The sequence below is a fragment of the Hyperoodon ampullatus genome (genome assembly GCF_949752795.1).
Source record: "Hyperoodon ampullatus genome assembly, chromosome: 13".
Taxonomy (NCBI): domain Eukaryota; kingdom Metazoa; phylum Chordata; class Mammalia; order Artiodactyla; family Ziphiidae; genus Hyperoodon; species Hyperoodon ampullatus.
Window position 1 is genome coordinate 28,225,626 of NC_136926.1, and position 69,826 is coordinate 28,295,451.

Here is a 69,826-nt window from a genome sequence, read left to right on the forward strand (position 1 = left end):
AGTGAGACAGAGGTCTCTGTGGCCAGTCCTGGAGACTAGTGTCCTGGGCTGGGACTCACCAGGTGCAGGTTCTGAGTTTTCTCATCTGTTCAAAGGGCCCTATCACCAGCCTCTTTCACAGGGGTTGAAGGGCACGTTTGCAATGCCTGGCGTGAGGAGGGGGCTCTGAGGCGGCTGCAGCAGCAGGCAGGCCTCTGAGACTGGGGTATTTTTAGCCAGGATTCCTGCTGACAGGCCAGGCTGGCCGAGGTTTGCTGCCAGCCACAGAGGCAATTCTCCCAGCCTGCGTCAGGACATTCAGGGTCTGCCACCCAAGTCCAGCCCTGGCTCAGGGCCCCCGCCCCACCAGCCCATCCAGCTGCAGCCCTTCCCAGTCAGGTGGCTAGTTCCTCCCAGCGGAGGCTCTCCCAGGTCAGGCATTCTGGGAACTGAGCCTGGGCCCTGAGGGTGCAGCTGAGAACTGGTGAAGGGAGACCTGGGAGCAGAGCCATCGGCTGCCTATGTGCTGGATCTTGGGCTCCCGGCCACCACTCTTGACCGGCCTGAGAGCTAGGTTTCTGGGAGTCTCCAATCAATGCCCAGGCTCTGGGCTCCAGGGTCTGGGCTAAGCATGTGTAAGTTCGGCCTGAGGGCCCACTGGCTGCTGCTTCCCACCTGCCTGCAGGCCTCCTCTGGAATGACTGGTCAGCAGAGTGGCCATAGCTACCTGCCCCGGGCCTAGCTCCTCTCCCGGACATCCCTGCCCAGTGCTGTCCACCTGCTCTGGCCACTGGGTCTCTCCAGCCTGTCCTACAGGGTGGGCTGGCTCTGCATATGAGCAGAAGGGCCCACACCTGGGCCTGCAGAGCATCCCGGCTCGGCCAGGACCACTTCCTTTCCCATAGACAAGTGAGGACACCCAGAAAGAATGTCCTCTGCTTCGGCCACTCCCTTGGCACACTCCCTTTCCGAGGCCAGGGGGCAGAACCACTGTTCAGCACGCTGGACAGCGCCGCGCCTGCGCACTCTGCCGCGAGGGCGGGGCCGGGATGGGGCGGGGCCGCGGGCGCAGGTCAGAGGAGGTGGTCCGGCCGCTGGGCCCTGTGGCGCGTCCCGGGCCTCGCTGGAGTTCTGAGTGGTGGTTCTCTGACTAAATCAAGAGCCCTTGCCAAAGTAATTCTGAGCAAGCAAAGAAACCCAGGCAAAATTTTAAAATAAGCATGCCGAGGGAGACGGGCCATGTGGGATCCTAAAATATATTCTAGAACCACAATAATTAACACAGCCCATGGACAGTCAGATGATGGGAAGGAAAACCCAAAAAGAGACTCCAATGCGAATATGAGAAGGGAGCAGGTGAAATCCAGGAGGAAAAATGGATTATTCAACAAATAATTCAAAATATATAAAAAATACATCATCTTAGGACAGCTAAACAGACGTTTGGGGGAAATTTTTGGATTCCCTACCTCACTCCTGATACTAAAATAAGTTCCAAATGGACTAAAGCTTTAAAAAGTAAAAAACCATAAAACTACTAGAAGAAGAAAAAAAAACTGTAAACTTGAATCATTCTAAGAATTATACAAAAACCAGAAGCCATAAAGTACAAGATGGATATATTCAACCTCATAAAAATAAAAGGCAGATGCATGGCAGTGAGAGGGGGGCACAAAATACAAAGATACACAACATACTGTGGGAGGAGCAGAGACATTTCACAAAAGGCCACTTCTTGTTACACATAACAAATTCTTACGAATCAGTAAGAAAAAGACCAACAAACCAAGAGAAAAGTGACCAAGATATGAAATGAACCCACCAAAACAGGCTCAACTTCCCTCAAAATAAGAAAGATGCAAATTTAAATTGCTGTAAGATGCAATACCCCCATCCTCTGACAGGGCAACAGATTTCATTAAGGTTGGGGGACTCACTCTGCTAGAGAGGGGACACCTGCAGGTAGTGATGGGGGCTGGGGGGGCCCACAGGTAGGGATGGGGGTAGGGGGACACCTGAAGGTAGGGATGGGGGGGTGGGGGAACACCTGTAGGAAGGGATGGGGAGTGAGGGAGGGCACCTGCAGGTAGGGTTGTATTGTCAGATGGCTGGAGATGGGGTGAGAGTGAGACACACTCTTGTGCCCCTTTTATCTACATTACAGGTTGGGAATCCACTCAAAACAGGAAATAAAGCATTATTTAAAAAGAAAATAAATGACCCCATCCCCTCCTGGCTGTCACCACTGACAAGGTGGCAGGCAGGGACTCTCCTGGTGCCCACCTGTGCAGAGCTGCCACCAGGCACCCGGAAGGGCCTCCCCCACCCTCGTTTTCACTGACCCTGTGCTAGCAAGACCTGCTTTAATTAGTCTGTCGTCCAGCTGTCCTGCTTCTCGGCAGCAGTGCCAGATTAACAGGGGTGCACAGGGGCCCTGCTCCCCGGCTCCCACTGCAGCCCATCACCAGAGGCTCCACTGCCCCTCCTCGTGGGTCCAGTCAGCTTCACCCACATTGCTTTATCACACCCCAGCCATCCCCACTTGTCACAGGTTGCTAGCAGATCCTTGGCCCCTCACAGACTGGCCACATGTCCCTGGGCAGTCCCTTCCCCTCCCAGCCTCAGTTTCCCTGTTGGTGAAATGGGGTAAGACCTACTTCTTAAGAGGTAGAATTAACAGGAATAGGGAAGGCAGGAGTGGTGGGACGTGGGAGGAGCATTCCTCCCAGGGTCCCAAAGTGGGTTGGGGGTCCCTGAGTTTGCAGGTCTTGCCTAGGCATGTCCATCCGGGAGATGCAAAGACAACAGTCACTTGGAGAGGAGGTGGGTAATCCAGGAGGGTTCCCTGGAAGAGGCAGATAGCTGGTCCCTGAGTGCTGGGCCAGGGCAACCAAGGCTGACTGTCCACTCCTTAGGGACCCACTTGCCTAGTTTTTCCTCCCCCCTCCCCCGCTGGACCAAGGAGGGGATGCTTGACCAGCCTGGGCTCTGGGCAGCCCCCAGGGCTGAGCTTCAAGGACCAGAGTGAGGCGGAAGCTGCTTTCACTGAAGCAGAGCATGGGTCTCCCCTGCCCCATAACTCACCAGCTTGTCTTGTCCTGGCAGAGCTTTCTGGGGAAAAGGTCATCTTTTCAGCTGAGGCTGACTGGAGGTGGGAGGATGGCAGCAGGGCCGGGTGCGGAGGAGTGAGACTTGGAGGGTGAGAACTGGGGGGAGGCACCTCCAGCAGCCACTCTGCCTGCCAGGTCAGCAACGCCTCCTGTGTGCCCCTCAGGGAGCAGGCTATGCCACCCCTGTCCCACCCAGGTCTTAGGACAGGGAGACCCCGTCTGGGAGACCCAGGCTCCTGAGATGGGGGAGTCCAGCCCTGAGAGCATCTGGCCACAGTTGGGGGGAAAAAAGGCTCTTCCACGTGCTTGTCGGGTGTGGAGCATGGTGTGGACGTGGCAGCAGCTTGGGCCCATGTCACAGATAAGGAGACTGAAGTCCGGGAGGGTCTCTGTGGTGTACAGGAAGTAAGGAGTGGGGAAGGGCCACAGCCAGATATGTGGTGGGTCACTGTCTCCACCTTGTCCAGGCCTGACTCCTGGGAAGGCCCCCGGATGCCTGGTGGGCTGGGTCCCAGGTGACAAACCACACCTCTGTGTCCCTTTGTTCTTGGGAAGTTTCAATGACTAAAAAGCAGATCCTACAGCAGAAAAAGGACATCAGGTAAAAACCAAGGAAAGAGGAGTAAAGTATGTGCTTTAGCTGATAGTAAAAATGTATCAATATTGGTTCATCAATTACACATACTAAGTAAAATGTTAACAATAGGGGAAACTGGGATGGGAGCTCCCTATGTTATCCCCTCAATTTTTCTGTAAATATAGAACTGTTCTAAAATTTTAAAGTTTATTAAAAAAAAAAAAAAAGGAGAAGAAGAGATGGATTTGTCAGCAGAAGTCTGGGATACACAGAATGGAGCAGGAAGACACCCTCCCTCCAGTGACAACCCAGGCCGTGTGTGCCCATTTCACCCCGTCAGGCCCAGTCCTGTGCTGGCTCTCCCCTCACCGATGCCTGCTGCCACCTGGGACACCCTCTGAACCCCTGTTCCTGGCCGTGCGAGGCCTGGTGGGTGTAATCCATGAACCCCACATGGTTGGACGTGACAGTGGGTCCTGAGTTAGGCAGACTCTTACTCTGCAGAGAGTATCCCTGCCCTTAGGACCTGGCCCGGCCACCTTTCCAGGTGGGACGAGGGGGTGGCCCCATCTGAGCTCCCAGGGTGTGGGCGCCTTGGGCTGGGGCCCAGCTGGCCCTTTCCCATGAGGCTGTGGACCCCTTCAGTTTCTTCTGCAGAAAAGAGTGTGATGGGTGATTCCCAGGCCTGAGGGTCAGACGGGCGGGGTTCAACCCCACCCCCCCAGCCCTATCCCTCCCTAGCTGAGTGACCTCATTGCCAGGCTGGGGCTCCTGTGATAGAACAGGGACCAGTTAGCTCCCGCTAAGCTCCGGGGAGGTGGCACGTGGGCAGCGGTCCTCAGCTAACTGTGCCCACCCAACGAGGGGCCAAGCAGGGCTCTGTCTGTGGCAGGAGTTTCCTCTACTGGGCTGGGGAGCCCAGATTAGTCCAAATTAGGTGATGTCCATGTGCTCATCTCCAGGAGCGACGAGAGGTTGGGGATGGGGTGGAGGGCCCAGCTCTGTTACTGACCTCTGTGTGCCAGGCCCTGCACCCACCACGCCGCAGGCTCCATCATTCCCAGCCTCTGCCCCTCCTTCTCCTTACACAGCCCAAGGACTCACCCGGGGCTCATCTGGGAGCCTGGAGCCCTGACCCAGCCCCAAGGCACACACATCCACTAAAACCTCCCATTTGGGGACCCAGGACACTAAGGGGCAGCACCTAGGGGTGGCCGTGGCCCCTCCTCTGCTAAGATTGGGTCTAGATATGTCACTAGACCCTGCAAACTTGCGTCTCATAGCTTCTCATGGGGTGTGAGGATGCTGACTGGTCATGGGGACCTCTCTACTGAAAAGGGACACCAGACCATCACCAGCACCTTTCCAGAAGGGAGTACCCGCTCCCAGGAGTTTAATGTAAAACATAGAGGGTCACCTAGATGCTGTGCTGGGGCAACACCTAGTGAAGCTGCCCGGCTCCTGCTGTGCCCTGTCACAGGGCCTTGGCCTGTATACTCTTTCTTTGTGTTCACACCACTTGCCTGCTCCAGAAGCCAGGACCATGGCTCCATGGGCACAGCCCGTGAGGCTGAGGGCTGCCCTGGACCAAGCTGCTCGAGTGAAAAGGGGTCCAGGCCAGGGAAGGCAGGGGCAAAGCCTGGGCCTCATGGAGCCAGCCTGGGGTGCAGCCAGCCCTGCTGTCTCTCCCTGGCTTCCGTCCCTCCATCAGGAAACTCCCAGGAAGTCCCTCACTGTCCCGGCCTGCTCTGAAACGTGTGCAGGGGAGTGAGGTCCGGATGGGCCGCCCTCACCAGAGTTCCTGGATTGGAACAAAGGGGCAGGGTCTCCCCCAAAGAAATGAGGCCCCCAAAGAGCCCAGCCCCCCAGACATCTGGGGACATGTGTTAAAGAGCAGGTGGCTGCTTCCATTAGGCAGGAGAGGAAACTGAGGCTCAAAGTTGTTCCAGATGCCCCCACGTGCCACAGTGAGTGGGTGACACCCCAAATGGTCATCTCTCCTCTGCCACACCATGGGGTGGGAGGGCAGTGGCTGCAACCAGAAAATTCTGCTGTAGACTTTTTTATTTGCATGAGTCTGAGGAGATGATTAAAGGGTGGATTATGGGGAGATAAAAAGTGTGAGTGGTGCACAGGGCGTAGAGAAAGTGCAAGAGCCTCAAAAACCCCACGACACCCCCAATGGGGTGACTCAGAGAGAGACACCAGACAGCGGACGTGGAGACAAGGAGAGGATGGACTAGTACTGGATCAGGAGCCCCCTGCAGCACACCCTGCCTGTCAGTCCCAGTGCCATCAGTGCTGTGGGTATGGAGGGAGGGGCAGCATCTGCCTGGGCCTGGGTCCCAGAGGCTCAGACACCCTGCGGGCACTTAGGCTGAGAACAGCCCACTGCACAGATGGTGATTTTGGCCGGGGAGTGGAGAAGGCACATGCAGAGTCTTGTGGCCGCCGTGTAGTACGCTGCAGCCCTCATGTACCCAGCACCACGCTGGGCTGCAGAGAGACCAAAGGAGCCAGGGGCCACCAGGCCTCAGTTTCCCTCATTATATACAACTTCAAATAAGATCCCAGTAAAAGTGCACCTGTCCCTGGGTGAGAGGGAGTGGGCGCCAGTCCTGGCTGAGCCTGGCGTTTAGTTGGACGGAGAGAGGAGGCGGCACCTGCCACCAACCATCCCAGCTACCCCCGCCCAGCCCGCCAAGAGAGGAGGGAAGCCTTGAAGTGCCAGGCCTTTGAATCGCCGTCTCCATGGCAACGTGTGGGCACAAAGGGCCGGGCCTGAGCAGGCTGCGGCGGCTGTGCAAGGCTGGGAGGAGGAAGGGAATCTTTTATTTGTGGGGACAGGGCGTTGGGGAGCTGGGCTGCGCCCATGCCTGTGGCCAGACCGAGGTCTTGAGGCTGTGCCCTCTGCCCCATAGCCAGGGCCCCTGAGCCAGCACCTGCCCGGCACCCCCGAGCAACGCGGCCAGTCTGGGAGGATGGAGCGTGGGCAAATCGAGGGCAAGGCTGGAGCGAGAGTCCAGCACACATCCAGCCTGAGAAGCAACCCCAGAGGCCCTCAGGGGTGAGGGAGCCTCCTCCTTCCCCTGCACCCCAGTCGATAGGGCACACTTGCTAGGACAGGTGCATGCCAGGTGCTAGGGCAGGTGCAGGCAGTGAGGAAATGTGGCCGAACTCAGGTGCTACCAAAGGTCCTCTCAGAAGAGGAGACCAGAAAGAGCCAGGCATGGGCAGAAAGAACCATCAGTGCGAAGGCCCTGAGGCAAGACAGACCTGCAGGAATCTAAGGGTAGGCAGGAAGCCAGGAGCCTGAGGGGGCAGACCGGCCCCCTGCAGCCTCTCCCCCCACCCACCTGGCCATGGGCGCCAGGCCTCTGACACTGGCTTGGGCCACCAGGCGTACGTCCTGCCTGTTTCCGGTGCCGCCACCGTCCACTCCTGGCTTCCAGCCTCCAGCCCCGTCTCCCCTGAGCTCCTCCCCTCAGTGCTGACACCCTGTTCCTTGAGCCCCCAAATGCAAGGAACTGCACCCAGAGTGCACAAGGGGGACTCTGACCCCAGAGACCTGGAAGCAGTGCAGAAACCACCATCGTGAAGCAGAGATTTTATTTCCCTTTTTAAAATATCTGAGCCAGATTGAAGAGAGAGAGAGAGAGACGGGCGTGAGTGTCAGAGCCCTGCGGTTACTTCCCCCAGACCCATCCCACAACAGCCCGTCGCGCCTCCCGGCAGCACGCCCTTTCCTTGTAAATGTTGAGATTGGGTCAATATTTTATGAAACTGGGAGAACCGAACTGGAAATTCAAACCCAGCATGTTCAACGAGTCACCCTCATGTCCTCTGAGGCAAGGGAGGGATGCTGGATTGCCCACGACCGCAGTCCTCAGATGTTAACGAGCAGCCAAACCGCGGGCTGAGGGGCTTGTGGGAAACGCCTTGTTCCCTCCACCCGAGACCTGGGCCGACCTGCCTGGGAAGCTGCAAGCCCTCTGTCCCCAGGAGCCTGGGGCCCGTCCCGAGACCCACACTGTACGTCTGCGTTTTCATCCCCTCCACGTTCCCACAGCTCCTGGCGCCCTGTGCTCAAGCCTCAGGGCAATTTCGGGTAGTTGGTGCTGTTTCCTCCCATCGCATCTGAAGACAACACCCCGTCACAGCCACCTCTGCCCCGAGCCAGGCTGCCTCTCTCCTGGTGGGGTCTGGCTCAGTTTTGTCTCCCCCAAGTTCAACTCTGGGTTCTGAGCCCAGAGACAGGAGAGTGAGGGCTCCAGGGAACCAGGCAGGACTGAGGGTGAAGGGATGGGACAAGGGCTGGACCAGCACAGAGCCACACACAGTGGGAGGAAGGGGGCCCGGGGGGAGCAGTTGGCCGGCTCAGAGCTCATTCTCCCCAGGGGCACCATGTCTGGAACAGCCCCGGACCCTCCATTCCAAAGATGACCCTCCAGCTCAGGGAGCCTGGATGAGCATGTTCCTCAAACCACCACCCCCTCCAAGACCACGTTGTCAGGGGCAACAAATGGCATGTTCCGCTGCGGCCACTGCCCACCGCTGTGTGGCTCCAGCCCAGACAAGCCCCAGCTCCTCCTGATGCTCAGAAAAAGGGCTGGGGGCTGCCACCTGCTCCCCCATCCCCATCGACCCTCTCCGACCCCACTAGGGACGTCCTCTCCCCAGACGTGTCTCACGCTCCCATTTCATCCACATCAGCTCCCCTGCAGAGATGAGGGGCAGCAAAGTGAAGTTTGGGCGGGGGGAGACGGAGCTCAGGCCCCAGGGCCTGCCACACCCCTGCTGGCCTTTGTGTGGCCAGACTCTCCCCAGACACAGCCTCAGGCCCCCACATGCTTCCACATGCTTCTTTTCCTCCCTCAGAGGCTGGGAGTAGTGGCCCCTGTCCTACACCTTGATGAGAAAGGGCACAAGTCTGCTGGAGACCCCAGTGCCCCCTTGGCAGCCTGAATCAGTGGGTGCCATGGAGCAGGGCACAGTGGGAGCCACTCCCGGGGACACTGGAGGTGAAGACATCGAGGAAAACCAGTGACAGGATGGGAGATCCCAGGCTGGCACTGGTGGTATAGGGAGACACATAGCCAGATGGCGCAATGGCAGGGTTACCCCTGCCAGAGAGCTGGGCCAGGTAGGAGGCCTCTGCTCTGAATGGGAAGGGGCTAGGTGCTGTGGCCTGGGGCAGCGGCTCTATTCAATGGGTTTTTTTTAATTTATTTATTTATTTATTTTTGGCTGTGTTGGGTCTCCGTTGCTGCGCACGGGTTTTTCTCTGGTTGCGTCGAGCGGGGGCTACCCTTCGTTGCGGTGCATGGGCTTCTCACTGCGGTGGCTTCTCTTGTTGCGGAGCATGGGCTCTAGGCACGTGGACTTCAGTAGTTGCAGCACGTGGGCTCAGTAGTTGTGGCTCGTGGGCTCTAGAATGCAGGCTTAGTAGTTGTGGTGCACGGGCTTAGTTGCTCCGTGGCATATGGGATCTTCCCGGACCAGGGCTTGAACCCGTGTCCCCTGCACTGGCCGGCAGATTCTTAACCACTGTGCCACGAGGGAAGTCCCTCAATTTTTTTTTAAACTTTTTATTTTATATTGGAGTATAGACGATTAACAATGCTGTGACAATCTATTCAATTTTTTGTAAGGGGGAAGTTGCTCCCACTGATCATCAGATCTTTTCGTTACAAAATGCCCCATCCTCGAAGACAATGTGCTTTGGGAGGAGGAAGGTGAGTCAGGTTCAAGTCTCTCCTCGGTGGAGTGGGCCTAAGACACTCACCCGACCAGCCCTCAGCCCCTGGGGCTGCCCCTTGAAAACGGTACCCAGAATTGGGCCGCCCCCTGGCTGACACGGGGCCTGCGGTCACCAGGCCCAGGGCTTCAGGCTGAGCCCCCACGAGGGGCAGCTCAAGGCTCATTCGCTGGTTCAGGCTGTCACTCACTCAGCACCCGAGCTGGTGCCCTGGGCAGGTGTCTGTCCCGACACTCTGAAGAGGGAGGTGAGCTTTGGAGTCTAGGCCCTTTCCCAGAGGGAGCTCGTAGGTCTCACCAGCTTCTCGCCTGGCCAAGGCCACGGCCGCACACCCAGCTCTGCACATAGGGCACGTCAGACCTAGCCCATCTTCCTGGTGCCTCTGTGTCAGGTAGGAGGCTGCGACTTTCAGTATGGGCTTGGGAGGCTGGACAAAGGGCACCGTGGGGCTGTGGGCACTGGGGGGCTGCAGGCCCCAGAGGACGAGGGTGTGGAACCGTGTGGGGCAGTGGGCAGGGCTGGGGCAGGAGACCCTGTGTGTGGACATGGTGTGGGGTTTGGAGAGGCTGCAGGCCTAGGGGTGATGGGGTGGGCTGGGGAGACAGCCCCCCAGAGTCCAGACCAGAGTGTCCTGGTTGGGGGCACTCTCCTCCTTGGCGCAGTGAGCTCCAGGGAGCATGCCCTCCACCTGTCTGCCCCTCCAGATGGGCATCTTGGTTAGCTGGCCCTGGGCCCTTGGGGGCCACTGGGTGTCTCTGTCTCTGGGGCTCACTGTGGGCCAGCGCGACTGCTCTGCGGTAGGTGTCACCCAGCCCGCTCCTTGCCGGCTTCCTCTGGAGGTGGAGGGCCTGAAGAGGGGCTGTGGGGACCCAATCATCCGCAGGCGAGCTGGCCACACATACTGGGAAGACTGTGGGGAGAAACTCTGGGCTGCAGTGGGGGCGAGGTGGGGTAGACAGTGGTAATACACCCACAGTGAGCCTTTGGCTTCAAAGAACAGGAAACCCACTGCAAACTGGGCTGGATTGTGAAGGGAACTCATGGGCTTGTGTAACTGAGAAGATTTGCAGCGATGTAAGCTTGATCAAGGCTCACTCTGCTCCTAGAGGTTCCCTCGGCCATGCTGCCCTGTGTGCCTGCTTTACCTTCCTGGAAGCCCACAGTGCACTTCTCACCTCAGCTGTCCAGCAGCCACCCTCAGCTCCACCCTCATTGCTCCATTTCCATGCCCAGGGCAGGCCACAGCGACCTGGCTGGCCTCAGTTCTGCCTGGTCCAGATCAGCCTCTGTGGCAGGTGCAAGTCTGTGCTGACAACCTGAGCCAGCCAGGCCCCAGTCTTCACAGTGGGAATGGGCCAGGCCCAGCCAGGTCACAGCTGCTGGGGGTGGGGTGGGATTCTTGCCAGTGTGGCTGGGGAGGGGTGGGGGTGGAGGGTAGCCCGGACTGATTCTGAGTGCATGGAACAGCCGTGGGAGGTTTCTCAGGCATGGCTGGCGGCAGGAGGGCAGTTAGGAGCTTCTGTCCAGGATGCGGGCCAAGCAAGTGGGCTGGGGAAGGAGGGAGAGGGAGACAGAAGTTGGGGTGGGTGAAGAAGAATGGGGGGGCGATGTCCTAGGGCCAGTGGTGTCATGTGGTGGCTGGGGGGATGGGGTCAGGGCTTGTTTGAGGAGGGTCAGCTTTTTGTGGAGCCTACAGTGGGAGCCTGGGCCCAGGGGTGGGTCCTAGGAGTGGCTGGGCTGGTGGGAGGACCGTTGTGGACTGTAGTTACAGCCAAGACACCAATGCATTCACCTGAGAAAGAAGGTGGACAGTGAAGGGAGGGTCCCAGGCCAGAGGCCGGATCCAGCAGCGGGAGGAGGAGGGCTTGATGGCAAATTCAGAACACCACCCATGGGGCCGAGGGGGTTGATACCACCAAACCTGAGCTTATGGGAATGAGCTGTGGAGGTTCTGGAACCAGCAGCCTTGAAGGAGTGAGCTCCCCGTCACTGGAGGACACAAAGAGACTGACCACCCACTGAGACAACAAGGCTCTGCAGCCTTCAAGATGCTGGGTCCAGGGAGCCTCACATTACTGCAGGGTACAGCCACCTCTGTCGGGACCCCCACTGGGAGAAGTTGGCCCCTGAGGATGCTTGGCCAGGCCCTGGAGGCCCAGTCTTGCTCCCTGGAGGTGCTCCCTATCTGTGGCCTCAGCAGCTGGGTGCACGTGGGGTCTCTGAGCTGCTGGGAGGTGGGTTTTTCAGGATGCGTGGTGCAGAGGCAACACAAACGTGATTTATGGCCCCAGGGCTGCCGCCCGGAATGTTCTGGAGCCTCACCTGGTCCTTGGGGGCCCAGGGGTACAGGAGGCAAACCCTGTGCTGGGCTCTGGGATGGGCCAGGACAGTGTCTGGGGGTGACCCATACGTGGGGGCTGGTGAGAGCGGTGGGGGAGAGCTCTGTGCTGGGGGCAGGTGGCAGGATAGAGGCCTGAAGGGGAGGTGGCCTGGGGTGGGGGAGGGGTGAGGCCTGATCTCCCTCTGCAGATGCGGGTCAGGGTCTGGGTGTCCTAGAGGCAGGATAAGGCCCCTTGGGGTGGGGGTGGGGGGCTTTATAGAGGGGGCTCCATGGCCCTCTGCTTCCCTCTGCTGGTCAGCTCTGTCACTGCGGGCCTAGCCCCTCAGCTCCCCAGCACCCCCAAGGGCATGGACCCCAAGAGACCAGGACCAGCGGTGCCAGGGGCAGGCACGGGGTTGACTTGCTGAGGTCTGAGGGGGCTGGGAGCCTGTGCCGACCCCTGTGCCCAGCGTCATCTGGGGCAGGAGGTCCTGGGGGACTCCGTGGGACAGCCTGGGGGCCACCACCACTGCCCCACAGTGGCTGGAGAGGAAAGGGCTCAGAAAGGCTGGGCTGCCACCCAAGGTCTCAGGACAGCAGGGGCCAGCTTGGCAGGTGCCCTGCCACCAGGAGGAGGACAGGAAACCCCACCCCAAGCACCTGGCACTGTGGCTCCCCATCTGGGCCCTTGGTGGGAGATCTAAGGAGAGGCTAAGGGCAGGGGATCCACCCCTTCTGCCCCCAACGTTACCCTGAACATGGGCTGACTCCCCCAGCCCCTCCCAGAGGGCACTCACCACCCAGACGCTTTTATGGCAGACCTTCCTCTGAGTGCCCCAGAGCTCTGTACACAGGTAATGAATTCCATCAATCCTAATGGAGTTTGATACGTGGTTAAAACAGGCCAGTGGGCTGTTCTGGATGGACAGTGACTTTGGCGCTGACCCTGTGCCCAGCGCAGGGCTGAGATGAGGCCAGGTCTTCACCTGTGATCACCGGGGGCTGTGAAGGGCTCAGGGCAGATTCCGTTTGCTAAGAGCCCTCAGTGCCCCGGGGCCTCCCCCTACACCCCACCCCTTCCTTCAGCGCCCCCGAGGCTCCGCTCCGCCGGGACATCACTCAGAACCTGTCCTGCTCTTCGGGCGGTGGGGGTGACAGGTCTCGTGCCCCCAGTGCTGCTGCTCCTGAGTCCACCCACCCTCGCAGTTTGCAAATAGACCACATCCCTCGCAGGCTGCTGGGGGGACAGAGATGAAGGCATCTCTCGGCTTCTGTGGGACCTCTACACCCACTGAGCTGCCGTGAGCTGGTGCAGGGCCGTTGGGTGCCTAGAGAACTCGTCCTGAGGCAGCCCTGCCACGTGGCAGGTCCCTGTGAGGACACGGACACTCTGAGAGCAACAGGAGCACGGGAGCCCCGAGCCCTGCGGGACAGGAAGTTCCAGAAAGGAGAGTGGGTGTGCACACATGAACACATGCATGGGGTGGGGCCAGTGTGCCTCGGGTACAGGTGCACGTGTGCACACGTGTCACACCTGCAAAGAAGAGATTGGAGAGAGACACGCCTGAATTTCAGCCCTGGCTTCCAGCCCTGGGTTTGGGGTCTCAGACAGTGCTGTTCTGTCTGTTGACCTTCCATGTGTTTATCAAGATGTCTACAGAAAGTACAGGCTAGCTCTATAATCAGAAAGGTAACCAACTTTTTCAAAACATCAGGCAGTGTTCAAAGCACTTGAAGGTCTCTGAGAGGCTAAGGGTAAGGTCCGGTGGTCCAGAGAGAGGCTCCAGGAACCTGGCAGGGCAGCTAAGGCAGAAGCGGGGCTGCACTGGGACTCGGGGAACCCACAGGGCTCTGTTTTAGTATCGTTTGTGTGTGTGTATGTGTTTGTGTGTGTGGGGGTTGCATTTCTTTCTATTTTATTTTATTTATTTATTTATTTAGTTTTGGCTGTGTTGGGTCTTCATCGCTGCACGCAGGCTTTTCTCTGGTTACGGCGAGCAGGGGCTACTTTTTGTTTCAGTGCATGGGCTTCTCATTGCGGTGGCTTCTCTTGTTGCGGAGCGCAGGCTCTAGGCACGCGGGCTTCAGTAGTTGTGGCACACGGGCTCAGTAGTTGTGGCTCGCAGGCTCTAGAGCACAGGCTCAGTAGCTGTGGCACATGGGCTTAGTTGCTCCACGGCATGTGGGATCTTCCCGGACTGGGGCTCGAACCTGTGTTCCCTGCATCGGCAGGCAGAGTTTTAACCACTGTGCCACCAGGGAAGCCCTGTATGCTGCATTTCTCACCAGCCACCCTGCATTTCTGGGCCCTGTCCTCACCAGGCCCGCCTGGCTGCTGTCCTTATGGCCTGGAGGTGGGGCCTTCCCACTGTGCCCCACAGTCTGCTCTGCCCCAGGGCGCCCAACCTAGTCTTTCCAGACCCACCCCTGGCCCTCAGGGAACTTGCTGAGGCTCGCCTGGGGTGGGCACCCTCGTTCCCCAGGCTCACCCCCCAGAGAAGGCATGCAACCCCCAATGCCCACGGCCTCCTGCTTCCCCTTCAGCCTCAGCAGGCGGCAGCATCTGAGTGGACAGACGACAGAGCTCTTCTCCCCCTTGGCCCCCTGCCCCACACCACATTCCCCCACACGTGTGTTTAAACATAAATCGGAGGAGGGGGAGGCCCGTCTGCGCTGCTCTCTGCAGTACGGGGTCTAACGTGGACGGCCAGGGAGCCGGGTCGTCCGTGCCTTGCCTCTCCAGGAGGACGGCAGGATGCACAAAACAGCATGCTCTGCTGAGGGGCGGGGACGCCAAGGTCAGCGTGCTCTGCTGAGGGGCAGGGAGGCCAAGGTCAGCATCGCTGAGCACCTGGAGGTACAGCTCGTACCAACTTCAAAGTGTGGCCGGAGCAAGGGAGGAAAATCAATGTTGGGCTGAGGGACTATTTCCAGCTTCAGGGATGGGGGTGGGGGCGGAGTGGAGACAGGGCTGGGGGTGGGGCTGGGGCTGGGGGCGCCAGATCCACCCCTGCTCCACAGGCCCCTGTGCCTTTCCACTTCCCATGGGAACCCGGGGAAGGGGCTGCCAGGTGAACAGCACTCCAGGAGCCCGTCCACCTGGGCCCTGGACATCCCCTGGGGGTGGTCAGGCTCTTGGCCCAGCTGGAGCAGAACTGCTGACCATGCACTGGGGCGGATCTGGAGAGAAGCCGAGGGCCTTGAACAGCGATCCAGAGACGCCCTAGGCCAGCTCCAGCCACGCCAGCTGAACCAATCTCCAAAAAGTCCCAGTGAACCTAGACTGGGTGAAGGACACTGGTGAGGGGTCAGCCTGGGGGCCTCGTCTCCATCTTTGACTGGCCCTGATTATTACACGTTACAAAGTAAGCTGTAAGCTTATTTTACGACGTTATAACTTTTGAAAAAGAATGATGGCAACTCTTTATAAAAGAGCAATTGATACAAAAACATTACTGTAAAAGACAAGAGTCACTGAGTCCTGGCCTCCTCGACTCACCTGTTCTTGCCCCACTCCCACCCCCTTCTGCGGCCTTTGTGGGCACGCAGCCTCACCTGTGCAGGCCCTCCTCACCCCCGTGTACTAGGGACATGTGTCACCGTGGCCAACACACAGAAGACACTCATTTATCATCATGTGGATGCCCCAAGGTGCTCCCAGCCCTTCAACCCCTGAGGTGACATTTAAGGATGTCCCAAACCTTCTTTATCAGGGGGCTCTGTGAGAAATCCCAGCCCAAGACCTCACCCAGGACCCAGTGTGCCAGGCCGGCCCTGCCCCTGCTGCCAAGCAACCCCCAGCGAGACCTTGGGCCGAAATGCCTCCACGCAGCCCAAGGAGATGGCTCTACAGGAGGCCTGAAGTCCCCGAGAGGTGCTGGGGCAGCAGGAGGAACTGGGGCCCTCAGTCATGCTTTGCGAAGCCCCCATCTGTCCCTGACCCCTACCGAAGGGAACCCATCTTGGGGACCTCGGTGCAAGTTCTGATGTAGCTACTGTTGGGGGAGGGGCAGGGCAGGGAGCCCCCGACCTCCCCCCATGCCGAGACCCCCAGGAGAGGCTGTGGTTTGACACTAATTCGGGAGCTGGGACTGATGGGAGCTGGCGGCAGGGGCTCATCCCAGCACTCCTGAAGGCAGACAAAGGGGCATGGGGGCACCCGTGGTGAAGGGTCCGAAGTCAAAAGCAAAGGCTACAAGCTGACCCCAGGACCCCCGCGGGCTGGAGGATGCTCAGGGTGCCTCCAGCTAGTAGAGGAGGACTGCAAGCCTCCGTATCTCGGGCCAAGTCTCACTGTGACCCCCTGAAGCCCCCAGCTATCCCTTACCAATCCAGGGTCGTCCTTGTTCCAACTCAGCTGTCACCTCCTCCAGGAAGCCAACCAGTCATTGTGTGGGTGCCCAGGAAGCATGGCCAGCGCTGAGGCTGTTGCTGGTGGCCGGGTTGGCACACGCAGCCAGGCCAAGCCCTGGGGACTCTGGACAAGTTCATCCCTGCATACCAGGGCCTCCCACCTTGGGAGAGAGACCACCAGGGACAGGGAGCTGTGCAAGTCCCACGTGTGTGAGGCACCTGGCAGGGCCAGGGCCATTTCCACCTGTGTCCAAAGGCATGAAAGGCCGGTCGTGTAACCCTGCCTTGAGCCAGCTCCTCACGAACATCCAGGACTTTAGCTAGAGCCCCTGCTTTGCCTTTTCTTTCTATGGCTATTTACACACTTTAAAAATATTTGTTTTAATTACAGAAGTCACACCTGCTTGTTGGGATAAAAAGCTCAAAGTAGACAGGTGTGTAAAGGAACAAGTGACTGTCTGTCCCACCACACTCTCTTGGGAGGCCCTGCTGGGCCCATGGCACGTGCAGAGACCATAGGCATCACCCTGCATCCTGCCCCATGGCCTTAGGGAGAAGCCAGGTGGATGCCCCAAAGGAGCCACATGGGGCAGCTGGCTCCTCCTCCCCAGGGAGGTTTCCACCTGGGCTGGGGTGCCACCATCACCAGGCTGGAGCAGAGAGGGTATGGCTGGCCCAGTGTCACCAAGAGTCCTGGCTTCTAGTTGACCGCAGAGGACCATGGGTGGCATGTCTCTCACATCCCACCCAGACTCACAGGGTGTGTGGGGGTCACCCAGGGAGGGCTGCGGGCAGGAGGACCAAAGTCACAGCTTCCCAGGATGGCCTTGCTTCTGAGACTCGGCCCAAGACCCGTTGGCCATCCACAACATCCAGGGCCCTGGTGACCTGCTGCTGCCCCCCGAGGGAACGACCATCATGCAGGAAGCTCTGTGTGAGGGGACTGCCATGTCCGTGTCCCCAGGACGGATGCCAGCAGGGTATCCGCCTCCACATGGGATCCTTGCCTGCAACCTGCTCATTGTCAAGTCCTGCGGTCTCCTGGGGCCCCCTTCCAGCCTGTGGGAGACCTGGTCTCCTGAGGCTTCCCCGCACCTCTCAGGTGCCCTGCGCAGCTGGCGAGAGCAGAGCTCTGGTTTGTCAAGAGTTTAGTGGGTGCCAGGGCTTGTGCTAAATGCCTTCGGTGCCCACTGATTGTTGGCAGTAACCCCCGTGGGGGATTACTGCTGTTCTCATCTCCCCATGGACAAGGTCCCAAACTCTCTCTGGCCCAGAGCCACAGTCTGCGGCCTTGCTCTGCAGTCCCTGCACTCCGGGTGTGGGTGTGCCCAGGACACAACCTGAACTGGGTCGCCGCGGGCTGCTGTTCCTGTTGTTTTGTCATTCCGGCCTTCACATGACACGTGCCTGCTCTGTCCTGTTAAAGGCATCTGGAGCCCCCAGCCAACTGCCCTCTTCGTGGGCAGGATTCCACTCCACTGACCTCAGATGCACGGGCTTATTTAGCCTCGACTCTGTTGTCATGCCCTCCCTTCTGTCACCAGGGGCTGCGGGTCCCTTGGGCTTGGCCCCTTTTCAAGGCCCGAGCCCAGGCCGGTGTCCCCACATTCCTGCCTCCTTGGCCTGCAGGTCCCCAGCCTGGTGCCGGCCACGTGCGTCACCGGGGGTCGTGTGCTCCACAGACCTAGCGCACACCTGACAACCAGAAAAGGTGGAAGAAGGCTCTGGGGACAGTGACCCAGGCTTCCAATCCTGTAGTGGGCCCTGGGCAGGTTGTTCCTCTCCTCTGGGCCTCAGTTTCTCCTGCATAAACCGGGTCAGCAATCATAGCTCCCGAAGAGGAAGGTTGTGACAGCCACGCTTGTCAGCACACAGAGGACACTTCGATTTTTACAGAGAAAGAATTGGGGGGAAATCTGAACGCCTTTCCTCACATGTACTGAAAGTCACCAGACGAAGCGGCCTGTGTGGTGAAGAGTGACAGCATCCACGTAAACACAGCAGCGTGATCTGAGATCGAGCAGACAATCTTAATGTCAGGGAATGCAATCATATTTTACTAGCTCTGAAAAACAATGACTAAAATCACAGAGTTAAACAGAGCTCGGGCAGAATCTATGAACACTGGCAGGGAGTGGATAAGGGGATGATGTGCCCATGAGGGAATTTACGCTCCGGGGGGTCAAATACTGGCCTGTGTTTGGTGCAGGCTGATAACAGGAAGACAATCCCCAAATTAAACAAATGTGAATGAATTCCTCTGTGTGCAGACAGAGCAAATATATCAGTGAAAATGGGTATAGAGCAAGCAGCAAACTGTAATAAATTAGAATGAGTTCTGACGGGGAGCCACGATTCAGGCAGACAAATATTTCAGGAAATACGGGTAAGAGGCCCATGGCAAAATAATAACTTTGACAGAGTTCCAATGTCATGCTCACCAATGAGGTGAAAACAAACATTTTACCGGGTATCCGTAGGAGACGAGGTGCAGGGGGAACTCAGAGGGTGTCCTCTCTGGGAAGAGCCGGGCCACACGACTGTGGCAAAAGCAGGTCAGTGACTGTCCTGAGATGGGTCAGTCCACTGAGTGGGACAGACCCGTCCACTAAGGTCTGTCGCCCAGCTGCTTCCTCCTTGGAGCCCTTGCTGACTGGCCCTCATCCAGGTGTGACCAGCAGGTGACTGCCACATGGCGAAAACCCCAGAGGTCTGGCCTTCTCAGATCTGTCTCAGTCTCCTGAGCTGGAGGACAGGAAGCCAGTGCTGATGTGAGGCAAGGAACCCAGTGTGACCTCCCACACAGGAGGCAGGGCTGAACATGCCCCTGGGGACTGTCCCTGGCTGGGGTGCGATACCAGGCTGGGCCCAGCACTGACCACGACTGTGCTGCCTGGTCTGTGAGATTTGCCTGGACCTTGCCTTGACCTTGTCAGCTGTGTTTTGGCTTAGACTCCTCCCTCTATTCCCTGAGTCAGAGCAGGGATGGAGATGTCGGAGGACAGGTGCGTGGGAAGGTCAGCCCACGAGCTGACCTGGCATTTCACATGCACAATCATTTTGCCAAAAGTGTGTGTGACATGGATGATTACCAGCATTCTTCACTATCAGTGCAGTGAGCCGTGGCACTGCTGGGGCTGCTGTGGTACCCCCCACCCTGGCCCCTAATATGAGTGCATTAGAGGGAGATCACTGGCAGGGGCAGATGAGATCAACAAGATTATCCTGAAGATGGGCCAAGCGCAGTACTGGCTGCTGGTGGGAAGGGTTGGGGTTAGGGTCAGCTCCAGCGCTGTGTGTCAGCTGGGACTAAGTACCAACATCGATTGGTGTGTGCGTCACCAGGTGCCCACAGAACTGCTCAGCTGCACTTTGTCCTGACACACGATGCTGAGGGCTGGGAACCTGGGTCCAATCCTGGTAATCAGGTGCAGACGCTCTTGGGGGAATGCAGCCCAGGCCAGCTTTGTGTGCCCAGCAGAGGAGAGACATGGCACCAACGGGGTGTCTGCCTGTAAAGCAGGAGCCAGGGTGCTAGGCAAGGGCTGGGTGTGGTCCAGGGCGACTCAGGATTCAGGGCGGGGCCTGGAGGACGTCTCCAACCCAGTCACCAGCCTAGAGCTGGGCATCAAACTTCCAACATCAAATGTGCTCCTTCCTTTCTTCATTCAACAAAGACACATCAAGAGGCAGTTGGGGAGGGACACAGCAGGTGGCTGGGAGTCAAGTGCAAGAAGAGGGAGCTGTGGTCAAGCTGGTGCCCAGCTGGGAACGTGCCCACCAAGCCAACCCTGAGGAGGAGGAGGAGGGAGGGAGCTGGGGTGCAAGGGGAGGGACAGGTGCCGAGCAGCAAGCAGTGTGCGAATGACCTGGAGCTCAGAGGAGGGGCCAGCAGATTGACTAGCACGGTGAGAGGTAAGGTGGGTGTAGGCGGGGCCTGGCCACTGAGGGCCCGATGAGCCAGGCTGAACCAGCAGCCTTGTCCAGATGGCAGCGGGGAGTCCCTGAAGGGTTTTTGGGAGGAGGGAAGTTTATCCATGACAGGAAAATGGGAGAGTCTGGTGGCCATGGCCAGCTGTCAGGGCTGGCCTACTCTTGGGGAGCTAAGTTTCTGAGCTGCTGGAGGGACCCCCAAGTTCCTGTCCCTGGGCCTTGACTCACCTGCCCCCTGTGTCTCTCCCTTTTTCAACTCCAATAGGGGGAAGGGGGGCAAGAGGCCCGTGACAATGTCAAGAAGCCTCCCTCAATATAGGGCGTGGTGATGGTATCCCCCAGGAGACATGAGCAAGGTCTGGGGGAGGGGTGCTACTGACATCTGGCAGGTAGAAGCCTGGGATGCTGATAAACATCTTGCAATGCACAATTATTCAGTCCCAAGTGCCAAACAGGCCAGGGTGTCCAATGCACCAAGATGCATGGAGCACCCAGAGAACCAGGTGAAACAGGTGGGCAAGGTATGGAGTGAGGCTGCCACACACAGTCAGACCCAGCACCCGTGGGTGTGCAGGAACATCCTGAGGAGATGCAGGTGTGGGGAGGGGGAGTGATGGGGAGGGTGGTCAAGACAGGTTCCTCCCAGGAGGTGAAATCTGGGGCTGGGACAGCAGGCCTAGCATGATGTTGGAAGGAAGGGAATCCAAGGCAGAGGGACAGAGGGTGGGAAGGCCCTGAAGGCCCTTAGGAGTGAAGGGAGGCCGGTGGAAGGTGGCAAAGCAGGGGCTTTGCTGTCAGCCCCAAAGGTGGTACAGAAGGCTGGACCTGTAGGGGAGAAGCAGGGCGTATTGGAATAATGGGAGCTGCAGGGCTTCCCAGGGGAGCCTGGTGGTCCACGCCTGCCCGTTGCGTGGGCAGTGGGACCAGAAAGACGGGAGAGAACGGAGTTGGCAAGCCCCTAAGGAGACTCCTTTCCACGCTCGAGCCTTAGGCCAGGGGAGAGGACGGAGGGCTTCCCAAAGCCCCTTTACCCGAGAGAAGCAGCATCGCGCTCGGCCTTCCCGGATTCTCCGCAGACCCGGCCTCAGCTGTGAGTTCCTGCAGCTCATCGCCCAGGGAGGCGCCCAGGTGTACAGGTGTGCGGGGGGGGCGGGGAGGGTGGGGCCTCCAGCGGAGCAGGCGGAGCTAGGGTGGTCAGCCAAGTAGGCGGGGTCTCCTCGGGGTGGGGCGGCCACTAGCTGAGAAGGCGGGGTTCAGGCGCACATGGCGCCGCTCGGTGGGCGGGGCCTGCCAGGCGACCCACACCTTTCAGGAACGCACGGGGCGGAGCCTCCGGGGGAGAGGGCGAGGCTCGAGCTCGGGGTGTGGTGGGGCGCGACCGAGGGCGGGGCCAAGCGCGGGGCAGGGCCTCTCGGGAAAAGGCGGGGCCGAGCGCGGGGCGGGGCTGGCGGCGCGTACTTAATCAGCCCAGGGGCACAGACACAACAGCCATGAGTCTTAGGCGAACCTTCGCTGTGCTACGCTCCGCCCTCTGCCGCCGAGCCCCGCTGTCTACAGCGCCGGCGACCCGCGAGCAGCACGCCGAGGGCCTGGAAGCCGTGAGGGGGCGCGGGGCGGCCGAGGCCGCGCGGCCGCCAGTGCCCGCCGTGGACTTCGGCAACACGCAGGAGGCGTACCGGAGCCGGCGCAGCTGGGAGCTGGCGCGTAGCCTGCTGGTGCTGCGCCTTTGCGCCTCGCCCGCGCTGCTGGCGCGCCACGAGCAGGTGTGCGGGGGCTCGGGAACGCTGGGGGTGGGGTGCGGCCAGGGCCCCGCGGGCCTTCGCCCGTCCTGGTAGCCGTTACGAAGTTTCAAAGTGGAAAGCGGGGGCTCTGGAGCATCGCCTGTGGCCGGGAAGTCAGGAAGGAAGGGTGAATTGGGGCCCGTGAATTTTACTACGTGTCAGTTACTGGCAGCTAAAAACAAAGATTAGTTTAAATATTAAGCTATATGCTGCTTGCAGTAATACACAGTGTTCACCCGAAATTTAAAATTGAGTGTCGTCTGTGTTGCCCAAAGGGAAGCCTGGCCGTACTGAGCGGCTCATAGCCTGGGACCCTAGAGTTCTTGGACGCTGTGACCCAGGGGATCCCCAGACATGGTCACTCTGAACAGACAATGTTGAGGGAGAATGGGACGCTTGCTGCTCAAATATCCGACTTTTGAAACTTTAACACAGTTACATTGAAAAGTGTGAGGGCTTTGGGGAAGTAAAAAGCAGAAGTGTCTTAGCCGCTCTTGGTCAAGGTGATCCTGGGAACAGTTTAAAAGCAAGGGTCCAGTTGGTGCTGAGGGTCCTGAAGGCGCTTCATGCAGGTGGTGTTGACTTCTCAGTGAGACTGTGCTGAGGGCACCTTAGCTCCGGGCAGAGGCTAGGGAGACTGGACCCAGGAGGAGCACCAAGCCACAGCTTGGGCATAGGTGAAGGTGAGGCCACCCAAGGTGGGTGGGTGATGAGGGCAGAGCTAGAGTTGGGTGGCTCTGAAGGGGCTAGGTTCAAAACCAGCAGAGAAGCCAGCAGAGCTGTGGGTCCTCGGGAACTGTGGGCAACAGTGGGAGGGACATGTCAGCTCCACCGTCCCTTGGGTGCCTGCCTGGGGCAAGCGCCAGTGCACTGGGACTGTGCTGTGGGTGCCTGGAGGAGCAAGGAGGCTTCTCCCGTGCTCCCCTCGTGTTCTACCTGTGTCCTGGGGACATCCTTAAGGAGCCCAGTAACTGTGCGGTGTGCTCTGCCTGCCTTCCGTGTTCCCCCTGTCGTCATTGCTGGTGGTTCCACTGATGACAGTGGCCTTGGTGCCTGGTGCTGGAGGAGACAGGGCAGAGGCCAGACTGCAGAGTTGTGGGCCGCTCACCAGAACCTGGTCCTTCTTGTGCTCTGGCCTGCAGCAAAAATTCCTCCTGCTGAGCCAGTGCAGGTCTGTGCAGCTCATGCCCCGGGGAGTGTCAGCCTGCAGGAGCCCAGTTTGAGCTGTGGCATTGGCTCAGGACCCAGTGGGGGCCCGCACTTGCCCGAAGGCAGGCCTTTTTGAGAAGGGTTTAGAAAATTCAGGTCTTGCATGATGAAAGCCTCGGTGCTTGGGTGTGAGCCAGTGCAGGAGAGTGTGGGGGAAGGGGGCAGTCAGGGAGGGGAGAGAACCGGCTTTACCCGTCCTTGCTCTGCAGACATGTCTTTGAGTCTTTTATGGTGTTTGTGTTACTGGTGCAAATTTCTAAATCCACGAAGGACGTTCCTACCTGGGGAAGAGGTGGGGCTACCCTCGTCTCAGGTAGTGCCACCCCAGGGCACGCCTGATGCCAGGATGGTTTTAAAGGGGCTGTTTTGCTCTGGAGTTGGCTTAAAACTGCCAGCCCTGCACCATGTGCTTCCATAGCCCTCTGTGACAGGCTGGCCTCCCCTTTGCCAGGGTGAGAGGGTCGGTGACCAGCTCAGGTTACCTGAGTGGCCTTCACTGTTGTTCCCTCTGACAACAGGGGAACAGGAGGGGAGCGGGAGGTCACCAGCCCATGACCCCTGGACCACATCTCAGCATCAGCCTTCCTCCTGCTCCTTCTATGAGCATTGGCTGGAGCTGTTTTCATGCTAGTTGGGTAGTTATGACACAGACTGGGTGGCCCGCACAGCCTAAGTTATTTACCACGTGTTCCTGGGCGGGAAAGTTTGCAGGCCCTAGAGTAGACAGTTGGCCCACTTCCACACACACTGTGTTTCTGACAGTCCTCAGAATTGACGTATATGATGTCCGGGGTTTTCCAGAACTGAATTCTGGTTTTCAGGTCCCTGTTTCTGCCTGGCCTGCCTCTGGGGTGAACTTTGATATCCAAGACCTGGCTTTTCCTCCTGCTAGGGTGCTCTGACCCACAGACTCATGACTTCTGGCTAGGGCTCTTGTGAGGTGGAGGAGGCCTGCCCATCTCCCGGGTTGGCACTTCCACTTTCCATTTCTATTCTTCTTTATAAAAATAATGAGATGCAATAAAATCAGACACGGCACAAAGGCTGCTTCTTTATAAAAATAATGAGTTGCAATAAAATCAGACACGGCACAGACAGAGGTGATGGCCTGGAAACCTTCACCCTCGTGTTGCCACACGGCTCCTTAAGCATCTCCGTCCGGGTGCCAGCCACAGTTCAGGTGTGTCCGCCTTTGAGAGGCTTGGACTGTTTGGGACTGGTTTGTGGATGAAGGTGTGTGACTGACTCATGCTTTTGCTTAGACTAGAGATTGCTCCCTGAGACCCTGATCCCAAGAGATGTTCCCCACAAAAAAGTGGGGTTCTGTTATTCACTGAGTTTGAGAAACCTTAGACTATTCCTGCCTTGGAGCTGGAGCCGGGGGTAGTAGACACACAGGAATTCCCAGACAGATGGTGGGTGTGTCCTCCCAGTGGTCATCCCCCTGGCCCTCCTTGACCTCATTCCTTCCCACCACTGTCCCCAGTGCAGGAGCACCGCGTCACCTCCTAGCCTGGCAAGCCCCGTACCCTGGATCTAAGTTAGCAAACACCTCCCGCCCTTGCCCTGGCTGGCACTCCCTCATCCCCATTCTGAATTCCATGGAGGTATCTTGCCCCTCCCTCCTTCTGGGTCTCCCTGCAACTAGGATGGGAGCCCATCATCTGTTTTCTTCACCCTAGAACTGTGTCGGGCAGGAGGCAGTTGCTTGGGACATTTGAATGATGATGGCAGAAATTTGGGGTGTGGTGAGATATGATTGCAGGAGAAAGCTGAGTCGTTTGGGAGGCTGTCTTCCCCTGGGGCACGTACTCTTGGGCTGCCGGCCTCCTGCGGCCTGGATGAGTGTGCTGAGTCCCCGCTGGTCCCAGGTGGATGGTCATCTCCCAGGCCTATGCTTTCTCCAACGGAACTCATACTCACTCAGAGTTTTGTGTGTTCATCTGTTCAGCACCCACTGGAGGGCCGGCCCCTTGCCAGGCACTGTTTTAGGGACTTGGAATAAGCAGTGAACAAAACATTGAAAAATCTGGGTTCTCACCTTCTAGAAACTCACACCAAATCCCCCTCTTCCCCAGCATAACCTGCAGAGGTGTGGATACAGAGAATGTTATGAACACACCCACTGCTGTTCCCAGAGAGAGCTGCCGTTCACTTCTTTATCCACCAAGCGGTAGTCAGGCGACTGCCATGTGCCACTGGGGTCACCCATGAGCGTGCAGGGCAGGGAGGCAAGAGCAGCGCCTGGGACCGGCCACCCTGCATGAGGAGTGGGGCATGGACAGTCACTGAGCAGAGAAGCAATCTGCTTCGGGCGGTGTCACCGTAAAACCAAGGCCATGAGCCGAGTTTGGCCCTGGGGAGAGCACGTCAAGGCTTTGTGCCGGGCAGGCAGGGAAGCAGGAGTGTCCTGCTGGGGACATGGGAGGCCGGGTGGCCCAGAATAGCCGCTGCCCTTTACCTTTCAGTTGCTCCGTCTTGCCAGGAGACTTCTGGGGCAAAGGTTGTTCGACAGACTGATGAAGATGACCTTCTACGGGCAGTTTGTGGCTGGTGAGGACCAGGAGTCCATCCGGCCCCTGATCCAGCACAACAGGGCCTTCGGCGTGGGCTCTATCCTGGACTACGGTGTGGAGGAGGACCTGACCCCCGAGGAGGCCGAACACAAGGAGATGGAGTAAGGCCCGCGTGGCACCTGCTGGCAACCCCAGCACACTGGGGCTGGGCTGGGCCTGGCTGGGGGAGCCCTGTCCACATGACTAACAGCAGCCCTCCTGGGTCTGCCTGGGGTTGTGTTCTTGCCCCGTGAGGATAACGGCTCTGAGCTTCCACGGAGGCCTTGTGTGCCGAGGCTGGAGGAGGGGCGAGGATGGGATCAGCAAACTCTGGTCCCCAGCCCGATCAGCCTGCTTTTGTACAGTCTGCAAGCTAAGAATCATTGTTGTATTTTTAAATGGTTGAAACAAAGCAAGAGTAATGTTTTGTGACACGTGAAAATTATATGCAATTCAAAGTGCTCTCACCCTACAGGGGCAGAATTGAGTGGCCGTGACTCAATGGTGGCCGCTGGGTGCTACCCGGCGGTTTACAAAATATGATTGCTGACACTGGTGTTGGAGGTGCTCTGGCTTCCTGCTCTCCTGCAGCATCTCTTCTGGGGATTCTGACCTCCTGGGCAGGTCCCACTGTCCCACGCTTGCCTGGCCCCTGAGATGATTTCCTGATTAGCAGGTGGGCCCCACCTGGTAGGTGTGGAGACTGCCTGGGGGTCTGAGGAAAAGGGAATGTGCTGCCAGGAGCACACGTGTGGCAGGCGAGCCCAGTGGCTCCTGCCGAGGTCACCAACTGGCTGCCCGGCCCGTTCTCTGGGCAGTGAGTATGGGGACACATGGGCATCCCCCGACCCACCCTCCTGGGCCATAGGACAGAACTCGAGGACCATTTCACCCTCTGCTTCCTGAAGTAGGAGCCTCATGGGAGATCCAGGCAGAACCAGCCCTTTCTTTGCAAAACGCCCAGTTCCTGGGCTGGTGCCTGCACCCCTCCACCCGTCACTGGCATCTGGGCCCCTAAGTCCTGACAGCAGCCGCGCCTGACCATGTGAGGCTTGGGACAGGCTTGCTGAGTAACCTGCCCTGTCTTAAGCTCTGGTGTTTGTTCTGGCCTGGGGAGGGAAGGGGTGGGGAGGGGCGGGGAGGGAAGAGGTGGGGAGGGGCGGAGAGGGAAGGGAAGGGGTGTGGAGGGGCGGGGAGGGGTGGGGAGGGAAGGGGCGGGGAGGGGCACGGAGGGGAAGAGAGGGGAGGGGCACGGAGGGGAGGGGAAGGCGTCACATGAGGCTCCTACCCTGGGAACGGAATGTCCGAGCGGGCCGAGCTGCTGGTGGATTGGCCTGGGGAGCCAAGCCCCTGCCTCGTGATTTGCTGTCTTGAAGGCGGAGTCCTCCAGCTCAGCACCCCGGTGTTCCTAGGGGGGCTGTGGGCTGGGGCTGCAGCCTGCTCTGAGGCTGCCTGTTGAATAACTAATGGGCTGTATCCCCGCTGGGTCTGGGTGAGGGCTGGTGGTTTCACAGTGGGATTTTCTCTCTCTGTTATGAAAAGACTTCTTTCCCAGGGCGATCCGCCTGGCTTCCTCCTTGCCCTGCAGGGGAGCATTGGGAGGAGGGCCGGCTTCGCCCTACCATGGGCACTGGAGCCTGTGACCCTGGGCCACCCTGCTGTTGGTGCCCCTTGTCCTGCAGGAGCCCTGCTTTGTGGGCTTTGGGACGTGAACGGCAGTCCCTTCCTGTCCTAATGTGGTGGCCGCCGTCCAATGCCAGTGGCAGGGCTGCTGCCAGGCAGCCCTGTGTGCTTGGTGGAGCCTGGCTGAGGGTGCAGAACCAGGCTCATAGGCACTGATCGAACATCCACGCCATCGAGATGCCACGCATTCTCCATCAGGAGCCCCTGTGTGGGGAACGGAGGGGTCACAGGCCCATAGACCCTGCTCTGGGGAATGATGTAGAGGCCACTGCCCCAAGTTAAAGTCACAGGAGTGGAGTGGGGTGGGGCGGGGAGCGAGCGCAGGTGGTGGGGCCCTGCCCCAGGCATAACCATAAGAGGCACAGAAAAGATGGGGGCGTCTGAACATGCAAGAGGCCCAGCATGTGCCCTGAGGACGTGGCCCTGGGAGGAGGGGGTCTGGGGGTCTTCCCCAGGTTAGGAAGCAGGAGGTAGGAGGCCAGAGGCGCAGAAGGGAGAATAGCCATCCAGGGAGGGGGTGGGATGGTGTTTCCCAGAACGCTTGTTAGAAGGCAGAGGCCAGGACCCTAACTCTAGGAGAGGAGCCTCGCAGGGTCCCCCCAGCAGGCTGAGGGCCGTGGGGAGAGGGCGCAGGGCTGGGTTCCTCTCGATGATTGGCTGTGATGAGGTTGTGATGAGGATGGCTGGGGACAGTGTGGCCAGCAGGTGTGTGTGTCCTGGCTGTGCAAACCCAGGGCTGGCTGGGGGCGAGGCCTTGGCCTTGTTCCCCAGGGTGGAGGCCGCTCCTTGGGACTGGTGTGCACAGTGTCTTGGGTGCTGCCTGGAGCCAGGGCCTGGGGGCCCACAGGCTTTTCTGTGTTCTTCTCCTGCCTCCTGCGTTTCACCAGGGGAGAGCTGGTGTGAGGGCAGCCGGCGTGGTCTCCCCTCACCTTTCACTTTTTTCTAAAAGGTGTCCAGCCAACAAATTACCTGATGCAGACCTGAGCTTAGAGGTGGCCGAGGGGATGGTTGGGGTCTTCCTGCCACTCCTGCAAGCCCCTGGGTCGCTCCTGCGGTCCTCTCCTGCCCCCTGTCCCCGGGGGCACTCCATTCCCTCCTCCACATCTTGGCCCGTGCAGTTACATGTGCACGCAAGTGTCTGCACGTGTGTGCATGTGTGCACATGTATCTGCACGTGTGTGTGTGTACAGAGCATGCTCTTCTCTTCATGGTGACATGACACTCCCCTTCCCCCCAGCCTGGTAACTGCCATCTTTGTCTCCTCGTGATCCACTCGCCAGGCCTGGTCAAGAGTGCAGCCCTGCCCATGCTAAGTACTATCTGCTCTGGGATAGGCCACTGCCCCCTGATCACGTGGCTGTGTGGCCGGCTGGCTCCCCTGTGCCTTTGGAGCCGGGCTGGGGCTTGGAGGGTAGAAGCCCAGCTGTGGAAATGCTAATTGAGACCGTCATACGGCCCCGGGCCCCTGGGGGCCTCTGGGTAGTGGTGTCCCCTCAGTGGAGGGCAGTCTGCCTAGAAGGTGGATACCTGCAGGTTATGGGCTGTGTGGTGACATAGCAGGCCCGAGCCTCCCGCAGCTGCCAACCTCGGGATGAGGCCCCTGCCTTGGTGCAGATGGCGGGTGCCATGTCATGCCTCCACCTCAGTGGGCCACAGCTGTGGGGCGGCCTGGGTCTGGCCTTACAGGTGCCCTCTCTGTCCTGTCCTCATTAGGACTGGGTATATTCAGGTATGATGGCCAGGGGAGGCCAGGGGAGGGTTTGCATTAAAAAAATAAATTGTGGTTGCTGGTTTGAAAATAATCCTGAGGAGCGCGAGTGGAGGTGGGGCCGGCTGTGGGCAGAGGGCAGAGCAAGGGGCCCTGCTCCTTGGCTCTGGGGATCAGGAAGCTGGTGGTTTCCCTCTCTCCGCTATCCTCAGCCCTGACTGGCCCGTGCCCCGCCTTTTCCTCACAGGAAGGAATACCCCATGGCTAGCCAGCCTCAAGGACCTACCCACGCCCTGGGCTGTGTATCGCTTTACTTCCTCCTCACCCAGTGTAGGGAGGGGGCCTCACCCAGGGGGAGACCCACGTTCCTCCGGAGCAGGGCTTGTAGGCTGCCAGGCTCAGAGAAGGTGACCCTGGAGGCCGGGGGCGGGTGGGGTGGCGTGAGTCACTCTTACCTGGCCAGGTGACCGTGCCTTCCTCTTCAGCCCTCCTGGGTCAGGGTCAGGGCTCAGCCTCTACTTCCTCCCACCTGTGCCTCCTCAATGGGATGCGTTTGTCACTTGTACCTGAGGTGGCGTGACCGCAACCCTCTCCCTCTTCTTCCCTCCTGCAGGTCCTGTACCTCAGCATCGGAGAGGGACGGCCATGGTGAGTGGGAGGCAGCCATTCAGGAACGAGCCCGCTCCCCACCCGCACACAGCCCCGGCTCCTCCCTGTGTCCCTGGGCACCCAGGCCGTCGTTCTGAGTGGCTGACACATCCTTACGGCCCACCTGGGGGGCCGGTGCACTCGGCCCTCGGTGGGTCTGGGCTTTGCCTTCCTGCCCTGGGTTTGCCACATGACTAGGGTGACCCGAGGAGAAGGAAGAGTGGGCGCCAGGGCGGGCGGGTTTGGGGAGCAGCACAGGCAGGGGGCCGTGTGCTCGGGGTGGGACTGGAGCTGGAGTGCGGCGCTGGTGGCGGGATGGGGGCTTGGGGGGGTGGGGAGGTGGCTCAGGCCGGACACCCACCTCTCCAGGCACCAGTAAGAGGGAGAAGCAGTTCCAGGCCCACCGGGCATTCGGAGACCGCAGGAATGGTGTTGTCAGCGCCCGCACCTACTTCTACGCCAACGAGGCCAAGTGTGACAGCCATATGGAGACGTTCCTGCGCTGCATCGAGGCTTCAGGTGGGGTCCTGCTTGTCGCTGGCCTGCCGTCCACCAGGCCCAGCCTGGGCTGACCTCTGCTCTAGGAGATGCTGGTGTGGGAACACAAGGCCGGGCCCGGAGTGTTTGCTCAGGGCCCCATCCCCATCTCTGTGGCCTTGGTCCTGAGGATGACCTGGGCTCACACCTGAGTCCAGCGCCTTCCTGAGGAGCCTGGCTGCCCACAGAAGGGCGCCTCCCCCCTCCCGGGTACCAGGTGTCCAGATGTGGGCCTGTCAGTGGGCCAAGTGGCCCCCAGTCCCAGGCAGGGGCTTGACTCTTGTCACATGACCCCTGGCTCTGCCGAGGGCCACACCATTCCGGGAGCTGGTGCCACGTCCTCTTTAACAGAGAATTCTTCCCCGCGTGGCCTCTGGGTGGGAACACCTGCTAGGGAGGTGAGTTAAGCCGGAAGGTCACAGAGGCCTCAGCGTCCATCAGGTCCCCAGCAGCCCTCCTGTTAGTGGGTCCCACACCTTCTGAACACTTTAAGGAGTGGGAGTGAGCAACGCCCAGAGGCAGCCTCCTAGGAGCAGTGCTGGGCACCCCGGGCGGTCAGGCAGACACCCGGCTGCCCAGTGTCCAGTGCCAGGGGCGTCTTCTTGGTTCCTTGCCCACTCTGCCTGGGGGCAGACAGATGGGGAGGGCCCCACAGAAGCAAAGATGTGTGTCGTGGGCTTCCAGAAGCCAGAGGAGAGAATGGGGGTGGTGGTTGAGTGCCTTCTGCCTCCAGCTTATGCTCTGCTGGGCGTTTCTGTGTTTGGTGAACCCCCAGGGGCAGCCCCGGGTGCCGAGAGCATTGGAGAGGAAACAGGCAGGGATTGAATGGGCAGGTCTCACCAGCTCCTTTGCCCACTGCATTCCTGGAGCCACGTGGCAAACTCAAACCCTGCTGAGTCACCGGCTCCCACCTGCATGGTGGGGCATCCGGAGCAGCCGAGTACAGGGTGTTTGCGGGCTGCGTAGGGTCGTTGTCCTTCTGCCATGGGTGGTCAGCCAGCCCAGGCGTCTGGGTCCTCGGTGGGCTCTCCCCTCCTGTTGCCACCCCCCTCGGCCTGAGATTGCCAGGCAGCCACCAGAGCTGCTTCTGAGGGCCAGGCAGCCTGCCCGGGAAGCATGGCCACCGTGGGCCTGCTCGGGCCTGGTGGGCGAGGGAGGAAAGAAGCGCTGGTGCCACTGCACCGTCTCATCGGGTGGCTGGATTGTTCGTGCTCTGGGGGTCTCAGGGCCCAGGTGCAAGGTAGACCCAGTACCATGTGTTGTAGGTAACTAATAGGAAGAACAGCCACCGCCTGCCTCCTGAAGTCCATCATATGTTGATGAGAAGTGTCCTAACTCTTTTTTTCTTTTTTTTTTCTTTTTCTCTTTTTGGCTCCGTTGGGTCTTCATTACTGCGTGCGGGCTTTCTCTAGTGGCAGCGAGTGGGGGCTTCTCGTCGTTGCGGTGCACAGGCTTCTCATTGTGGCTTCTATTGTTGCGGAGCACGGGCTCTAGAGCACAGGCTCAGTAGTTTTGGCTCATGGGCTTAGTTGCTCCGCGGCATGTGGGATCTTCCCGGACCAGGGCTCGAACCCGCATCCCTCGCACTGGCAGGCGGATTCTTAATCACTGTGCCACCAGGGATGTCCCAAGAAGTGTCCTAACTCTTGAGTGGCACAGATTCCGGGTGCAGGCTCAGGGTCCCCCCCCGCCACACCCCAGCACTGATGGCTCTTCTGTGGCTTCTCACAGGTGGAGCCAGCGAGGATGGCTTCTCAGCCATTAAGCTCACCGCACTGGGGAGACCCCAGTTTCTAGTAAGTGTCAAAACCTTCCACCCACAGGGAGTTTGTAAGAACTTGGGGCTGCCGTGAGCGTTAAGTGAAAGCTTGTGTGCTGGTGCCTTGGCCCTGGGAGCCAGGCACACAGGCGGGATGGGGTGGCTTGGGCTACATGGGGGTCCTGGGAGGGGGCTGGATATGCGCCTGGGATGGCAGCTCAGGCCCGCGTCCGCAGCTGCAGTTCTCAGATGTGCTGACCAAGTGGAGACGGTTCTTCCACCAAATGGCCGCAGAGCAGGGCAAGGCCGGGCTGGCTGCCATGGACACGAAGCTGGAGGTGGCTGCACTGCAGGTGGGGCCGCCTCTCCGTGGTGGGTGTGAGAAGGTGGGCCGGGGAGGAGCCCTGCCCAGGAGGAATTGGCCAGGCAGTGTCCGAGGTGGGTTCCCAGGGCCTGCTGCCCAGCCCCCAGCTGCTGGGTCGGTGGGGAGGGAATCTGAGCAGAGGTGGAGGATGTGCTGGGTGGGAGGCTTGGAGGGGGGCTGGCCCTGCCAGTAGCCGAGCTCTGTGGACCCGCAGGGATGGGCAGGTGTGTGGGGGGGTGGGCAGCAGGGAGAGACACTCTCTGGAGCAGAAACCCAAGGCAGAAGTGTAGCCAATCTCAGTACTGGCATAATAAAGTCAGCCTAGCATCACAGGCCAGCGGGCAGGGGCAGGAGATGTTCGTGAGCAGGGCTGGGAGACAGCAGTGGGACCAATGCCCTCTCGCTTCTGAAGGAAAGCGTGGTGAAGATGGGCATCGCATCCCAGATGGAAATTGAGAACTGGTTCACTGTGGAGACCCTTGGCGTGTCCGGGTAAGAGTAGCCCCCGGGCTGAGATTTCGGGAGCGGCCGCCCTGGTTCAGCCAAGGTTCTGGCTTAGCCCCAATGCCTTCTCCCAATCCTGGTCACCCTCTTCCAGGGCATGGGACCCCCTCGAACCCTAGGGCTTCTTACAGAATTATTTGGGCTGTGGAGTGAGGGTGCCACACCCAGCCGTCCCAGGACCTATCTGGCAGGCAGGTGAAGGGTGAGGGCAGCTGAGATCCCGGAGGGTCCCAAGCCTCATTTTGAGGAGCTGGGGGCTGGCGGCAGTGTGCCGTCCCCTCCTGCCTGGTCTCCCGTGTCCAGCTCTTCCCCGAGCCTGATGTGGCCTGGGTGGTCTTGGCCCTGATGTAAGAATATTCATGTTTTGGTTTCTGTTTTTTAAACAGAGGACCATGTTTACATGTTACCAGTCTTTCAAAACTGAGCACTGAGGCAGGTTCTGTGGGGTTGGGTCTGGGGGTGCTCCTGCAGGGAGGGGGCTGGTTTGGGGCCTTGGTGAGGCCGCGTGTCCGCATGCTGACACGCCTTCTCCCACAGCACCCTGGACCTGCTGGACTGGGGCAGCCTCATTGACAGCAGGACCGAGCTCTCCAAGCACCTGGTGGTCCCCAACATGCAGGTGACGCTGTGCGCGTCCGTGCCTCCCACCTCACGGTTCTCGCAGGGTCATCACAGAGGGTCCCCGCTCACACCGCCAGGGCTTCCTCAGAGTGGCGCTGGGTCCCCAGGATGAGTGTCCCCACAAGCCAGGCGGAAGCTGTCGCCTATTCTAGTCAAGCCTCAGGAGACCCATGCCGTCCCTTCTGCCCAGTGCTGTTTGTTAAAGGGGAGTCGCTAGACTGGCCTGTGTTCGGGGGAGAAAAATGAGACTCCACCTGCCTCTGGGGTGGTGACCGGGCATTTGTGGCCGTGCTTGAGCGCACCACTGAGCTGGGATGGGAGGAAGCAGCAGAGGTGCCTTGGGAAACACCCCACAGACGCTGCCTTTCACAAGCTCCAGCCTGGTGACGGAGGGCCCAGGAGGGGTGTGATTGAGGCCTCGCCGGGAGTGACCTGGGCAGTGTTAGTGGGCAAGCGGGGCAAGCAGAGGGCCCCCTGTGCTTCACGGGCCTGCAGGGTGGGTGCCTACTGCTGACCTGACCAGTGCCCTGAGTGCCACCATCTGGGGCCGATGCCTCCGTCCCCCTGTTGCATGTCCGTCTGTGCTGTGTGGCCAGCCAAGTCTGCCTGTAGGCACAGTTCTTCCTCCATGTCCTCTGCCTGCTAGGGGCTGAGTCTTTCCAGGTGATTGGGTGGGTCAAGGGTCACTTCCTGAACTTTGCGCAGGAACAGAAGGGGGACCCATCGTGAGGATCCTGTGGAGGCCGTGGGAGCCGACTCCTTGGGTGCAGGCCTGACCTGGGGCAGCCAGCCCCATGAGGAAGGGTGTGCTGGCGGGCAGCGCGGTTATGGGATGCTGTGTGGCTGGCGGGACCCTGGATAGGACACTGACCTTAATGCACAAACAGGGTGGTGGGTGGAGAAGGGGGCGCGGGGATGAGGGGATGAGGCCCACTGGTCCCGGGCACCAGGCACTGGGTATTGGCAGGCCCTGCACCAGGGGCGAGAGGCTGCCCACGGGAGGGGTGGGAGCGCTGGCCTCGAGAGCCCAGGTCTGGAACCCTGCCGTGGCCTGACTGCACTGCCCCCTCAGACAGGACAGCTGGAGCCTCTGCTGTCGCGGTTCACTGAGGAGGAGGAACAGCAGATGACGAGGATGCTGCAGAGGATGGACGTCCTGGCCCAGGTCAAGGACCCTGGGATGTGCCGGGGTGGGGGGGCACCTGTGTCACCCGGGCCCCAGACAGACCCTCTCTCCCCGCTGTGCCCCTCAGAAAGCCAGTGAGGTGGGCGTGCGGCTGATGGTGGACGCCGAGCAGACCTACTTCCAGCCGGCCATCAGCCGCCTGACGCTGGAGATGCAGCGCAGGTTCAACGTGGAGAGGCCACTCATCTTCAACACGTACCAGTGCTACCTCAAGGTGCGCCCAGCGTCTGCTGCAGGGAGACAGGCCCCCAGGACCAGCTGCCAGTGGACCCATCCCCTGGGCCTCAGACCCCAGACAGGGTGCTGAAGGGGCAGGAGGACGATGAAGGAGCTTTTGGAGTCCACGTAACATGCCTTAATCGCCAGATTTCGAGTGACTGTTTACTCCCGCCCTTTTTAGCTTGGTTCCCTCTAAGGGTCTGATGAAGGCTCTGGGCCCCTCCCCAGACTCGTGCGTGTGCCTCAGGGACCCTTGAGCACAATCTCTGGCGGCCACTTGGGTACCAGCCAGGTGTTTGGAGGACTCAGGGTAGGGTGGGTATAGGGTATAGGGGCTGCGGGGACAAGGGGAAGTGGGTGCGTAGGGTCCAGGCAGATGCTGACAGCCCCCAAGTCACCACAGCTGCTGGCCCCGGTGCCCCTGCTGACTACACACTGGGGAGTGCCCGGGCCCCAGGGAGGCCCTATGGGACGCAGGCTGGAGGGGGCCCATCCTGGTCATCCTCAACTTTCGGCTCCGGCCCACAGGACGCCTATGACAGTGTCACCCTGGATGTGGAGCTGGCTCGCCGAGAGGGCTGGTGTTTTGGGGCCAAGCTGGTGCGTGGCGCATACATGGCCCAGGAACGTGCCCGCGCCCTGGAGATTGGGTATGAGGACCCTATCAACCCCACGTACGAGGCCACCAACGCCATGTACCACAGGTGTGCTGCCTTCTTTGGCTCCCGGAGCCTCAGAGCTTCCCGGGGGCGGGGTGCGGGGGAGAAACCGGGAAGGGGCTGGAGCTGACCCGACGTGATCCTGTCTAACGGAGCAACCTGGGGGTCAGAACCAATACCTCCTCTGCCTTTGTTTTACTTTTTCCAAAACCATTAAGGTTTTTTTTTTTTTTTTCATGTAAAAGTCTACTGAACTGCCCCGGTTGATAAAGATGAGAGCTGTACCCCGGCAGCCCTCCCCAAATGGCACGAGGCCTGTTTGCTTTTTGTTGTTGTTGTTGTACGCAGGCCTCTCACTGTTGTGGCCTCTCCCGTTGCGGAGCACAGGTTCCGGACACGCAGGCTCAGCGGCCAAGGCTCACGGGCCTAGCCACTCCGCGGCATGTGGGATCCTCCTGGACCGGGGCATGAACCCGTGTCCCCTGCATCGGCAGGCGGACTCCCAACCACTGCGCCACCAGGGAAGCCCCCGTTTGCTTTTTAATTCCACGCCAGGATCGTCCACTGTTTTGCACCTGCTTCTGCTTCTGCCCCTGCAGGGGGTGTGCAGGCCTGACTCACGCGTCACCCTCCCCAGGTGCCTCAACTACGTCCTGGAGGAGCTGAAGCACAATGCCAGAGCCGCAGTGATGGTGGCCTCGCACAATGAGGACACCGTGCGCTTCACGCTGTGCAGGTTGGCCCCGCCCCCTTCCCGCTGGGCACTCCTGGGTGGGCAGGAAGCGTGGGCAGGCAGTGGGTTTTGGGGGGACATCTGTGGAACGAGCTGGAGTGGCGGCTTTAGGGCCCCCAGACCCACTGAGGCTGGCTGGGCGTTGTGCTGCAGTAGCCAAAAGGCTGTTTGCAGTTACTTGGGTTTTTAACAATACCAGACTTACTAAAGTTTCAAATTAAAAAATATCATTAGGTGAAATTTAAGTGTGAAATGTTGGAGCCCTCAGATGTATCGCCTTATTTATAAACAATTTCTCAACACTTTAAACTGTGTTTAGAATTTAAGATAGTCTGTTTTCTCTTTAAACGCCTGTCCCATGGAGCATCCTTATAAGTCAGATACAGGAATGAGGTGAAATAAATATACATTTTTTTCTTTTGGCCGTGTTCTGGGAGTTCCCTGACCAGGGATCAAACCCAGGCCCCAGGCAGTGAAAGCGCCAGTCCTAATCACTGGACTGCCAGGGAATTTCCAATCACCATGTTCTTTTATCTCATATCTTAACCCAAACTGGACCACAGCAGGGGTCCTAGCTCCCCCTCTCCCCGCCACAGGAAGCTGGGTGGCGGCAGTGGCCTTGCTGGCCCTTGTCTTCCCCAGGAGCAAGGCAGGCCCCCCCCCAACAGTGGGCACCCCAAGCCCAAGGCTTGGGCCGCGTAGTGAAGGTGCAGGGCGTGCACCCAGAGGCACTTGCAGGCTCTGCCTGGAGGGTGACTCTGGTCGTCCTAAACCATTCATTAATGTCGTGCTTGTCCTTCTCATGCTGGGGCTGCTTTTTCATGGTGTGAAACTGCAACTAAAGGCCACGATGTCTAATGCTCTGCACTTGCAGCTGCCTGGCTGTGAACAGGAGCGCTGAGGCCAGCGGGGCTGCCAGGTGGAGGGCAGACTGTGTCGAGGCTCCCTCTGGAGTCCTGCTGGGCTGGGGTCAGGCTGTTTCCTTGCTGGTGGTTGGCTCTGACTGGCATCCTAGCCGGGTGGACTGTTCCGCTTTCTTCCCTCCATCCCTGGGGCCTCCTTGGACGCCCCATCCTATCCCTGGACGTGGGATGGCCAGGGACACCTTTTGTGCTCGGGGAAGATTAGTTTTGGGTTTTTTTTGTTTTGTTTTTAATTTTTGGCTGCGTGCGTTGGGTCTTCGTTGCTGTGTGCGGGCTTTCTCTAGCTGCAGCAAGTGGGAGCTATTCTTCGTTGCAGTGTGCGGGCTTCTCACTGCGGTGGCTTCTCTTGTTGCGGAGCACAGGCTCTAGGCGTGCGGGCTCAGTAGTTGTGGCGCACGGGCTCTAGAGCGCAGGCTCAGTAGTTGTGGCGCACGGGCTTAGTTGCTTAGCGGCATGTGGGGTCTTCCAGGACCAGGGCTCGAACCGGTGTCCCCTGCATTGGCAGGCAGATTCTTAACCACTGCATCACCAGGGAAGCCCCAGTTTTGGTTTCTTTGACTTTTGAAGGAACACAGGGCTGAGTTGAAAATTTTAAAAGCTGGCTTTCACTTAGGCTTAAAAGTACAATTCTGTGATGGAACCGTGATCAAAAGTGGTCTGTCCGGTACCAGGGTCCACCCCAAGACGATGTGCACAGAGAGGCCCTGGCCTCTGCCTGGCAGTGCCGACCTCCTGAGGTTTCCATCACCATCTCAGCAGCCTGTGGTTGCCCCGTTTTAGGTTTTGGTCACAGGCTAGTCCACTCAGACTGACTAGGCGAGGACAGGGAAACGTCTAAAGGTATAAACTGCCCTCAGAAGGGCTTCCTTTCACCTGATTTCTGGATCTTGCCACTGGGAGCACATGTGGCCTCCCCATCTTGGCTGCGGTGGCCTCCTGCCCTAGACACGGCTCCCCCCATGCTGAGTGCCAGCTGAGTGCTTGCCCATCTCACAGGCTCCGCAGCCCACGCCAGGCCAAGGTCCACAGAGCCTTGAACACCTTGGGCTGGTCTTCCCAGGGGCAGCAGTGTGGGCCTCTGATGCCACACATTAGAGACCTCAGTCAGATTAGCTTTGGCTGTTAACAAACCAACCCAAAATACAGAGGCCTGAACACAGTATGTTCTGTGAGCCAGCAGTGTGGGCTGGGCTCTGCTTCGGGCTGCTTCTGCTGGCCTTGCCTGGGGCCCATCCTGCATCTGTATTCACATGGGGTCTGCTTGGCCCTAAACGGCCTCATTTGTGGCTGGGACAGCAAAGGGCACTGCATCACACGTCGGGTGTCCTACAGGCCAGCTTAGGCTTCTCCACAGGTGGTCTCAGGCTACCAGAAGCCCTGGAGGGGGCAAGCCTCTGCCCATGTCACATTTGCTATTGTTCTGTTGGCTAAAGAAAGTCATGCCCAGCTCAGATACTGCCGGCCAGATGGAGAGAGCCTCTTTCTGTGCTGGGCAAAGCTAGTCACATGGCAGCAGGCATGGACACTGGCAGGGAAGGGGCAGCAGCAGGGGAGGGGTCAGTTTTTGCAGGATGCCACATGAGTGTTCCCACCACCGTCAGGCAAGCAACACGGTGGCAGCCCTGCTCTCACGGGGGACAGAGACATGTAAGCTGGATACCAGGGCAACATGGTGCAGACTGGGGCCCCGACCTTGGAGCCTAGCCCTGGGGGAAGGAGAGAAACGGTCTGGGAAGCCCCTCATGTGGAAGCCCAGGGTGAGAGGCACTGAGTGCTCTGGGAGCCTGAGGTGGGGCCCTGAGACAGGAGAAGGGAGGGGGACTCCAGGGGCAGGGATGGGGACCAACAGGCCCAGCCTGTAGCCTGGGTGGGTGTGAGGACCCAGGCTGAACACGCCCCTGTGGGGTGGAAGGATGGGGGTGGGCTACAGAGTGCTGGTGCTGATAGGCCGAGTCTGTATCTGCACGTGCAGGAAGCCAGAGGTAAAAACGTGGGAATCATCAATGTATAGACATTTCAAACCCTGGGAATTTTTTAAAGATCCTATGAGGGGAGGTGTGAGGATAGGAGAGGGTGTGGACAGAGTTGGGGGCCCCCACCTTAACGTCTGAGTAGGAAATTCGAGCCACATCTATTAACCCCAAATGTTTCATAGCCATGTTAAAAAAAATGAAGTTAATTTTGATATACATTTTAATTAACCCCACATATCCAAAATAGTACCATTTAAATATGTTTTCAGAAAAACAGTGACATACTCTGCATTCAGTTTTCACACTGTCTTCAAAAGCCCACGTGTGTTTGACACTTGCAGTGCACCTCAATTCAGACCACCCGCCTTCCAGAGGCTCAGTTGCCACCAGTAGCTAGTGACTGCCTTACGGACAGGGCAGCCAGCAAGGGGAGGATGAGAAGCTGGAGGTGGGGTCACAGGGCTGGGAACACAGAGGCAACGGAACTCTGAGGGGTTTGAGAAGGGGATGGTGAGAGGGCTGAGAGCTTCCCAGGGCACACCAAGGGCTGGCCACTGGGTGAGTCTGCCTTGCTGGGTCATAGTGGGCAGCAGGGAAGGGGCCCTCGGGGAGCAAGCACAGCAAGAGGGAGGCTGGCTGGGGAAGGGGGGCACTTGGTGGCCTTGGGCTGGGGCAGCAGCAGTAGGGAAGAGGCCTGGTCTATGCAGGAGAGAGCCTATGCCCACGCCCTACCCTGTGGGTGGGGGATCTGGGGGTAGAGGGAGGGTCTTACCCACCGCCCTGCCTGTTCACAGGATGGAGGAGCTGGGCCTGCACCCCACCGATTGCCAGGTGTACTTTGGACAGCTTCTGGGTATGTGCGACCAGATAAGCTTCCCGCTAGGTGAGCTGGGCTTCTGGTGGGGGGCGGGGGGCAGGGGCAGAGGCGCTGGGACTCACCGCCTCCACCCCTGTGTGCAGGCCAGGCAGGCTTCCCCGTGTACAAGTACGTGCCTTACGGCCCTGTGATGGAGGTGCTGCCCTACCTGTCCCGCCGAGCCCTGGAGAACAGCGGAGTCATGAAGGGCGCCCAGAGGGAGTGGCAGCTGCTTTGGCAGGAGCTCAAGCGGAGGCTCTGCACGGGCAGCCTCTTCCACCGCTCGGCCTAGTGCCGTGGCCGTGTCCCAACGCATCCTCACCTGGGCTGCGACCACCCAGGGCTACAGCCTGACCCCAACCTCACACACAACACCTTTTACATCCCAAACTGTGAGACCCCGCTGGCCCCTGCCCGTGGGCACCCAGGTGCGGGCTATGTCCGTTACCTGCCAGAGCTGCTGGGAACTGTCAGAAACCGCCCTCCAGTGAGCGAGCATGGCTGCATCTCTGCCCACCGCCACGACCTTGGGCCTGAAGAACCACCTTCTGCAGGGCCCAACCCATGGGCCCTGAGCCCCACAGGTGGGCAGTGGCTGGCTGGGGAAGCTGGCCTGTCAATAAACCACTATTTCTGCAGCTAAGAGCCCTTGACTCCGGGCCCACGATGCTCTTCCCTGCAGAGCCCTCACGTGCAGTCAGTGGCAGAGGGAGTGGCTCCGATGGCCCGAGAAGCCTCACGCTCAGGCTCGGCCTCTCCTGTGTCACACACCCCCGGCACACCTTGGGCAGGGTGGACCCACCAACACCTGCCTTCAAGCCGTATTGCAGACCTGGCCACGCAGGGCACTGGATACCCTCACCTCCAACCCCACAGCTGGGGCTCAGACCAATGCAGACAGCACACTCCCCAGAGTGGGCTTGGTGCTTCCACATCCTCAGTCTCTTCCTCCCTCAGACCCTTCCTGCTGCTCTGTGCCCTTCACCCCAGTGACCCACACCAGGCTCTGGCTGCTCTGACAGCCCCAGAGCAGACTGGATGTGGTCCTAGTGCCCTGGGACTTGCCCCAGGGAGGGGCCTCTGTGACATGGGGGTGGGGGCATCTTCTGCTAATTCCTCTGTAGGCCACGGAGCCCCCAGGCGAGGGCCCTAGCTAGGCCCTGGTCACGACAGGCACCACAGAGCCGTCATGCAAGCCACGTGCAGGCCATGCTGAGGCGTCTTTATTTCTCGGGGTCACATGCAGCTCATGAGCCTTTCCTACTAGGGGGCTGCACCTGCCAAGGGAGGGGCCGAGAGCAGAACACATCAGAAACCTGGGGCAGACAGCCGGAAGGCTGGGCCCACTCTTCCCTTTACCTTCCCACCCTAGCTTTGGACAAAAAAGCCCAGGTGAAGGTGGGTGGCGGACGCAGCCCAGGTCCACCTAGCTTCTCCTCATGGGGTGCCCCTCCTGCAAGCAGCTGGGAGGGTGGTGGCCAGACTTCAGGAAGATGAGTGCCACTCAGCTTTCTGCTGCCTTTGGTGACCGTGGGACAGGGCTGTCTTCCCAGCCAAGATGGGCAGCCGCGGGTCACTGGCAGGAACCCTGCCTGGTCATAGTGCTGCCTTCCCCACCTGGCAGCCCCTCTGCTGCAGCTTCCGGATGAGTTCCAGTAGGTTCATCTGTAGCGTCAGCTCCTGGGATGCAGAGGGGCCACTGTGAGGTCCCCTTTAGCCCTGGCAAAGGTCCCAGGAAGCAGCCTCCTTTACCCAAGGACCCAGGGCAGATACCAGGAGAGCACCAGGCTTGAGCCCATGGGGCTGACTTCCAGTGAAGCCTGGCTACCGCCTGCCAGAAAGGGGCAGGTGCTGGGACTCCACCTGTGGCAAGGCCTGCAGTTGCCCTGGCTCGGCACAAATGGAGGTGTGTGCAGGGATGTAGGGGAACTGCACACGAGGCCCTGTAGGGCACAGCGAACCCGGGGAAGGTGGGCAATGCCCTGTAGCCACATGGCTTACCCTCCCGTGGCGGAGGCAGTCTGACCAGCCTCCGTGCTGAGCGCAACGCAGAAACCCTTCCTGGAGCCTCCCTAACTCACCACGTCCCCTGTCCCCACACACCCTGGGCCTGGGCTCCCCAGCGACCAGCTAAAACCCCATATGGAATCTAGCCTTGGGGACCAACATCCCCTGGGCTGTGCCGGGGCAGGCCTGTGCCACTGACCTGTGGGTTGGTGGTCACATAGAAGCCGGCGACCCCTGCCTTCTCCAGTGTGCTCTGCTGGTCCGCCACCTTCCGGTCCAGCTCCAGGACAATCTTCTGGTCCATCGCCCGCTGCTCCTCACGGATCCGGTGCTCCACCGCCTGCCGCGGTGAAGGCAGCTCAGGGGCTCAGCCTCCTGCCCATCAGGGCCTCACACACACATTCCTGGCCTGTCACCTCCTCTGGCCCCTCCCCACCTCCCAGTGGATCCAGCTCCCAGACTATGGATGAAGCCCGTACTGCACCCAGGTCCGTCCCTCCTTAGCCACACAGAACCCTGCAGAGGGGCTCAGGTGACCTGTCCCAAATGCCCTTACTCCAGCACCTCCTGTCAGGTGTGCTCCCTTTGCTGTGCCAGGCCTCGCTCAGCCCTGACAGCTCGGGACCACCATGAGCTGGCCAGATGCTGGCTCCACCTCTGCTGACTGTCAAGCTGGCCACCATTTCTGGGCCTTTGCATATGTTTCCTCCCCACTGGAGCTGTGGCCAAGCCCGGCTCAGCACCTCCTCCCTGCATACCCTGGCTTGGGGCTACCTAGGGACCCTGCACATGCCTCCATATGCACCCCACCACTGGTGGCTTCTTGGTTATGGGTGGGCCTCTGTGTTGTTCCCAGGCAACCTGGGAGCAGGACTTGCTGGCTCCATCATCCCACCACTGCCCTCATCCCCAAGGCCATGGGGCACAATGGCCCCCACTCACACCTGCCCTGTACAGGCCCAGCCCATTAGGAGCTGCTGTCTCGAGGAGCAGGTGGAGGGGAGTGGGGGGATCACACAGTCTCCACCCACTCCAAGCACACCTCAACCCCCAACAGTGAAGAGCCACATGTGGGCACATGCAGCCTTCGCGGCCCACCCCAGGCTGAGGCCCAGGCTGGCCAGCAGCTCCCAAACGACCCAGAGCCCCTCCTCTACGGCCCTCTAAGCAGAGCCCAGGTGGTGCCCACCCTGCCCACACCCCTACCTCTAGCTCGCGCTGCTGGGCCGCCTGGAGCACAGGCAGGTTGTGGGGCTGGCAGGCCTGCTGGGCTTCCTGGTGTTTCTGCCGCAGCGCCTGCCTGAGCACTGGAAGGGGACAAGACCAAAGGGGCATCAGCAGGTGGCAGAGAGGTAAGAAGGAGGGGGTCTGCTCCAGCTGTCCCACCACCACAGGGAAGCAGGGCAGAGGCGTAGACGTGAGGGAGGCCTGCACCGGGAGCTGGGTGGAGCTCTGGACAGCCAGCCCCCAGCCCACTCAGGTGGGCCCTCACCCAGGGTACGGCCCTTCTCCAGCAACAGGGCTCCAGGGCACTAGAGAAGGGTGAGGCCAAGCGTGTGGTATGGGGGTGGAGCCAGGGCTGCAGCCTGAGCTCAGAGAATTGGGGATATGGAGGGGGGAGACTGCGGTCTGGAGGTTTCTAGGCTCAGATGCTGGCTACAGGCCAGGAGTCCAGCGTGACCTGCCATCATCCAAGGGACATCCACTGAGACATCCAAAAGACCACCCAGGCAAAGGCCTGGGAAAGGAGGACGAGGAGAGTGGCCTCTGCCCTGGGGTGTGGCAGTCACTCCCCCTCAGTGCTGCCCTTGGTGGTGATGAGGGGTGCAGAGCCACCCTGTACCCTATCCACGGCTCCTAGAGGGAGTATGGCGGGCACAGACCCTGGGGGGCCCAAGGATGGGATGAAATAAAATTCATATTTTAAGGTAAGACAAGCAACATTTAAACAAAAATTTTTTTCTGCCTATCTGAGCCTCCTCCCTCCCCTCCGCTGTGCATTGTGCCTCTGCATTAAGCATGAACCGGACTCCCCAATGGCAGAAATACCTGCTCAACCACAAAGATCAATTTTTCTCCTGGTGCCAGCCATGTAACTCCTTAGGAGGTAACATTCCTTTCTCAGTCCTGTAAGGGGTCATGATGACCCACCACTGGCCTTGTACGTGCAGACGTCTTTGGTGGACTTTATGGACAAGGCCACTATATCATTTCCCTTAAAGACAGCAATTGGTGCAGAACAGACAGGTCAGACGACCTGGGGAGACACTGGGCTGGAGTTCTCAGCTTAAATACTTACTGATGACCTTATTAATGTCACTAGCTATATTTCTGCCTATTTTACGAGATTATTGTTTCTTTCATGACCAAATGTGTGGCTGAGCCTCCAATAAAGATAATGATGATTAGAAGACCTGAAACAACTGACCAAATGTATAGTTCTGTAAGATCAGGGATCGTAATAGTGTAGCTCTAGATGTGGGAAGAAGCAACAACAGGGCAATAACAGACTAGTAGGACAGGCAGCCCAGAGGCCTTGGGCTACTGTTAGTTAACAGGGCCTAGTCTGGTAACAGCACATTGAGTGGCCTATCAAGGAAATCCTCGCCTGACCTGGGAATGAGCATTCCTAACACCGTGGGACAAATTGGTCATGAAATGCCTCCCAAACCTTGGTCGAAATTAAGACTGAAAGAGGGGCTTCCCTGGTGGCGCAGTGGTTGAGAATCTGCCTGCCAATGCAGGGGACACGGGTTCGAGCTCCGGTCTGGGAAGATCCCACATGCCGCAGAGCAACTAGGCCCGTAAGCCACAACTACTGAGCCTGCGCGTCTGGAGCTTGTGCTCCGCAACAAGAGAGGCCGCGACAGTGAGAGGCCTCGCACCGCGATGAAGAGTGGCCCCCACTCTTTCGCCGCAACTAGAGAAAGCCCTCACACAGAAACGAAGACCCAACATAGCCAAAAATAAATTAATTAATTTTAAAAAAAGAATAAAGTAACACTGATTAAAAAAAAAAAAAGACTGAAAGAGAAGGGACTGTAACAGAGAGAATGTTGCCCACCACCCAGTTCTACAAGAATCAAGTCATTAACCACTGCAGTCACTGACCTACCTGAAAGGAATTCAGGGTGAAGGTTGGGATGAGGCACTTTGTGCTCTGGGAAAACTGGCAGAACTGGCCCTCAGACACTTGAATATTTTCAGGAGAAAATTTTATGAATACAGTTTGTTGCATCTTCTCATACTTAGAAATGCACTAAAACCATTAACTAAGCTGTCTGTTCCTCGTGAACAGCAGTAACCTTCTACCAAGCTGCATGCTTGGTTACATGTACCCCTTCACCAAAATCACATATATACTGGCCTCCCCCCTCACCTCTTTGGAACAGTCCTCAGAGCTTTCGGAAAGACTGTCTCCAGGTTAGAATCCTCAGGTTGGATCGACTAAAATTTTCCATTTCTTTCTTAGATTGACTATTTTTTTTTTTTTTTTTTTTTTGCGGTACGCGGGCCTCTCACTGTTGTGGCCTCTCCCGTTGCGGAGCACAGGCTCTGGATGCGCAGGCTCAGCGGCCATGGCTCACGGGCCCAGCCGCTCCGCGGCATATGGGATCCTCCCAGACCGGGGCACGAACCCGTATCCCCTGCATCAGCAGGCGGACTCTCAACCACTGCGCCACCAGGGAGGCCCTAGATTGACTATTGATTAATTTTTCAATAGATGGCATGAGCCAGCAGAGGCCATGTGCCAGGGAGTCTGTGTTGCTCCAAGAGGGGCCACCACGACCACCAAGCAAAGCTTCCACAGTCCCCACTAATTGTACAGGACTGGACAGAAGAGAAAGGTAACATGGGATGTAAAGAAACCAATCACAAAACAGAACACTCAATACTATGCAGCCAAAATCCTAGACTAGTAAGTGTCAAGTGGCCAGATCTCCCTTGTGAGGAGGGGTCCCGGCTATAAGACACAAGCCCACCACTCGGTCCCTCGGCAGAGACCTCACGTTACAGCCCTTCTCTGGAGGACCCCTGAGGTTCCCCAATCTCCTGTTTCTTCGCAGTGCGTGCACATCTCGACTATGGCATTTATCACACTAAGTGAGTCTGAAGCTGAGGGCTACCCTCAAGACATTTCCATAAACAAAGAGATGAGAAAGACACTCCCCAGTTAACATTTACAACGTGTGGAGGCAGGATGCAAGGAAACAGATAAGTGCAGGGAAATGTCATCTTCACCCCATTTATCAACGTGGCTACAAATCTCAGGTCAACTTCCAGATTCCACGGGGCGAGCAACCAGAGGCAAAAAGAGAGCTGCACCCACTGCCCAGGCGGGGGCGTGGCCTTTGCAATGACCAAGGAAAGCAATGGCAGCCAACCACCACCTGCTAAGTCAGAGGAAGGAAAAGCAGAAAGTCACAGGCACTTTCCCGCTGCTGACAGCACAAAACCTTCCAAAGGACAAGAAGCGAAGTGTCTGAAGAGTTATCAAAACTCCCCACTAAAAGGAACCAGGGCTCCATGGAGACACAGCTTGTTCCCCTGCTGCCCCCTCCCCCTTTAAAAAAATTATTCTGAGTTCTTGATTTGCTCCCTGAGCTACTAAGCTCTGGAGATAAACAAAAATCACCAAAACGAGAGCAAATACTACTTACTGACAGCCTGCATTTGGCACAGACCCAGTCAAAGGCAGGAGGAGTGGGAAAGTTTTACGGTGGCAAAGGAGAAAGGTCCATCCTGATGGAAGGTTGCTGGTGTGGGGAAGCTGGAAGCAGGTTGTCAGAAGAGGGGCTGAGGCTGGGAAAGAACAAGAAAAGATGAGCCTGAACACCTTCCTGTACCAGAAAGCAAGAAGTGCTCCAAGAATGATGGGGACACATCAAAAGGACACAGGAGCCAGCCCACTGTTCTTCCACTGGCCAAATGTGGCATGATTTGAACATTAAAAGGCAACAGCTATGTACTTTGGATTTGTGAGTACGCATCTCATTCCTCAATAACAATGTGTACAGGGACCTCCCTGGTGGCGCAGTGGTTAGGAATCTGCCTGCCAATGCAGGGGATACAGGTTTGATCCCTGTTCTGGGAAGATCCCACATGCCGCGAAGCAATGAAGCTCGTGTGCCACAGCTACTGAGCCTGTGCTCTAGAGCCCACGAGCCACAACTACTGAGCCCTCGTGCCACAACTACTGAAACTCGTGCACCTAGAGCCCGTGCTCTACAACAAGAGAAGCCACCACAATGAGAAGACTGCGAACCACAACGAAGAGCAGCCCCAGCTCACCGCAGCTAGAGAAAGCCCATGCCCAGCAATGAAGACCCAACGCAGCCAAAAATAAATAAATAAAATATAATTATAAAAAAACAACATGTACAAAGACAACCACTCAAACATTTAGGGAAGAAGTAGTACCAATTATACACAAATTCTTCTGGAAAACCAAAGAAAACACTTCCCAACTCATCCTGTGAAGCGAGTATCTCCCTGATACTCAAACCAGACAAAAATGTTACAAGAGAACTACAGGCCAATGTCCATCACTAGCATAGAAGTAAAAATTCTTAAGATTTTAGCAAATCAAACCAACATAGACAAAAAAGAATAGTTCATCATGACTGAGTAAGGTTTATCCCAGGAATGCGGTTTATCCCAGGAATTTTAAAAACAATGTAATTCACCATCGTAACCAAAAAGCCACTTGATCATCTCAATAGATGCAGAAAAAAGATTTGACAAATCCCAACATCCATTCCTGATAGAAACACACTAATCCTGGGGCAGATGTCTATCATCTGCCCCCACAGGAAAGGGACCTCACATCACTAGGAGGAATTTTTGCCACAAACACTTAACGTGTTTATCGTCATGCTGTCCAGTTTACAGGAAACACAGAAAGTGGAGAAAGAGGTAAAATGTCAACACGAGGAGGCAATCCAACAGATCCACAGTGGGGACGTTCTGAGGCAGAATACCCTGGACTCTTCAAAAAGTCAGCGCCACAATAAATGTTGGGAACTGTTTCAGAAGCCGAGACCAAAGTAACCAATGGCAATGCATGACCACACACTGGATCCTTATAAAGGGACAGACAATTTGAGACAAGTTTCGGTATGTGACCGTGGACTCAATGTCAGAACACACCCTAGAATGATTCATTTCTATCCATTGTGGTTACAGAGGAGAGCGTTCTTGTTCTAGATCGCTGGTTCTCAGTACTGGACCAAGGCTGACCCCCAGGCATGTCTGGAGACATTTCTGGCTGTCACTATTGGGGGAAGGTGCCACTATCATCTAGTAGTTAGAAGCCAAGGATGCTTTTAAACATTCAGGAAAGAACCATTAAGACCTGTCCAAGGACTTCCCTGGTGGCACAGTGGTTAAGAATCCACCTGCCAGGGCCTCCCTGGTGGCGCAGTGGTTGAGAGTCCGCCTGCCGATGCAGGGGATACGGGTTCGTGCCCCGGTCTGGGAGGATCCCATATGCCGCGGAGCGGCTGGGCCCGTGAGCCGTGGCCGCTGGGCCTGCGCGTCCGGAGCCTGTGCTCCGCAACGGGAGAGACCACAACAGTGAGAGGCCCGCGTACCGCAAAAAAAAAAAAAAAAAAAAAAAAAAGAATCCACCTGCCAAAGCAGGGGACATGGGTTCAAGCCCTGGTCCGGGAAGATCCCGCATGCCGCGGAGCCCGTGCACCACAACTACTGAGCCTGTGCTCTAGAGCCTGTGAGCCACAAGTACTGAGCCCGCGTGCCACAACTACTGAAGCCCGTGCGCCTAGAGCCCGCGCTCCACAAGAGAAGCCACCGGAAGGAGAAGCCCGCGCACTGCAACGAAGACCCAATGCAGCCAAAAATAAATAAATAAAGAAGAAAAAAAGAAAACCTGTCCAGCCACAAACGCCAACAGCGCTGCTGTTGAAAACCCTGGTCTAGAGGAATGCTGAGGACCCCTGGTGAAGCCCTGTGGTGTTGCACATACTTATGGACACAAAGAACTTTTGTCAAAACTTCAGTTACGGAGTGTAGCTGGAGAACGTATAAGTATTCATTATATCATACTTCCAACTTTTCTAAATACTTAACCTTTTTCAAGTAAATAAAAAGTTGGGGAAAAATAAAATAAGAAAGGTGGGAAATCTGAGGGGGCGGGAAGAGCTGCCCAGCATACCTCGCAGGAAGGGGCTCCGGAGGCCCCTCCCATTCCCAGTAGGGATGCCTGGGAGGGGCCAAGGCTCCCAAGGCTTTGGCCAAACGCGTGGCTCAAGTGGAAAAGTTTTCGGGTTCTGGAGGGTGCCTCAGGGCTCAGTGCAAGGGAACGTGATGCGCGGTGGAGAGCGAACTGACACTGAAGGGCACTGCAGAGCTGTCAACACTGCGGGGCATCACTGCGGGCGGCCAACCGCCAACACCAGACCTGCCAGTGGGCTGACCAAGCACAGAGGCCTCGGGCCATCCTGCCTGGAAGGGGAGTGAGGGCACGCGGGAGCGCGAGCAGGGAGTTTCTGGATGTCCTGTGAAAAGATGACTGTGCAACTGACAAAGTAAAACCGACTCGACCCATTTGTCATCAAAGGCCCCGCGCCCTCGATCCGGTCAATTTCAAGGGCTTCTTTCGAACGGTATCCGCGGAAGGCCTCCGCCCGCAGAGACCGGAACTGCCCGGGCAGGCCGAGCTCCCGCGCGGGGAGCTGGGCCGTCCCGTCGCCCCCGCGCACCTCGGTGCTCGTTCTGCAGCCGCAGGCGCTGGTTGTACAGGCTCTTCTCGGTGAGGTGCTGGATGTCCAGCAGCCCCTGCACGATCTCGAAGACGGTGCCGTCGAGGAGCGCCAGGGCCAGGTCACTGAGCGTGGTGTAGGACAGGCGCTGCTGGAAGGAGCTGCGGGAGGAGGGCGCGGTGAGCGGGGCGGGGCAGAGCCGCCTGCCCGCGCGCCCCGCCCACCCCCCGCGCCCCGAGGCCGCGCACCTGGGCAGCTCCTTGACCAGGCCCTGCAGCGCCGACAGCAACTGGTAGTGCCGCTCCTGCTGCCGGGCTCCGTCCACCGCCTCCTCCAAGGCGCCGGAGTACCGCTCCATGGCTCCCGCACCCCGCCAGCCACCGCCGAAGCGACGCGCACCACCTACGTCAGTCCCCAGCGCGGCGCGCCCCGCCCCCTTTCACGACAGTTCTGAGCACAGCGCGGCCCGCCTTTGCGTCATCCACAAGGAGGCTGTCTCTGCCCCACCGGGGAGCGTCCCGCATTGTCCCCGCCCCTTACCCTGCCTCCCCGCCCACGCGACCTCGGAGGCTACTCCACAGCCTCAAAATCGCGAGATTTCTGAGAATTCTCCCCCGCCCGCGCGGTGGGCGTGGACCGAGGCCCCGCCCCCGCCCCCGCCCTGCATTGTAGACTGTGCTATAGGCAGCCTGTGCTTTTTTTTGCTTCAGTTGGCTATTTTTCTGGAATCAAATTACAGTAGTGATTAATAGATTTTATTTTTTATATCTGGAGAAAAGGATTTGTTAGTTTTATAATTTTTCTTAAGAACAAGCATATGTATTTAGTAGCTCCATTGCACTAGAACAGTTTTAACTCACAGTGACTTGTGAAATCCACCTTCTCCAGGCCTGTGTGTTGAGAGCTTCCTGTCTTATCAAGTCATGGGTGGAGAAGAACAGGCTGTCCTGTTAGGTGGCAGGATGTTTACAAGTGGCACTGCTTCTTCTAAAACATTGGTTCTTTTCAGACTTTTCAATTTTACACAAAGGCTAGAGTAAAATGGTAACAGTAAACCCGCCAACTAAAAATTGGCACTTGCCATCTACCTCTACAAGGATTAAATCCCAAGACTGTTGCAAAAATCTTGGCTCCCTGTGCACCGATGCCAAATAAAAATATGGAGACAGAGGTTTGGAAGATAGGAAGTAGCGAGGCTTAATTTTCTTTGCCAGGCAAAGGGAAGACAGTAGGCTAGTGCCCCTAGAACTGTGCCCCACCCCGCCAACCTTCCTGGGGAATTACAGGGATTCTTATAGGGGAGTTCGCAATCCGAAGTGAGTGACAAGGATCAAAATGGTGAAGGTCATGCATTCTTCTTGCATTATTTCAAAACAGCCACCGCTGGAGTCAAGCAACACGGTAATTGCGTCCGGCAGCCCGGTAATTGGGTCCGTTAGTCTCTGGGTTATCGGTCTGCGATCTCCTTTCTGAAATGCAAACAACAAGGGGTGATTTGCTACAAGAGGTTACAGGGGGAGCAAATACCAGGTACAGAATGTAAATTACAAAGGATTGGGGGTGACAGGTTAGCTTTGTGAAGGACAATTCTAACTACAGACACTACAGATTAGTAACAGTTAAAATAAAACTAGGATTAACTCTTTCAGGCCAGGTTGTTTCTTCTCTAGCCTGCTCACTGTTCCCTTTATTTTCCTTGTTCTCAGGAGAGGGGAAACTTCATTTTTAGTTTTGCTGCAGCAATCCTTATCCTAAAAAAACCTCATGATTTCTTTTTTCTTAAATAAATTTATTTATTTATTTTTAATTTATTTTTTATTTTCGGCTGTGTTGGGTCTTCATTGCTGTGCGCAGGCTTTCTCTAGTTGCAGTGAGCAGGGGCTACTCTTGGTTGCGGTGCGCGGGCTTCTCATTGTGGTGGCTTCTCTTGTTGCGGAGCACGGGCTCTAGGTGCGCAGGCTTCAGTAGTTGTGGCTCACGGGCTTAGGTGCTCCGCAGCATGTGGGATCTTCCTGGACCAGGGCTCGAACCCTTGTCCCCTGCATTGGCAAGCGGATTCTTAACCACTGCGCCACCAGGGAAGTCCCCAAAACTCGTCACTTCTTAAGGACAAATATTTTCTGACTCCCACCAGAGTCAATAACAATTATTGCCAGGCAACTTTTAACAACCTTGTGTCTTTTTGTCTTTATAAGCCCCTGACCCTTTCTCTTCCCTAGAACACTCTTTAAGGGTTACCTGAATCTATGTGTCCTGCCAACTAAAAATTGTCACTCGCCATCTGGCTCTGCAAGGATGAGATCACCAGCCACTGCAGTCTCAAAACACACCCTGAAAGGAGTTCAGGGTAGAGATCAGGAATGAGGCACTCTGCTCTGGGAAAACTGGCAGAACAGGTCTTCAGACGGGAGATTTTATGAGCCCAATTTCTTGCATTTTCTCATATCGAGAGAAGCAGTAGCATCAGGACTTCCCTGGTGGTCCAGTGGTCAATGATCTGCCTTCCAATGCAAGGGACACGGGTTCGATTCCCTGGTCGGGGAACTAAGATCCCACACGCTACGGGGCAACTAAGCCCACGCGCTGCAATTACTGAGCCCCCACTCTGCAACTAGAGAAGCCCGTGTGCTGCAACGAAGAGCCCACGCGCTGCAAATGAAAGATCCCATGTGCTGCAACTAAGACCCCATGCAGCCTAATTAATTAATTTTTAAAAAAGAAAAGCACTAAAATCATAAACTGAGACATCTGCTCCTCGTGACTAGCAGCAACTGCCTCATGACCAGCTGCAATCTTCTGCCAACATGTGTGCTTGATTGCACACAGCTCCCTTCACCAAAATCACATATATACTGACCCCCCCCCACCCCAACCTCTTCAGAGCAGTTCCTCAGGGCTATCTCAGAGGCTGTCTCCCAGGCTATAGTCCTCATTTTGCCCCCAAATAAAACATAACTCACAACTCTCACGTTGTGTTTTTTTTTTTTTCCAGTGGACACTCCCAAACACAATTCTTAAGATCCCAAATAAACCCTTTCCCTGTTCGCAGTCTCCTGTATTTTATTTTTTTTGGTTGTCACACTTAGCATTATACATCTAAGATTCATCCATGTCTTTGCATAGGTTGATGGTTCATTTCTTTCCATTGCCAAATAGTATTTAATTGCATGTGTATGGGAGGAAAAATAATTTTCCCTCTATACTTCTGTGTTCTTAGTTGAGATCACTCCTATAAGATACATTAACAAAAGAAAAACAATCAGAAGCTTAATAACGTACATACCTCCTGTGAATTTGGGAGATACCCAGGAAAACTAAGTAAGTCTCTGAAATGGCCCAAGCCAGCTCCTCACATGCCATCCTCAGCTAAAAACAAAAGAAAGGTGTTAGGGGAGGGGGGAACCCGGTTAAAGGAGGTTATCAGGCAAAGCACAGTAAAAAAAAAAAAGGGTATGGTTGTTACGCAGATTTAAGTTCGGGCCTTCTCCACTGATAAGAGTTTCTTGAGATAGTCACCCTTCTATTCCTGGTACTGAGAGGGAGACACCTTAATAAATGTAGATTTCCATTATAAATGTAAATTTTCCTCCCCAAAAGGGTAACTTCTACTCGAATTTCAGAGATTCTCCTGTGTCTACTTTTTAAAATTAATTGGTTCAAAATAATCCTTATGCCAAAGAGGCATATATGGGGGTGTCATATTCCACTCCCCTTAACATGGATGTGCAAGTTTTTGTTTGAAACCCTGTTTTCAATACTTTGGTGTCTATAACTAGGAGTTACATTGTTGCACCATATCGTACTGTACATTTACCTTTTTGAGGAAATATCAAAATATTATACACATAGGCTGCACCATTTTACATTTCCACAAGCAATGGTTAAAATTTCCATTTGCAAAAAAAAAAAAAAGAAAAAAGGGCTTCCCTGGTGGCGCAGTGGTTGAGAGTCCGCCTGCCAATGCAGGGGACACGGGTTCGTGCCCTGGTCCAGGAAGATCCCACATGCCACGGAGCGGCTGGGCCCATAAGCCATGGCCGCTGAGCCTGCGTGTCTGGAGCCTGTGCTCCGCAACGGGAGAGGCCACAACAGTGAGAGGCCCGCGTACCGCAAAAAAAAAAAAATTACATTTGCTCTGCCTTGTTGCCAATATTCATTATTTTTAATTTTTCTTGACAATAACAATTCTAGTGTGTTTGAAGGGGTATTGCATCGTGGTACTCATTTGCATTTCCATCATGACTACTGATGTTTGACATCTTTTCATGTCCTTGCTGACCATTTGTATATCTTGTCTGGAGAAGAGTCAGGTCAAGTCCTTTGTGCGTTGTAAAAATTGAGTTCTTTGTGTTTTTGTTGTTAAGTTTCTTTTTAAAAATTAATTAATTAATTTTTGGGGGCTGTGTTGGGTCTTTGTTGCTGCACGCAAGCTCTCTCTAGTTGTGGTGAGCGGGGGCTACTCTTCGTTGCGGTGTGCGGGCTTCTCATTTTGGTGGCTTCTGTTACTGCGGAACATAGGCTCTAGGCGCGAGGGCTTCAGTAGTTGTGGCGCACGGGCTTAGTTGCTCTGCAGTATGCGGGATCTTCCCAGACCAGGGTTCGAACCTGTGTCCCCTGCATTGGCAGGCGGATTCTTAACCACTGTGCCAGGAGGGAAGTCCCTGGTAAGTTTCTTGATATATTCTAAAAATAGACTTTTATTAGATATAAAATGTGCAAACATTTCCTTCCATTCTGTGGGCTGTCTTTTTACTTTCTGGATAGCATTTTTGATATGATAAAGTTTTTAACTTTGAGGAAATCCTATGTATCTATTTTTTTCTTTCATTGCTTGTACTTTCGTGTCAGATCTAAGAAACTATTACTAAATGTAAGATGATAAAGATTTATTCCCTTGGTTTATTTGAGAGATTATAGAGACATCCCTCAGTATCCACTTTGCTAGGGTTTAGGTCTGTGGTCAGAGTCAGTGTCAGGGCTTAGGGGTCAGGGTTAGGGTTAGGATTATGGTTAGAGTTGGAGAATCAGGATAGAGGGTGATGGTTAAAGGGTCAGGGTCAGAGATTAGAGTTTAGGTGTCATGATCGAGGGTCTAGAGTCCAAGGTTAGGGGTTGTTAGGTTTAGGGTTATAGGTTAGGGGTTAGGGTTATAGGCTGTGGTGTTAGGATTAGATTTAGGTTTAAGCATAACCCACCCTCATCCCCCTTCTCCTTCTCTGAGGCTTCCAGGATGGACATTATTCTCCCAGGGTCATACATTAGTCAGGTAGGTGAGCTGTATCATTGTGTTTCTGCCCCCCAGTCTTGGGCTCTGAGAGAAGAATGAATGTCTGTACTTGTCTCTGTTTCGAATCCAACTCGACCTCAGTCAAGTGTTATGGAGGGCATCAGAAATCAAGCAGTTTCTGTCGGCCTTCCCTCCTGCCTGGAAAGGATGGTGCTGGCCCCACTCTGCCTGGGCAGACCTAGGTTCCAGCACAGCTCTGACGCGAGGGCACTCAGAAGACATGTGCAGATTTATTCAGGACTGGGTGCAGTGACTGGCTGGCCCTCAGGCGCTGCCTTTTTGAGGGCAGCTGAGGCCCTCCTGGGACTTGATGAATCCTTTGTCCCATCTGAGCGGGCATCAGTAGAAAATCAAGTCTCAGACAGGATAGCCCTTGACCTCTGAGCATCCAGGCAGGCATCTGTGGTTCTCCAGCTCAGGCCAGCCTGGGCCCTGTCAAGCTCTTGTTGCCAATTACTGAGCCGACCATGCAGCTGTGCAATTGAACAGCTACCTGGGCAGCGTAGACATCCCTCTGGATGTTTCAGTTCCCTACATCCATGTGATTGAGAGAAGTGTCTCTTCCCTCACAGCCTCGTAGCTGGCCAAGAGAGGTAATAACCCTCTGAACATGGAGTGTGGCCCTGGCCACAACATCCAAACAGCAGCTATTACCCTAAAATTCTTTGGCTTTCCAGTTGTAATAAACTTTGACACTCATAGTCGTTAAGACTCAAAGATATGGGGGCCTCTGGGCCTCCCAATGGGCAGTTTCTCACTGAGGCCACATGGTCTCAGTGAGCCATGTGAGTTTAGGGCTCAGCCCCTGTGTCCTCCAGAAAGCTTGCCAACTGTGGATTGTGTGGCATGGAATAACCCTTGAAGCTCCCACTGCTTCACTGAGCAAGAGTTTACTTACCACCCAGCATTTGGTCTCAGCTCTTTGTAAGGGAGAGAGAAGAGACTGGAAAATAAGCAATTTTGTTCTTCAGGAATGGGTGATTAATGTGGCCAGGGGGCAGGTGTGACTCCTGGGCTCCCACCACCAGGGACGTGAATGAAGTCTGTGTGCCTTTTGCAGCACACGGGCAATCAGGGCCAGCCTCTGATGTGAGGACCCGATGCCCAAAGCAAGAGCCTGGAGTTTACCACCAACAGCAAAGTTGCTATTTTAGCAAGTGGAAGAGCTTCTTGCCATCAAGGGAGGACAGCAAGAGCCGTGGATGGGTGGCTGCAGCCCTGACCCTAACTGACCCCTTCCTTCTTTGGGCTTCAGATTCCACAGCTGTGCAGTGATCTGTCAGTGATACAGAAGCAGCTGCTTTCCCTGACTGGGTATCTGTTCTCATGGCCAAGTCCAGCAGCTCAGCTTTCCTTGGGGGAACTGCTTGTTACCTGCTTCCAATCCAAACATTTCCAGAGGGCAGACCCCACATTCCACCCACACTGAAGATGGGCTTCTGATCCACGTCTAGCCAATCCTATGTTCTATCCTCTTGGTGCTCTGATGGGTTCAAGAATGAGAATGTGACCCAAGCCAAAGGCATTTTAGACCATGGCTTTTCATGGGAAGGAGAGACCCTTTCTGGTAAAATGGACATTGAGTGGTATCAGCCTGGAGTTGCTCCAGGAGGCCCTGGATGCAGTGAGAGAGACTGTTCCTGTGAATGGGGCCACCCCAAAGCAGGACAAAGGATTGGTGAGAGACCAGATCACACTGCAAGAGAGTGTTTTCTACAGAACTGTCACAATTAATGAACAAATATCGATACCTTATTATTAACTGAAGTCCATATTTCATTTAGGTTTCCTTCATTCTAACTTTTTGTCTTCCAGGATGCCATCCAGGGTATCATGTGATATTTAGTCGTCATGTCTGTTTAGGCCCTTCTGGGCTTTCACAGTTTCTCAGACTCTCCTTGTTTCTATGACACTGACATTGGTGAGGAGGTCTGGTCAGGTATTTTGTAGACTGTCCTCTGCTGGGATTTACTTGGTGTTTTTCTCATGATTAGGCTTGAGTTATGGGTTTTGAGTAAGCAGATCACAGAGGTAAAGTGATTTCTCATCACTTTATATCAAGGGAACAGGCTCTCAAGGCAACTTATCACTGTTAATACTAACTTTGGTCACCTGCCTGAGGTAGTGCTTGTCAGATTTCCCCACAATGAAGTTAATTTTTTTCCCATTTCCATACTGTGTGTCTTCCTTAGGAGGAAGTCACACTGGGAACCAGCACCTATGGGGGCGGGAGTTAGATTCACCTCCACACTCCGTGGATGGCTGAGTGTCTACATCAATTATTTGGAATTCTTCTACATAGGAGATTTCTATTCAACCCCATTCATAAAAAAAACCCTATGCAGTTACTTATTTTTACCAACATGGACACCTATGGATAGTTTTTTTATTTTTATTTTTTAAACTTTGTGTTATTATCCAGCAATCCAGATTTGGATGCTAAGTTCATTCCCACTTTGGCTATTGAGAGTTCTTTCCATTGGCTCCTGTTTTCCTTTGACATCATTTCATCCTGTGGATTTGTTTTCTTGGTACTTCCTTTCTGATACAAGATTCAAGATTGGCCTGGCTCATATATTTACTGTCTCAGTCCTAGTGTCGGCCATTTCTTCAAAGAGCTCTGGTTCCTTTTACTAGAAAATGGTATTAAAAAGTTACATATAACTTCCCGGGCGGCGGGGACGGAGGTGGGCTTGGCGGGTCCGCGAAGCCTCGGGGCCGGAGCCGGGATCCCCGCCCGCCCCAGCGCCCGCCGCCGGCCGAGCCCTGCGCCCGCGCCTCCGTCCAGGGTCGCGGTGGCCGGAGGTGTGCCCAGGTCCCCGGGACAGGCGGGCGCAGAGGTCGCTTGTGTTGGGGCGGGGGTTGCGGTGCGACGAGGTTCCGGCGCCTCCGCGGAGCATCGCAGGTCCGGGGATGGGGGCGCCGCGGCTTGCTATGCTCTCCGCACTTTCCCGGCTCTGAAGCCTCAAGAACACGGCTAGGCAGCAGTAGTTTAATGGGGAATTTGCCTGCTGGGAACTAGGGGCCTGCTGGGGTCTCAGTTCTTGGCTGGCCCCGGAACACGAGGTTGCCAGGCGTGTGACGGCAGCAGGTAGGAGTGAGCCGCTGGTGCAGTGATGAGCAGGAAAGGAAGGACACTGGCTGTTGGCCTGTGAACCTAGCCAAGAATGACCAGCCAACACAATCCAGACCAAGGTCTGTGGGCCCAGCTCGGTCCTGTGCGGCTGGTCAGTGGAAATGACCTGCAGGTGTGGCTCTTGTCACTCTCGGACTGGCTTCAGGACAGATCCTGCTGATGAGCCCAGGGCACCGCCCTCAGTTCTCCAGGAGAATGCGCCTGAGTGGAGCCAGGGGTGTGTGCCCAACTCAGCACTGTGACCACGCATGTCCAGTCTTCCGGCAAGGGCAGTGGGGAGCCGGGGGAAGTCATGGCCTTGGGAATGTCCTCTGATGAAAAAGCACCTGCAGGCTTATAAAATAACTTTTGTGTGGAACGTTGGTGTGTTGAAAAGCAGTTCTGTGTGCTTTTCCCCCCGTGATGGGGATCAGCAGTGCTGAGGCAGCAGGTGTGATGCAGAAGTGTGAGCAGAGACCGTCTGGAATCCCCAAACTCCAGGGAAACTAGAGATGACAGCAAGCCAGTGAAGAGAACAGGAGTTAGGGGGCCGGCGGCAGCCCAGCAGGTGCTCCTCGTCTCAAGGCCCTAATCCTGGCTCCAGCAGGGTGGTCAGGGGAGCTGCAAAGTCTTCTGGGCGAGCAGAGCTCACAGTCCTGAGCTGTTCTTCGCTGTGTTTGGGTCATCTCCCCCCATCCAAGGGGAGAAATCTAGATGAGGTTTAAGAATTAGTGCTTTAAGAATGTGGATCTCATAGTTGAAAACTTGGAACACGTGTTTTCAGCACAAGGTGTTAAAGTGAACGGAAGGATTTAACACCTTTTCAAGGAGGGTGTCTCCATGTGGGCAGAACTAGAGAATAAATGGGTCTTGAATTAAAAAAACAAATAAAAAGCAAAAAAACCCAAACATGGTTACCAAAGGGCACACAATGGTTCTCTAACATAGTATCCTAAGTGAAAGAAGCCAGGCTCAAAAGGATGCACACTGTATGACTCCACTTATATAATATTCTTGTAAAGATAAGACTATAGGGACAGAAAATAGATCAGTGGCTATGAAGTGGGGGAGGGACCAACTACAAGTGAGTATGGGAGAATTTCCTAGCATAATGCAATTGTTCTATATCTTGATTGTGGTTTTTACATAACTATATACATTTGTCAAAATAGGTAGAACCATGCAATAGAATAGGTGAAATTTATAATTATATAATTTAGAGTTATACCTTAAATAAAAATACAGTAAAAAACCTTTCCAAGAAAACCGTAAAAAATAAAAAAAGAAGACAAGGGATAAATTAGGATGATGGGATTAACAAATACAAACTATTTCATATAAAACAGATATTCAACAAGTATCTATGTACACAAAGGAAGGGCTATCAATGCTCTCTAATAACCTACATGGGAAAAGAAGCAAAAGATGCATAGATATATGTACATGCATAACGGAGAAGATTCTCTTTCCTACAAAATACACAACATTGTATATCAATGTTACTCCAAATAAAATAAAAATTAATCTAATTTAAAAATGATGGGGCTTCCCTGGTGGCGCAGTGGTTGAGCGTCCGCCTGCCGATGCAGGGAACACGGGTTCCTGCCCCGGTCTGGGAAGATCCCACATGCCGCGGAGCGGCTGGGCCCGTGAGCCATGGCCGCTGAGCCTGCGCGTCCGGAGCCTGTGCTCCGCAACGGGAGAGGCCACAGTGGTGAGAGGCCCGTGCACCGCAAAAAAAAAAAAAAAAAAAAAAAATTGTAATGAGAGAGACGATTTGGGTGTATATTCTGGTACATTCCACTCTAACTTACAAGGGCCAAAGAGGATTTTTCCTAAGGCTCTGGTTGCCGGGAAAACCACAGTTGGGCCTGAGGAAATCCTGCTATTTGTGGCCGTTTCCCACAAAAGCAACCTCAAAAAGATTGCTTATGGGTAATGATATTCACAAGGACTGCTAGGCTCTAAATGATACCTTCCCTAAGAAATGTCCAGGGGTAAGTGTTCAAAATGACTGAAAACAGGGAAGACTATCAAAAAGGCAATTTCAACAGGTAAATTCTACTCACACTGTTTTTGAAGAAAAAAAGCCCATGAAAATATGCTTAACATAGCAGTTAGCAGACACATGCAAATCAAAACTACAACGAGAGATCTGCTTCCACTGGCCTAAAACACCATCACCAAACTTTCCAATGAATAAATGGTGGAGAGGGCATGGAGAATAGGAAATCATTTTATGGTGCTGGTGGGATGTAAACGGTAACAGCCACTGTAGAGAACATTATAGAAGTGCCTTTAAGATGTAAAAAAAAAAATCTACCATATGATCCAGTATTGCTACCCCTAAGAATATACACGGAAAGAACCAGAATTCCAAAAGACACGTGCACGCAAGCGTGCACTGCAGCACCAGTTACAATACCCAAGATGTGGAGACATACAAAATGTCCATGGACAGATGCACAGATAAAAAAGACGTGATACATGTACACAATGGTATATGACTCTGCCATGTAAAAGAGTGAAATAATACCTTTTGCAGGAACATAGAGAAAACTAGAGATAATCATACTAAGTGAAGTCAGTCAGAATCAGAAAGACAAATATTATATGATATCACTTATAGTTAGAATCTAAAAATACATATCACTGAAATAATTTAGAAAACATAAACAGACTCAGGGACTTAAAAAGCAAACATATGGTTACCAAAGGGGACAGAAGGGGACAAGGGATAAATTAGGAGGACAGGATTAAGAAATACAAACTATTACATATAAAACAGATATTCTACAAGGATCTATGTATACCAAGTAAGGGTTATCAACATTCTCTAATAACCTATATGGGAAAAGAAGCCGAACATACATTGATAAACGTATATGTATGAATGAAAATGATTCTGTCAACCTGCAACGTACACAACAGTGTATATCATTGTTACTCCAATAAAAAGTAAAAATTAGGGCTTCCCTGGTGGCGCAGTGGTTGGGAGACCGCCTGCTGATGCAGAGGAAGCGGGACCGTGCTCCGGTCCGGGAGGATCCCACGTCCGCGGCTGGGCCCGTGGGCCATGGACGCTGGGCCTGCGCGTCCGGAGCCTGTGCTCCGCAGCGGGAGAGGCCACGGCGATGAGAGGCCCGCGTACCGCAAAAAAAAAAAAAAAAAAAGAAGTAAAAATTAATCAAATTAAAGAATTGGTAATGAGACACAAGATTTGGGTGTTTGTTCTGGCACATTCCTCTCCAATTTACAAGACACAAACAGGGTTTCCCCTAAGGCCCTGGTTGCAAGGGCAACCAGAGTTGGGCCCCAGAAATTCTGCCGCCTTGTGGCCATTTCCCTCAAAAGCAACCTCAAAATGACTGCTTATGGGCACTTAATATTCACAGCGACTGCTGGGCTCTAAATGATACTTGCCCTCAAAAAAGATCCAGGCCTAAAAGTTCGAAAATAATTGAAGACATTGCACTCTTTCCAGAAGGCAATTTCGCCAGGTAAATTCTACTCAACACTGATTATGAATAAAAACAGCCCATCAGAACATGCTCTACAAAGCAATTAGCAGAGACATGCAAATCAAAACTACACCGAGGGATCACTGGCACTCGTGTGAATAACCATTATCAAAAACTGACAATGAATCAATGGTGTAGAGGGTATGGAGAAAAGGAAACCCTTTTATGGTGATGGTGGGATGTAAATGGTAACAGCCACTACAGAGAACATTATGGAACTGCGTTTAAAAAGTAAAAATAGTGCTACCATATGATCTGGCAGTGCTACCTCTAAGACTATATGCAGAGAATACCGGAAATCAAAAAGACACATGCACCCAAGCATGCACTGCAGCACCATTTACAATACCGAACATGTGGAGACATACAAAATGTCCACAGACAGATGAACAGATAAAAAAGATGTGATACATGTACACAATGGTATCATTCCACCATGTAAAAGAATGAGATAATGCCATTTGCTGGAACGTAGATAAACCTAGAGGTAATCATATTATGTAAAGTAAGTCAGAATCAGAAAGATAAATATCATGATATCACTTATAAGTGGAATCTAAAAATAAACACCATTGAAATGATTGAGAAAACATAAACACACTCAGGGGTTTAAAAAGAAAATATATGGTTACCAAAGTGGACAGAAGGGGTCAGGGATTAATTAGGAGGATGGGATTAATAAATTCAAATTATTTCATATAAAAAAGATATGGAGGGCTTCCTTGGTGGCACAGTGGTTAAGAATTGCCTGCCAATGCAGGGAACATGGGTTCAAGCCCTGGTCTGGGAAGATGCCACATGCTTCAGAGCAACTAAGCCCGTGTACCACAACTACTGAGCCTGCACTCTAAAGCCTGTGAACCACAACTACTGAACCCACACACCACCACTACTGAAGCCCACACACCTAGAGCCCACGCTCCGCAACAAGAGAAGCCATAGCAATGAGAAGCCTGCACACTGCAACGAAGAGCACCCCCACTTGCCACAACTAGAGAAAGCCTGAGCACAGCAACAAAGACCCAACGCAGCCAAAAATAAATAAATTAAATAAATAAATTTTAAAAAAGATATGGAGCAAGGTCTTACATATACCAAGGAAGAGTTATCAACTCTAATAATGTATATGGGAAAAGAAGCTGAAGGGGCATAGATATATGTAAATGTTTAAAGGAAAAAGATTCTCTATATCCACAAACAACACAACATTGTATATCTGTGTTACTCCAATAAAAAATAAAAATTAATGTAATTTATTATTTTTTTTAAATAAATTTATTTTATTTCTGGCTGAGTTGGGTCTTCGTTGCGGTGTGTGGGCTTCTCATTGCGAGGGCTTCTCTTATTGCGGAGCATGGGCTCTAGGCACACAGGCTTCAGTAGTTGTGGCTCACCGACTCTAGAGCACAGGCTTAGTAGTTGTGGCGCATGGGCTTAGTTGCTTCACAGCATGTGGGATCTTCCCAGACCAGGGCTCGAACCCATGTTCCCTGCATTGGCAGGCAATTCTTAACCACTGCGCCACCAGGGAGGCCCAATTAATGTAATTTAAAAAGTGGTAATGAAATATCAAAAAAACAACCCAATCCAAAAATTGGTAGAAGACCTAAATAGACATTTCTCCAAAGAAGATAAACAGATTGCCAACAAACACATGAAAGAATGCTCAACATCATTAATCATTAGAGAAATACAAATCAAAACTACAGTGAGATATCATCTCACACCAGTCAGAATGGCCATCATCAAAAAATCTACAAACAATAAATGCTGGAGAGGGTGTGGAGAAAAGGGAACCCTCTTGCACTGTTGGTGGGAATGTAAATTGATACAGCCACTATGGAGAACAGTATGGAGGTTCCTTAAAATACTAAAAATAGAACTACCATACGACCCAGCAATCCCACTACTGGGCATATACCCTGAGAAAACCATAATTCAAAAAGAATCATGTACCACAATGTTCACTGCAGCTCTATTTACAATAGCCAGGACATGGAAGCAACCTAAGTGTCCATCGACAGAGGAATGGATAAAGAAGATGTGGCACATATATACAATGGAATATTACTCAGCCATAAAAAGAAACGAAATTGAGTTTTTGTAGTGAGGTGGATGGACCTAGAGTCTGTCATACAGAGTGAAGTAAGTCAGAAAGAGAAAAACAAATACTGTATGCTAACACATATATATGGAATCTAAAAAAAAAAAAAAAACGTCATGAAGAACCTAGGGGCAGAATGGGAAAAAAGACACAGACCTGCTAGAGAATGGACTTGAGGACATGGGGAGGGGGAAGGGTAAGCTGGGACGAAGTGAGAGAGTGGCATGGACTTATATACACTACCAAATGTAAAATAGATAGCTAGTGGGAATCAGCTGCATAGCACAGGGAGATCAGCTTGGTGCTTTGTGACCACCTAGAGGGGTGGGATAGGGAGGGTGGGAGGGAGGGAGACATAAGAGGGAAGAGATATGGGGATAAATGAATATGTATAGCTGATTCACTTTGTTATAAAGCAGAAACTAACACATGATTGTAAAGCAATTATACTCCAATAAAGATGTTAAAGAAAAAAAGAAGACAGAAAAATAATTTTTGTAAAGAAAACAACTCTTTGTAACATGAATAAAAGCTAATCAGTTCTATGCATCCAAAAAAAAAAAAAAGTGGTAATGAGACACAAAATTTGGGTGTTTGTTCTGGCACATTCCACTCCAATTTACAAGCCCCAAACAGGATTTCCAGGAAGGCTCTGGTTGCCGAGGCAACCAGAGTTGGGCCCGAAGAGATTCTGCCGCCTTGTGGCTGTTTCCCTCAAAAGCAACCTCAAAACGATTAATTATGGGCATTTAATATTCACAAGGACTGCTGGGCTCTAAATGACACTTGCCCTCAAAATATGTCCAGGCCTAAATGTTTGAAAATAATTGAAAACACGACACACTTCCCAGAAGGCAATTTCAACAGGTAAATTCTACTCACACTGATTATGAATAAAAACAGCCCATAAGAACATGCTCAATATAGCAATAAGCAGAGACATGCAAATCAAAACTACAACAAGGGATCACCTGGCACCAGTGTGAATAAACATCATCAAAAATCGACAATGATAAATGGTGGAGAGAGCATTCAGAAAAGGAAATGTTTTTATGTTGCTTGTGGGATGTAAATGGTAAGAGACACTATAGGGAACATTATGGAAGTGCCTTTAAAATGTAAAAAAGGATCTACCATATGATCCGGCAGTGCTACCCCTAAGACTATATGCGGAGAATACCAGAATTCAAAAAGACACATGCACCCAAGCGTGCACTGCAGCACCATTTACAATACCCAAGATGTGGAGACATACAAAATGTCCATGGACAGATGAACAGATAAAAAAGGTGTGATACATGTATACAATGGTGTATGACTCCTCCATGTAAAAGAACGAAATAATGCCATTTGCAGAAACGTAGAGAAAACTAGAGATAATCATACTAAGTAAGTCAGAATCAGAAAGACAAATATTATATGATATCACTTATAGTTGGAACCTAAAAATACACACCATTGAAATAATTTAGAAAAGATAAACAGACTCGAGGACTTAAAAAGCGAACATATGGTTACCAAAGGGGACAGAAAGGGGCAAGGGATAAATTAGGAGGATGGGATTAACAAATACAAACTATTTTATATAAAACAGATATTCAACAAGGATCTGTGTATACCAAAGAAAGTCTATCAACACTCTCTAATAACCATTATGGGAAAAGAAGCCGAACATGCATAGATATATGTATATGTTTAACAGAAAAATATTCTCTAGCCCTACAACAAACACAACCTTGTATATCAATGTTACTGCAATAAAAAAATAAAAATTAATCTAATTTAAAAAGTGGTAATGAGACAGAAGATTTGGGTGTTTGTTCTGGCATATTCCACTCTAATTTACAACCCCCAACAGGATTTCCCCTAAGGCTCTGGTTGCCGGGGCAACCAGAGTTTGGCCCAAGGAAATTCTGCCACCTTGTGGCCGTTTCCCACAAAAGCAACCTGAAAGCGATTGGTACGGGGCACTTAATTTTCACAAGGCCTGCTGTGCTCTAAATGATACTTGCCCTCAAACAATGTCCAGGCCTAAGTGTTCGAAAATAACTGAAAACAGGGCACACTTTCAAGGAGGCAATTTCAACAGGTAAATTCTACTCACCCTGATTATGAATAGACACCCCATAAGAACATTCTCAACATAGCGGTTAGCAGAGACATGCAAATCACAACTAAAATGAGGGATCACCTGGCTCCCGTGTGAGAGGCCATCATCAAAAATCGACAATGAATAAATGGTAGAGAAAGCATGGAGAAAAGGAAATACTTTTATGGTCCTAGGGAGATGTAAATGGTTACAACCACTACAGAGAACATTATGGAAGTGCCTATAAAAGATGAAAAAGGATCTACTGTATGATCTGGCAGTGCTACCCCTAAAGAGTATCAGGCAGGAGATAGATGGGCTCCAGGCTAGACATTTACAACTGGCCTCCTGTTCACACTTCTTGGGGTGAGAAGAAGATGGGCTCCAGGCCAGACATTCATTACCAGCCCCCTGTTTACATTTCCTGAAGCAAGAGACAAATGGGCTCCAGGACTACAGATTTATGACTGGACTCCTGTCTATATTTCGAGATCTGCACCTCAATATAAAAACCAGCAACAGAAATAGGGTAAATAACTGGACATTGGACCTTTTTATGGCAGGGACAGAGTGGGACTAAACCCTGTTAAAAGATCAAGAAGGGCTTCCCTGGTGGCGCAGTGGTTAAGAATCCACCTGCCAATGCAGGGGACACGGGTTCAAGCCCTGGTCCGGGAAGATCCCACATGCTGCGGAGCAACTAAGCCCGTGTGCCACAACTACTGAGCCTGCGCTCTAGAGCCTGAGAGCCACAACTACTGAGCCCGTGTGCCACAACTGCTGAAGCCTGTGCACCAAAACAAAGAGTAACCCCCGCTCACCAGAACTGGAGAAAGCCTGCACACAGCAGCAAAGACCAACGCAGCCAAAAATAAATAAAATTTAAAAACCAAAACTATGCAATGTATTGAACAACTGTAAAGGTGTGAAGTAAAAACACACGGTCATATCAATTATTGAAGAAGAAGCTATAATCAAAATCCAGCGCTACTTCATGATACAAACACTCAAGAAAGCAGGAATAAAAGGAAATTTGTTCAATATGAAAAAGAGTAGTATACAAAGCCACAGCAAACATCATGCTCAATGCTAAAAACTAAAAGATTTACTCCTGAAATCAAGAACAAGCCCAGTAAGCTGGCTTTCACCACTGTTAATAACGTACTGGAAGTTCTACCCAGAGTTTTAAGGAAAGAAAGAAAAGGCATCCATGTGTGAATGGAAAAATTAAAACTGTCTATTCACAGAACACAGATCACACCATCTTATTGTAAAACTTCCTATAACTTCCTATAACAACAAAAAATTATTTGACTAGTCAATAATTCAGCAAAGTTATAGAAAAAAATGTCAATTCACAAAAATCGTTATCTTATACATATAACTAGCAATAAATAATCTGAAGAGAACTTATGAAAACAATTCCATTTTAAATAATGTCAACATTAATATTTAGGAATATATTTAATCAAGATACAAGACTTGCTTTTATGTATCTAAAGTCGTCTGTATGTTTGAAATTATTGGAAAGTAAATTACTTTTCAAAACACCATGTCAAAACCATGCCAGAAAAGCAGAGAAAACATCAAACTTCCATATAGAGGCCAAGCCTTACCCAGATCCAGTTCACCCAAAGTCCACATGTAATTTAGAAACTATATTAGGACTTCCCAATATAAAGGACTTCCCTTTCTTCCCTGTTGTGGATGACCTGGATGTGGCAGAAACAGTGGGATTTTGGAATTCCAATTTTCCACATCATTCCACCAAAAAACTGTTAGAAGTAATAAATGTAAAGATGCAAAATCAACACACAAAAATCAATTGCATTTTTAAACACTAATAATGAACCATCAGAAAGAGAGAAAAAAAAACCCTATTTACAATTGCATCAGAAAGAACAAAATACCAAGGAATAAATTTAACCAAGGATGTGAAAGACCTGCACGCTGAAAACTTTAAGACATTGATGAAGAAATTGAAGAAGACACAAATTAATGGAAAGATAGCCCGTGGTCATGGAATGCAAGAATTACTGTTGTTAAAATGCCCATTCGACCCAAAGCAATGTACACAGTGAATGCAAGCCCTCCTGAAATTCCAATGGTATTTTCCACAGAAATAGAGCAAATCCTCCTAATATTTGTGTGGAACCACAAAGGACCCCGAATAGCCAAAGTGACCCTGAGAAAGGAGAACAGGCTGGAGGCATCTCCCTTCCTAACTTCACAGTCTATTGAGAAGCTACAGTCACCAAAACAGTGCAGAATTGGCACAAAAACAGGCACAGGGACCAGAGGAACAGGTCAGAAAGCCCAGAATTAAACCCATACGGGTTCCGTTAATTTATGACACAGGGCCAAGGACACACCAAGGGGAAGGACAGCCCCCACAATAAACAGTGCTGGGAAAACTGGACACCCCATAACTCATACCGGCTACACTGCACACCAAACCGGCTACACTGCACACTGCATACCGGCTACACTGCACACCAGCTTTCCACATCAAGCCCCTCTGGGTCGTCTGAAAACAGACCCCCCCACCTCAGCAGTCAGTCACCCACAGGAAGCTTCTCCTCACTTCTCAATTTTCCTCACCTTTTCCTCCCAGCGTCGTCTGGGTCGTCAGGAAACCCAGCTCCCAACGTCAGCGTGGACTCAGCCCCACTTTGTCCTGAAGCCGAAACCCCAGCAAGTCCTAAGGAGACTGAGCTCTTGTCAGCAGAGAAGCTGACCCAGGAGCCCCAGCCAAAGCTCCCGTAGTGCCTGCGGAGACACAACTCTCAGCTGCGCTCAGAGCCGAGCCGGCAGAGAACGCGCATGCGCTGTGGGTCAGAGAGGCGAGCTCACCGCCGCCATGTGGTCAGTGCAGGAAGTGCAGGCAGTGCCTCTCTCCCAGGTCACTGGAGACAGCACGCCCTGCTGGCAGAACTGCTGAATCCATTACACTGTGGAAATTCAAACTGAAATGGAGACAATATCCCATAACTTTTCTAAAAATAGTTAAAGAACAATGAAATGAAATATGGAATGAAATAAATGTAGACGCAAATTTTACAACTTACACCAAATTCACTCAAAATTATTCATGGACAAATTTTAAATGCAAAACTATTCAAAATTATAGAAGAAAACATAAAAGAAAATTGACATGAGCTTGGGTTTGATCATATAGTTCACGAGCTTTGTGGTTTTAACACACAACACAAACAAGCAACCCAGAAAGAAAAACAAGGGATTCTGTGGACTTTATAAAATTAAAGATTTCTACTGGGTGAAAAACCTCATTCAGAAAATTAAAAGAGGGACTTCCCTGGTGGCGCAGTGGCTAAGAATCCGCCTGCCAATGCAGGGGACACAGGTTGGAGCTCTGGTCGGGGAAGATCCCACATGCTGTGGAGCAACTAAGCCTTTGCACCACAACTACTGAGCCTGCGCTCTAGAGCCCATGATCCGCAACAAGAGAAGCCACTGCAACGTGCAGCAACAAAGACCCAACACAGCCAAAAATAAATAAATAAAACAAATAAATTTATATTAAAAAACCCTCAAAACTCAAATTACCAGTGTCAGGAAGGTAGAAGGTCATCACTACAGTCCTCTCAGACATTAAAAGGATTATAAAGGAATATATACTTATAAATTGAAAAACTTACATGATGTGGACCAATTCTTTGAAAGATATAAATAAAAACTCAAAGGAAAATAGATAAACTGAATAGTCATATATCTATTAAAGAATTTAAATTCACAGTTGAGAACCTACAAACAACCACCAAAAAACGCCATCTGTGAATTCTGCCAAGCATTTAAAATAGAAATAGTATTAATTCTACAAATCTTTTCCAGAACATAAAAGAGGAAGAAACACTTCCTATCTCATTTTATGATACCAGCATGACTTTAACACCAAAACCAGAGAGCAATATTATAAAAAAAAAAAATCAATATCCCTCATAAACACAGACACAAAAATCCTCAACAAAGTATTAGAAAATTGAATTCAACAATGTATATAAAGGTTAACACAT

The 69,826-nt window shown here is 54.3% G+C and overlaps 2 protein-coding genes across 2 annotated transcripts; one reads left to right on the plus strand and one right to left on the minus strand.

Moving 5' to 3' along the window:
- Positions 1 to 21,687: 21,687 nt before the first annotated feature.
- PRODH (proline dehydrogenase 1) lies at positions 21,688 to 41,146 on the plus strand. The gene is made up of 14 exons (XM_079718009.1): positions 21,688 to 21,793; positions 25,489 to 25,697; positions 29,580 to 29,614; positions 29,984 to 30,133; positions 31,883 to 31,947; positions 32,147 to 32,263; positions 32,687 to 32,766; positions 33,316 to 33,397; positions 34,472 to 34,564; positions 34,653 to 34,799; positions 35,333 to 35,508; positions 36,101 to 36,199; positions 39,887 to 39,975; positions 40,053 to 41,146. Exons 2-14 carry the CDS (start codon positions 25,540 to 25,542, stop codon positions 40,238 to 40,240), a joined length of 1,479 nt encoding a protein of 492 aa, XP_079574135.1. The 5' UTR covers positions 21,688 to 21,793; positions 25,489 to 25,539; the 3' UTR covers positions 40,241 to 41,146.
- A 3-nt stretch (positions 41,147 to 41,149) lies between these two features.
- On the minus strand, positions 41,150 to 50,039 carry LOC307062325 (protein DGCR6). The gene is made up of 5 exons (XM_079718010.1): positions 49,925 to 50,039; positions 49,677 to 49,837; positions 43,162 to 43,262; positions 42,155 to 42,295; positions 41,150 to 41,628 (listed from the first exon to the last, which is right to left on the minus strand). Exons 1-5 carry the CDS (start codon positions 50,032 to 50,034, stop codon positions 41,545 to 41,547), a joined length of 597 nt encoding a protein of 198 aa, XP_079574136.1. The 5' UTR covers positions 50,035 to 50,039; the 3' UTR covers positions 41,150 to 41,544.
- Between the last annotated feature and the right edge of the window lie 19,787 nt (positions 50,040 to 69,826).

Coding starts and splice junctions, on each gene's coding strand:
- LOC307062325 (XM_079718010.1), bottom strand. CDS start 50,034: ATGGAGCGGTACTCCGGCGCCTTGGAGGAGGCGGTGGACGGAGCCCGG. Junction 49,838..49,924: donor CTGGTCAAGGAGCTGCCCAG/GTGCGCGGCCTC, acceptor CTCCTCCCGCAG/CTCCTTCCAGCAGCGCCTGT. Junction 41,629..42,154: donor ATGTGACCACCAACCCACAG/GTCAGTGGCACA, acceptor TCTGCATCCCAG/GAGCTGACGCTACAGATGAA.
- PRODH (XM_079718009.1), top strand. CDS start 25,540: ATGAAGATGACCTTCTACGGGCAGTTTGTGGCTGGTGAGGACCAGGAG. Junction 32,264..32,686: donor TGGAGGTGGCTGCACTGCAG/GTGGGGCCGCCT, acceptor TCGCTTCTGAAG/GAAAGCGTGGTGAAGATGGG. Junction 39,976..40,052: donor CCAGATAAGCTTCCCGCTAG/GTGAGCTGGGCT, acceptor CCCTGTGTGCAG/GCCAGGCAGGCTTCCCCGTG.